The sequence below is a fragment of the Adiantum capillus-veneris genome, chromosome 13 (assembly GCF_014529385.1).
Source record: "Adiantum capillus-veneris isolate H3 chromosome 13, ASM1452938v2, whole genome shotgun sequence".
Classification (NCBI taxonomy): Eukaryota; Viridiplantae; Streptophyta; class Polypodiopsida; order Polypodiales; family Pteridaceae; genus Adiantum; species Adiantum capillus-veneris.
The window spans coordinates 68,886,753-68,958,841 of NC_140943.1; the positions used below are offsets into that span (position 1 = coordinate 68,886,753).

General features: G+C 41.7%; 1 protein-coding gene across 2 annotated transcripts; it reads left to right on the forward strand.

Moving 5' to 3' along the window:
• The first annotated feature begins 24,937 nt into the window (after nt 1-24,937).
• LOC147444213 (uncharacterized) lies at nt 24,938-49,290 on the forward strand. 2 transcript variants are annotated; one of them, XM_086526912.1, is made up of 4 exons: nt 24,938-25,371; nt 46,023-46,056; nt 46,156-48,055; nt 48,578-49,290. In XM_086526912.1, the coding sequence occupies exons 3-4, from the start codon at nt 46,217-46,219 to the stop codon at nt 48,947-48,949; spliced, it is 2,211 nt and encodes a 736-aa protein (XP_086383038.1). In that variant the 5' UTR covers nt 24,938-25,371; nt 46,023-46,056; nt 46,156-46,216; the 3' UTR covers nt 48,950-49,290. The 2 variants fall into 2 exon arrangements, with proteins under 2 accessions (XP_086383038.1, XP_086383037.1); XM_086526911.1 differs by lacking the exon at nt 46,023-46,056 and having other exon boundaries at nt 24,939-25,371.
• Nucleotides 49,291-72,089: the final 22,799 nt, after the last annotated feature.

The window sequence follows — 72,089 nt, forward strand, 5'->3', positions numbered from 1 at the left end:
CCTAGCCTCTTTTGGTAATCCTCTAAATCTGTCAGCCTCAATCTCTAACTAATGTGATGATGTGCGCATCTATCCAATAACACATCGTAATCCATGGGATAGATGTATGTTCATGTAGGCGGGTATGGTCACAAAACCATCCTCTGTAAGCTCAAGGAGATGCTCTCTGTAGAAAGCCATCTTCATGCCAAGCACATGCATAGGCTGTATCCATGTCCTCCTAGTGTCTAACTAAATCAAGTCCCGTCCAATGAGCTGAGTGATCTTGGTCTGTGTGAGATACAAGGAGGGTGCGTCCATTGAATACTTGGAAAGGGGGTAATCTATCCATGTCAAAAGAGAGAGAGAGAGAGAGAGAGAGAGAGGAAAGAGAGAGAGAGAGAGAGAGAGAGAGAGAGAGAGAGGAAAGAGGTGGGGACAAGGAGAGAGAGAGAGAGGGGGGGTGGGGAACACAGGGGGAGAGAGGGGTGACAGGGGGTGGACACACACACACACACCCTAAACCTCTCTCTCTCTCTCTCTCTCTCTCTCTCTCTCTCTCTCTTTCCCTCCCTCCATATCTCCCCTCTCTCTCTTTGCCTCCTACTCTCTTTGTCTCTCTCTCTCACTCTCTGCCACATTTCGGTCTCTCTCAACCCTAGCCTCTGATGGTACTCCTCTAAATCTACCAGTCTCACTGATGTGATGATGTGCGCATCTGTCCAATAACACATCATAATCCATAGGATAGATGTGTTGATAGCCGACTTTCGGAAATCAAAGAAAAAAAACTAATTCCCCCCCCCCCCGCCCTACGGGCATCGGATAAAACCCTCTCTCTCTCTCTCTTCCATTTTCCCTACATACCCTACGCGTTTTTCGCAGATGGGTTTAGAGTGAGGGTTTTGAGTGTAGAAGCTTAGGGACAGGTGTATCCTGGATATACCTTAAACATGATACCATCAAATACATATTGTGCTAGAAGATATTCACAAGACATCCTTCAATACCACATTTGGCTTGTATGAATTTGGTCATGCCTAAAAAATGCTTTAACCACATTCAATCAAATGGTGAAAATAAACTTTTTGGATAGCAGAGGGCTTTCATGAGAGCATTCTTTGATGCTGTCATAGTCTACTTCAAGTCCTTAGAAGAACATAAAGAGCACCTCAAAGCAGTCTTCCAAGCAATGAAAGAAAAAATAGCTTCTTTTAAAATTATGAAGAGTAAGTTCTTCTTAGAAGAGATTCAATATTTAGGTCATATCATCTCAAATGATGGCATCCCTATGGATCCTCAAAATATGAAGATGATTAGCACATGGTCCAAACAAAGGAGTTCGCATGAACTAAGAAGATTTATAGGCAAGTGCTTGTATTATTACAAGAGATTCATTGAGAATTTATCTCACATAGCCAGTCTACTTCATGCATTAACCAAGAAGAACATTAAGTATCAATGGACTGCCAAGGTGGAACAAGATTTCTCTCTGCTCAAAGAAACGAACATCTCAACATATGCTAGTGTTAACTAACATCTCAAAGCCATTTAAGGTTCATTGTGGCACTTACGCATGCCATACATATGAGGATTGCCAATTGCACTTTGAAATAAGGACCTAGACATTTCTTGAAAAACATCTTATAACTATATTAATGCCTTGGATACATGGAAGCGTGTGGATCATAGTCAGTCTCAAGTAGTTTATAATGTAAACCAAGCTTAACAAGAAACAAATAAGGTTACTAAAACAACCTCAAATAACAACAAGGCACAATCAAGTAGCTATTGTACTATCATAAAGGCCACAAACTAATGTTTTAGCTAGAGCTTCTTATAAAGATCTCGCATGTACGATAGATGAATTCACTATTGATTCAAACTTTAGAAATAAGGTTGTTGGAATGGGGCAAAGATGGAGAATATGAAGGAGAATTTTAAGAGCATGCAACATAGGAAGTAGTATTATTGAGTGTGCCAATATAAAGACAAGGTTTTCTATAGAGTCATGGGCACATATACAAGCCGGGAAACAAAAACTCTTAAAGTGGGAAAGATTATCCCCAACAATCCTAAGTGTGTTCACACACATCACTACCATAATATGGTGACAAGAAATGAAGCAGTGAACATGAGCTAGTATTGATGTATAGGGAAGTGATAGACACTATGTGGTCAGCCCACAGGGAAATGAAACAATGAACATGAGCTGGTAATGATGTATAGGGAACACTATGTGGTCAAACCCCATGGAAATGAAGCACTGAACATGAGCTAGTATTGATGTATAGGGAAGTGATAGACACTATGTGGTCGGCCCACAGGGAGGAGTAAGCACAAAGATTTTCAAAAGGCTTTGAAACTCTTGGAAGAAAAATCCTTTGTGAAAAGCTTAGCAAAATTTTCGTGTGTATGCACATAAGCTACGTTGACCTCTTCTACACATAGTATCTCCTTGACATAACAATAATGCACCACTATGTGCTTTGTATAAGCATAGAACATTGGGCTCCTTATGACTGCCAAAGCACTATGAGGAAAGCACATGCAATAGTAGATGTGAAATTTGCCTTGTCATTCAGCCTCACAGCTAGAAGTATCCATTATAGAATACTTCTTAAGCATCCCAATCCAAGTCTAAAAAGGCATGTAAATGTGGTAGCAATAATCTCCCTTGGGATAAAAAAATCAAAGATGTGTAAGGCCACTCAAGCAGTGAAAGATCCAGTGAACTACCTTCCAATGTGTAGACCCTCGGCTATGAATAGATCCGCTCACCTGTGAGACTATATACTGGACATTCGTCCTCATAGTGCATACAAAAATGAGGAAGACAATGCGTTATTGATAGAATGTGACATCAAAGTAATCTCTAGGATCATTGAAGACTAAGCTTCAAACTTGTCTCAATAGGAGTTGCAGTCAGCTTGCAATTCTCAAAGGATGAGTCTAGTTGTTTCGAAGTGAAGAGTGGATGTGTTTAAGCTGTATATGGGAATTTATTTATGAAGTGGAGTCCTTTTGAAGACAACTATTTAGGTGTTTGCTTTCAATTGTCAGTATGAATTATTAACATTTTTATCACTTTCATGCTTGAATCAATGTTGAGTCGATGAAAATTATTTGATACTTTGCATAGTTTATTTAAAATTTCTAGGTTAGAAGTTTATATAGTTTTACTAGCATTCTTTTATTTAGACTTATTAATCCCGAATTTGTGACCAATTAATTAGGGCTGAGAGTGGTAGTGAGGGTTATTAATTAATATAGTCACCATTGTAGCTAATTTAGTTTCAAGGCCAATATATTTATGCCCTTAATAGTGATTTAACAAGACCCTTTGAAGTGTCGTAGGTCTCCTTGGTTTGGGATAGTCCTTAAACTCTAGATTATGGATTATATGTTGGATATTTAAACATGTGATGAGCCTGAACTAAAAAGAAACCTTTACATTATATGTTGTCGCTAACATTGTGCGAGCTTTGTAGGCGGGTGGGCCAACCCTATCTCTAGTGTCAAAGCCATGAGCCGTATCCAGGTTTTGTGTGGGATGGTAGTGTTTAAAGTGTAAGTCATTCCTACTCAACGTCGTAGTGAATGTGGAAAGCATGCAAAAACTAAATAAATAAAACATTAGTATGATGTCACTTGTAAAAATAAAAAAATGCAACAGAAAACAAAAAAGAATGCATGAATGAAAAAAAAAACAATGGGAATTAAAAAGAAAGAGATTTAAATTCAGGCAATGACTTCCACTTAGTTCTCACTGCTAGTATAACTTTTCTAATATATGTTTTACTTAAATCTATCTCTATAGAGTTCTATCGACATGTAAGCAGCTGCTTTATAATTATTGGATTAAATAATCATCTTTGTTATTTACTTCTTAGTTATTATTGGTACGGTTTGAGTTTTTTATTTGTAATTCTCTACAAATGTTTGTTAGTGAGGGTATATATGGTTACTAATATTAACTAGTTTATATTGCTATGTTTAGTGCTTATTCATTTATCACTGGCTGCTTGACTCACCAATTGACTAACTCAATGACTGAATGAATTGCTCAAGAATAGAATCTCTTTCATGTTTTATAGCAAGTTGGAATGGCAAGACTACAGTGTCTTGTGTAACATATTTTTCAGGACTAGTTGCTCATGAGGACATTCATATTTGAGGAGCCGCAAAGCTAGGGGGTTTGCAGTCTTTAACAGAGAACATAATTGTTTATTATGTAGATTTGATTGGTTCATCAAGGAAGACCACATTTCAATAGGGAGGCAATGTAGAACCCTATATTTTCATGAATTTTGTACCAATTTGATAGTATTTTGGGGATATGCATGGGCATGATAGTCCCATTTGCATGTAATCATTGCAAAAGTTTGTCTTTGTTACCACAGTTGTATGTCTATTGTAAAAACTACTAAATGTTTTGTTAGGATATTGGGCACCCTTTTGTTGTATGTGGTTAGCATTACAATTGGGATAAATGGACGCGTAATGGATAATTTTTTTGTTGTCCTTATTTTTCATTAATAAGTGAGTTGATGTTGTGTAGATTCGAACTCTGGAAATTGAAGAGAAAAGGAATTGGCAACAACAGCAATAATGTTTCTCAGTCATTTATTTTATCATGTGTTGTAGTTATTTTCCCATTAAGCCTATGTGGCTCAATTATGCAAAGTTAGTGAGAGCCTTGTTAAAGTTATGGCATCTCAAGTGAACTAACCAATGTGATCCCATTGATTATTTTGGCTTTTAGGTATTTATTTTATTTCTTTGTAAACATCTGGGTAGGGAAATTTACTTGGGTGGGTATGTATGCAACCTATTGCCCCTATTGTATCATGTATCAATTCATTGGGTAGGTTGGTTGGTTCAGCACTCTCTCTCTCTCTCTCTCTCTCTCTCTCTCTCTCTCTCTCTCTCTCTCTCTCTCGGGCGCGCGCGCGTATTCTCCTCATTTCTCTACACTTTTGCATCGTTGACTTTAACATGGTATCACAATATTCTTATAATGGAATTGGACTTGTAACATGGAAAGTAGCGGAATTAAAATAACTATAGTGATCATTTTTAAGAGAATACTTCAAGAGCATAAAGAGAAGACTTGATGATAGATAGCAACATATTCATTATACCTAATTATCTTGGCATGAACAATACTTTGCAAGATAGAGAATTAGAGAAGTTGACAACTGTTGAGAACTGAATTTACTAGGAGCCGGTCCCCCCTCCAAAAGGCTTTTGTATTATATATTCAATGAGAGACTTGGTATAATACAAGCTTTGTGTTCCTTAAGACCTAATCGATGCAATGAAGATGGAAAGCTTCATGCATCAAAATTATTCCCTTAATAAACTTAGTGAAAGCATTAACTTGTCCCCGGCCTCAGTCCCAAGACCTCAAATACCTTCAAAGGTGGGGAGAGCTAGTAGGGAATGAGGGTAGGAAAGAGGAAGAAGAAGTAACATACGAGAAAGAAGTACATTCCTCACCATAGACTACCCTTGTAGCTTAGCTTAGCATAGTAATATAGATGGTAGAGAAGATGAGCATCCCATTGCAACTTGGCTCTTGGTTGGATTTTCATTCCATAACCAAGAGTTGTTGGTGTAGGCTCTCAACTTCTCAATCTTGGAGAAGGAGATGGAATTCTTTGCTTCACACCATCCAAGTGTGTATGTGAGAGAGAATGAGAATAAGGATGCCCAAATAAGTCCCCCCCTCTCATGCTTGGTCGACCTCTCTCTCTCTCTCTCTCCCTCTCTCTCTCTCTCTCTCTCTCTCTCTCTCTCTCGTATTATTTAATTATATCATTTAGACCTCTTTTCCCTCTTTGAGAGAAAGAGCTTAATTATTTATTTAAATGCATCTAAATTCTGATTGGACCCCTTTAAAGCATATCCAATAGGATTCAAGCACATCATGAGGGCAAAATGGAGAGGATCTTGACATGTGGCTTTTATGCTTCTTAAGAGATCATGTTTGAATTGAACACTTCAAGCACCTTAGTCACTTAAGCATGACAATCTTTTATGCTTCTTGAGAGATCATGTTTGAATTGAACATTTCAACCACCTTAGTCAGTTAATCATGACAAGCACCTCAAGCTTGGGCAAGGTTCCCACAAACACCTTAAGTGCCTTAGTCAACAAGCACCTCAAGCTTGGGTAGGGTTCCCACCTCAAGGTCAGTCCCAGCTTGCTTATGGTCTTAGGTCTAAGGACTTTTAACACTAACCTTTGGAGGTCTTCAATGAAGCTAACCCTAAGGTCTTCTAAGGTCCATTATATGCACATGTCTATATTTTATCTCTTGTTCCCATTCATCTCCCCCATATTTAATGACTAGTTCAATATGAGAAAGTCTTTTTGGAATAGGTAGATATTAGATTTTATGACATTACCTCTCTCTTGAAACATACGAGAAAGAAGTACATTCTTCACCATAGATTACTCTTGTAGCTTAGCTTAGCATAGTAATATAGATGGTAGAGAAGATGAAAATCCCATTGCAGCTTGGCTCTTGGTTGGATTTTCATTCCATAACCAAGAGTTGTTGGTGGAGGCTCTCAAATTCTCAAGCTTGGAGAAGGATATGGAGTTCTTTGCTTCACACTATCCAAGTGTGTGTGCTTGTGAGAGAATGAGAATAAGGATGCCCAAATCAGCCCCCCCTCTCATGCTTGGTCGAGCCCTCTCCCTATCTCTCTCTCTCTCTCTTTTGTATTATATAATTATATCATTTGGACAAGTGTCCTCTTTTTCCTCTTTCAGAGAAAGAGCTTAATTATTTATTTAAATGCATCTAAATTCTCATTGGACCCCTTTAAAGCCTATCCAATAGGATTCAAGTACATCATGAGGGAAAAATGGGGAGGATCTTGACATGTGTCTTTTATGCTTCTTAAGAGATCATGTTTGAATTGAACACTTCAAGCACCTTAGCCATTTAAACATGACAATCTTTTATGCTTCTTGAGAGATCATGTTTGAACTAAATACTTCAAGAACCTTAGTCATTTAAGCATGACAAGCACCTCAAGCTTGGGCAAGGTTCCCACAAACACCTTAACCACCTTAGTCAGAAAGCACAACAAGCACCTCAAGCTTGGGTAGGGTTCCCACCTCAAGGTCAGCCCCAACTTGCTTAAGGTCCTAGGCCTAAGGACTTTTAACATTAACCTTTGGAGGTCTTTAATGAAGCTAACCCTAAGGTCTTATAAGCTCCATTATATGCACATGGATATATTTTACCTTTTGTTCTTATTCATCTCCCCCATATTTAATGATCAATTCAATATGAGAAAGTCTTTTTGGAATAGCTAGATATTATATTTTATGACATTACCTCTCTCTTGAAACCATAGTCATCCTCGACTATGAGGTAGAAGAGATAAAGTTTTAGTCATTAGTGTATGTTTCTTAGTGGGTAATTTAGAAAAGATTTGCATTGGATTACTCTAGTGTATCATTGTAAGCATTGACAAGGTTCATACTATGCTTAAGTTGTGTTCCTTGCATCCATCTAGCCTCTTCAAAAGGATAGTTTTTAAGTTTAATAAGATATCATCGGATAATCTTACCATGTTTTAGTACCTTGTTTTCGTGTTGAAGAATTGATTCGAGATGCAACACCTCTTCTTGATCTTCGATCTCTGGCGGGTCCTCAATTATTGGTTCTTTTGGTGGATCGCCTTTGTAAGGCTTGAGTAGGCTCACATGAAAAGCATTGTGAATGAGCCAATGGTTAGGCAACTTGAGTTGATAGGCCATCTTGTTGATTGGTTTTAAGATTTGGAAAGGACCATAGTATCTTTTTGCTAATTTAGCATAATCCTTTCGGTGGCCCGTAGGATTTTTGCCCATAGTTTGTCTCAATCAAGCCTTGGGAAACTTGAGTAGGACCCAATCATTTTCCTTGAAGGCTAAAGCCTTTCTGTGCTTGTTAGCAGTAGCATTTTGCCTTTGTTGGGAGATGGATATAGCCTTCTTAATCTTTTGAAAAGATTCTTGTAGGTTTCCGCTATACTCATCAGTGACAAAGATCTTCCCATGTACCTTAAGTACCAAGGGACTTTTAGGTCTTCCCTCAATGATTTCAAAAGGAGCCTTCCCTGTGGTGATATGGATAGTGTTATTGTACGCATACTCTACAAAAGGTAAGTACTTCTCCCATTGAGCACATTGATCTACTTTTGTAACATAAGTCTTGAGTAGATTGAGAATCGTAAGGTTGGCTATTTCAATTTGGACATACGTTTGTGGGTGATAGACCAAAGAGAAATTTATCCGTGTACCTAGATTCCCAAAGAGACCCTTCCAAAAATTACTAGTCATTTGAGGATCTCTATCCGACATTAATGATGTTGGCAAGCCATGGTGTTTCAAAATTTGGGATATGAAGAGGGTTGCCATTTGGTGTGCCTTGATAGTCTTTTTGATAGGTATGAAATGTTCTTATTTGCTAAACCTGTCAACTATCGTCCATATTCCCGTATTCCCATGGATAGACTTGGGCAATCCAAAGATAAAATCCATGGATATGCTCTCCCATGGTGAATTAGGAATTGGCAATGGCTGGAGTAATCCAGGTTGCTTCCCCCTATCATACTTGGTCTTTTGGCATACCACACATTTGGAAACATACTCTTGTATGTCCACTTTCATGGTAGGCCAATAGAAATACGTCTCTACTCCTCGAAGAGAAGGTTGAATCCTTCTATGCCCCGCCATAGGGAGGAGCATGAGACTCATACTTTACTTTCTTACGAAGAGAGTGAGTGACACATAGCCAATTTCCATGGAGAAGATAACCATCCTACAAAGCGAATGGTTCTTCTTTCTTCCCTAAGGCAAGGACTGAAATTACATCTTAAAATTGAGGTGAGTAGCAGACTCATCTATCATGGAAGATAGATCATTGTGAGTTGCTACGGACACTGCATTGGCCCTTGGTTGTCAAAATAGTGCATGAGCTACTTGATTGTGCTTGCCAAAAATGTGAGCAATATGAAAATTGAATTGCAAAAGAAAATTTTCCCACCTCATTTCTTTGTCGGAGAGCTTGGTTTGCATCATGAAGTACTTAAGACTTTGGTGATCCATTCGTAGGATGAATGGAGTCCTCAGAAGGCAGTGCTTCCATGTATTAAGGGTATGTAGAATAGCTAGTAGCTTCTTTTCGTAGATGCCTAAGACACGCTCATCGGAATTGAGTCTTTAACTCTCATATGCTATGGCATGCCCTTCTTGAAGCAAGACTACTCCAAGGCAATCTCCACAAGCATCACATTGGACCTCAAATGGTTTTGAGAGGTCCGGAAGTGTAAGGTTGAGAGATAAGCTTTTCTTTAAGCTTATAAAAAACATTTTTCTCCTTGATAGACCAAACGTACTTAACATTCTCCTTTGTCAAGTCATGTAATGGTCCCGCTATTTGGGAGAACTTAGCTATGAAGAGTCTATAGTATGCAACACATACCAATAAGCTTCGTAGCTCATGTAGATTCCTTGGGTTAGGCCATCTATTTATTACCTCTAACTTTGTTGGATCCATATGGATACCATCTTGAGAGATAATGTGTCCTAAGTATTGAATCTCTTGAAGGAAAAATTCACTCTTCTTTGGATTCATGAAAAGTTTATTCTCCCTCAAAGCTTGAAAATTACCTGGAGGTGTTGCTTATGCTCCTCAATGGATTTGGAGTATATGATGATATCATTGAAGAACACTCTAGTAAAGATATGGTAGGGTCAAAACATTTTCTCCATCAGGCGGTTGAACATGGCTAGAGCATTTGTCAAGCCAAAAGGCATGACAAGATATTCATAAAGACCAAATGTTGTGCGGAACGCGATCTTTATGATATCTTCATTCACTATCCTTATTTGATGATAGCCACTTTTAAGTTCAATCCGACTGAACTAGGTCAAGCCTTGTAGATTATCAAATAGATCTTCTTACCGTGGTACATGAAATTTGTTTTTGATAGTGATACGATTTAGTGCTGGATATTCCACACACATGCAATATGTGCCATCTTTCTTTTGCACTAGAAGGACTGGTGAACAAAAGGGAGAGGGACTAGGCCTCATCGTGCCTTTATCTACCAGTTCATGCACTTGGCTCATAATCTCCTCTTGTTGAGCTTGACAAACTCTATAAGGAGGCTTATTAGGTGGTGAGCTCCCAGGTAGAAGCTCTATGTCCCCTTGTTTTGGAGGTAGCTCTCCAGGGATGTCTTTGATAAAAACATCTTGAATTCCATTTAAGAAATTACACAAGTCTAATTCCTCTTGATTCCAATCATCTTTACCCAAAACATTAGGATCATCAATAGATTCTTTGACAAAAATCATGTACGCAAAAATCGAGCTTTTCATTGACTTATTAAAAGCAGGTGAATTTACAAGTGGTATAGTAGGACAAGACTTATTAGCATCTATATATATGCTCTTTTCCCTGTAGGTGAAGTAGATTTTCCTTTCAAGGAACTTTATGTTGGCAGCCATGCAGCTGAACCATGGTACCCCTAGGATAGCATTCTCATGTTGGAGAGGAGAGATGAAGAAATCTTCTTTGTCAACATAGCTTTGGACATGAAGCCTCAACTTCCCAACTAAGGGCGTGATGAAGGCTTGTTGTCCCTTGAAAGATCCATCAGCAGTGATTGTATCTCCCATCTCGAAATCTTGTATGCCCAGTTTAGTGGACAACTCCTTTGATATAAAGTTGTGAGTAGAGACACGGTCAAAGAGAATAAGGGCATCATGCTCCCTCACCTTTCCCCAAGCATAGGAAAGGGATGAGCCTTTGCAATGAGTATCCTCTTTTGGAGATTCAACCATGGAAGCTCTAGGAGTGTCACTGCGTACATTTTTTTAAGGGCAAGAACGATAACTATGTCCTTGCTCCCCACACTTAAAGCATTTATGGTCTTTACGAAAGGCCTCTAATTCTTTGGGAGAGAGCTTATTTTTACCTTTGTATGCTCCTTTCTCCTTATCCTTGTTGTTGTTGGTGCTGGTGTTGGTGTTGCCTTGGGAAGAGTTTTGAGAATTGCACTTCCCTTTAGCTTCATTTCGATCCTTTTTTTCCATGGGCTTTGAATTTCTTCTTGCCCCTTGTTGGAAATTGATCCTTGAAGCAACCATAGTGTGGTGGATGACTTCGGTGATAGTGCTAGACCATTGTGAGTTGACATACTCGGCCATTTCTTCATGTAATCCCTCACAAAATTTTTGCTTTTGTTAGACAAAGTCTATCCTTTGAAAGACTGTAGCTTTGAGATGTAAATCCCAAAAATTGTCTACATAATTGTGGATAGACTCGTTGAAGAGTAGCTTCAAACTTCGCCATTTGGTGAGCACTTTGTCCTTGGCATCCATTACAAGGAATTGCTTCATTATGGAAACTCGTAGAGTTTTCCATGCTCTTGGGGCTTTGCCATTCCCATAGAGACTAGCCCACTATTGACGGGAAGACTTTTGGAAGTGCATAGCTACATGGCGCAGCTTAGAGGACTCTCTGAAACCCTCGTCTCGAAAGGCTGCATCGAACTATTGGATGAAGGACAAAACTTTGTCTGTAGGACCAAAGGTGCCATCATAGGTGAGAAAAGAGATGCTCTTTCCTCCCTCCTTGAACTTCTTTAGCTTGTAAGACCTTTTCCAAGCAGCATGGGACTTGCAATGTCCTCTCCTCTTGTATTCTTTAGGCGAATAGCCGATGCTTTCATCGGGAGAGGAGGAAGATGATGAAGATGGAGAAGAGGGTGACCTCTTTCTCGTCTTTTTCTTCCTTTGGTTCCTCCCTTCCTTGTTAGAATGACGAGGAGAAGGACTATGCGGCGATTGTTTCCTCTTAGGAGGAGTTGGTAATCGTTGAGACCGCCGTCTTTGTGGAATCACATCCTCCCAATCACTTCTTTCTCTTTCAGTGGTTTCCTCTTCTCTTCGTGCATCGGAGAGAGTATTCTTTTGGAAGTCTCATTAAGAGGCTTCCAAAGCTCTCTCTCATCTTGGGAGTTTGAAGGAGGCCATAGCTGCGAAGTTGTTGCGTAACTTTGGCTTGTAGGGCAAGGTTGCCTATAGCTTGTTTCAACATAGTGACAAGGTAGTTCACAAGCATGGGGGCATCTTCACAAGCACCTTCATGTGAAAAATCAAAGTTATCAACATTCATTCTACTCTCTATATTATTGTCAGCCATGGTAATTAAACTTATGTAAGTAGTACTTTGTGCTTTGGTACCCTCAAAAAGTAGTTGTTACCCTTCTCGACTCTTGAAAATCAGCTCTCAAGCAACCACACCCATGGTTTAGGGATTGTTGATTGCAAAGAGTAGTGGAGAGGTTCTTACAGTGCCCGACGGAATATGGTTCATGCCAAGCTTGCTATTAGCTCAATAATAGTTAAGCCAAAGGCAAGTCCCTAAATACTACATTATTAAGTTTATAGTTCTCAATGGTGTACCTCGAACTAAGTTCTTCCCGTCGAGAAAATAGATCCATGTCCCACTTACCCTCTTGCAATTAACAAGTCCAACCTTTCGTGGACAAATTAAGGACCTCTCTTCTTAAGAAAGAAAAGAGAAACCAATTGAGCTTTGATACCAATCTAATGGAATTGGACTTATAACATGGAAAGTAACGGAATTAAAATAACTATAGTGATCACATTTAAGAGAATTCTTCAAGAGAATAAAGAGAAGACTTGATGATAGATAAAAATATATTCATTATACCTAATTGTCTTGGCATGAAAAATACTTTGCAAGAGAGAGAATTAGAGAAGTTGACAACAGTTGAGGTCTGAATTTACTTGGAGCCGGTCCCCCCTCTCCAAAAGGCTTTTATATTATAGATTTAATGAGAGACTTGGTACAATACAAGCTTTGTGTTCCCTAAGACCTAATAATGCAATGAAGATGGAAAGCTTCATGCATCAAAATCATGCCCTTAATCAACTTAATAAAAGCATTAACTTATCCCCGGCCTCAGTCCCAAGACCTCAAACACCTTCAAAGGTGGGGAGAGCTAGCAAGGAATGAGGGTAGGGAAGAGGAAGAAGAAGTAACATACGAGAAAGAAGTACCTTTCTCACCATATATTACTCTTGTAGATTAGCTTAGCATAGTAATATAGATGGTAGAGAAGATGAGCTTGCCATTGAAGCTTGGCTCTTGATTGGAATTTCATTTCATAGCCAAGAGTTGTTGGTGTACGCTCTCAACTTCTCAAGCTTGGAGAAGGAGATGGATTTTTTGCTTCACACCATCCAAGTGTGTGTGTTTGTGAGAGAATGAGAACAAGGATTCCCAAATCAACTCCCCCTCTCATGCTTGGTCGACCCCTCTCCCTCTCTCTCTCTCTTTTGTATTATTTAATTATATCATTTGGAAAAGTGTCTTCTTTTCCCTCTTTGAGAGAAAGAACTTAATTATTTATTTAAATGCATCTAAATTCTAATTGGACCCCTTTAAATCCTATCCAATAGGATTCAAGCACATCATGAGGGCAAAACAGGGAGGATCTTGACATGTGTCTTTTATGCTTCTTAAGAGATCATGTTTGAATTGAACAACTTCAAACATCTTAGTCATTTAAGCATGACAATCTTTTATACCTCTTGAGAGATCATGTTTGAATTGAACACTTCAAGCACCTTAGTCATTTAAGCATGACAAGCACCTCAAGCTTGGGCAAGGTTCCCACAAACACCTTAAGCGCTTTAGTCAGCAAACATGACAAGCACCTCAAACTTGGGTAGGGTTCCCACCTCAAGGTCAGCCCCAACTTGCTTAAGGTCCTAGGTCTAAGTACTTATACCACTAACCTTTGGAGGTCTTTAATGAAGCTAACCCTAAGGTCTTCTAAGCTCTGCTATATGCACATGTCTATATTTTACATCTTGTTCCCATTCATCTCTCCCATATTAAATGATCAATTCAATATGAGAAAGTCTTTTTGGAATAGGTAGATATTAATTTTTATGACAGTTATGCTCAATGATAGTAAGGGAGGGAACCGGCATGAAGAAGAGGATTGAAGCCCTACCAACAGTGTTCCAAAATGCTGGCATTTTTGTTGACCATAGCGGCGTCGACCTTGGTCTCTTTGTAGCGCTAGGCGAAGGGCCCCATGGTCATAACTTTTTGAAATGCCAACAAGAGGTCATTTCTTTGAAGCTTGTTATCTGTAAGCCAGTTTAAATGCTAGGGCAGTAAGGTACGTTGGTTTGATGTGCTTTGCAATTTTATGCCAAAGCGTTTTGAAACACTGACTACAGCTCAAAGCAAGGTGCCCCCTTGTGAGCATTTTAAAAGGCACACCATGAATGGCAACACAATCGATAGCATTTTAAGAGGCTTCTTGTCGCTTTACAAGTTTGTTAGCTACATTTAGATGAGCGTTTTGAAATGCTTGTGGAGAGCATGACTCGTGTTGTTCGGATGAGCTAGGATACTTGACTATGAAAGAATGTAAGCACTTTAAGATGCTGAAGGGAGTGCCTCTTTGGATTCTATTATGGAACCGTCTTGGGAAGGGTTTGCCAATCTTCGTCCCCCTTGATGAGGTCTCTTTGGGGAATTTCACATGAAGCCTCATCCTCTTGCATAGCCTTGACATCAACAAAAGTGAGCCAAGACCAACACCAACTAATGGCTATAGAAAATGGATCAACCAGTTCCTAGTTGATGACCTATGCACGAAAAAAGTTCTCAAGGAAGCTGTCAATTGGCAAACTTCACAAGGATGGCAGTACTAGTGCTCAATTAGATGCCTTGGTACCCACGAGTTATAAAAGTGACACGACGCTTTGTTTGGCTCGAGAGTGCAAACCCAATGGCAAAAGTAGGAACTCACAAGGGGACAAAGGAAAAGGCAAGCTAGACAAAGATAAAAGTGACAATGATTTGACATAGGAGATCAAAATGGCACACGTGGTGGTGATCACTGTGGCCACAACGCCAGATTTCTAGTCAAGTGTTGGTTGTTGCAACTAGCTTTAGTCAGCGAGAGGCTTGTGAGTGGTAGAGAAGGGCAAAAGGAAGCTCCCTATAAATGATTTGGACCCATGTGTTTGAGTTCAAGTTCTTTGTGTGTGAACCCGTGGGTCGAAGTTCAAGGAACATGCATCTGGCACGGAACCAATCAGACGTATCTAAAACACTATGGATGAGTGCACCAACTCATTGTTGTTGGCCGAGGACTATGGATAGGATGTGTTTCAAAGTTCATTATCTTGGAGTATTTTGGATGTGATGTGTTCACAATTCATGAATGGGGATTCTTGGACGTAGGGTGGTCTACGGTTCAATTTTCCAAAATGAAACCGATGCTCAAGATGGAATTCTTATGAGGTACAAAGTTGAGGGTAACATAACCGAGGTTTATCCATTAGATTGATCAACTACTAGGGTGTCCATGGTAGCTTCTCCATTGGATTGATCTCACTATTTATGTCCACTAACTATGAGCTACAGAGAGGGTGTTAAAGTTAAGGCATCTCCAGTGAACTTCCCATTGTAATCCCATTATTTATTTTGGCTTTTAGGTATTTATTTTACTTATTTGTCAAAGTCTAAGTAGGGCAATTTACTTAGGTGGGTATATATGTAATCCATTGCCCCCATTGTATCATGTATCAATTCATTGCCAAGGTTGGTTGGTTCAATAGTCTCTCTCTCTCTCTCTCTCTCATTCTCATGTCTCTCTCTCTCTCTCTCTCTCTCTCTCTCTCTCTCTCTCTCTCTCTCTCTCTCTCTCTCATTCTCATGTATTGTCTAGATTGCTCTACGCTTCCGCATCATCAATTTTGACAAGCCTACCCTACCCTATGAAGGTTCATTAAGTGGTAAGAACCACCTACGAAGTCAAGTGTAAAGAGGGGCCTCTAATTTTTGGCACCAAATTAGTTCAATAAAGAAATTAAATACCCAACTCCACAAGAGATGCCGTGGATTATGGGGGATACCAATTTAAGCCATTCTCCTGTAAGATTATTTCTCTCTTCTCCTATGCTATGCTGTGTGTAGTAATTGTGTCTACATCTTTCTCTCTTACAAGCTATCACCATCAGCGCTATTATTGTGTGTGTGTGTGTGTGTGTGTGTGTGGTGTTATCTTGTCTACTTGTGTATGTACTTGATTTTGGGAGAGACGGTGAAAAAATTCATGGGTGTGTATTGTGTGTGAAAGTCTTGAAGATTTTTGGCACTCATTCCCCCAATCTCCCAACAATGGTATTCGAGCGTATGATGCACAAAAATCGGCAACGTGATTTCAATTCTTGAAGACTAATATCAAATTGGCAAACATCAAATTTGAGGAATTTTAGTTCAATCGGCATTAAGCAATACATAATCATTTCACCTCTTATTTCTATATATATCATCAAATGATCACTTTAGTACTTTGTTAATACTTCCCATGCCATTAAAGTACTACCATAATGAGTGTATCCCAAAGGCACTTTTTCCCAATGGGTTTTTTTCCTTTGGTTATACAAGTATTAGACTTAAACTAGATTCCCTAGTAAATAATGAGCAATGGTAGCCATTATGTTGCTACAATAGATATGCTACAACAACAACTCACACCTTAGAATATCTCACAAATTTGGACCTTCAAGATGCTACAATAAGCGAAACCTTATCAACAAAGTCATGACCAATGACGACAACAAAGCCCATTGACAACCAATCAACAAGATTCCAACCTCCACGAACACTTTGTACAGGAAAAGGCTAGGGAGGATGGCGATGTAGGGGAGCCATGGCATGATGGTGTGCAGAAAAACAAAATGCGCGCGCGAGAGAGAGAGAGAGAGAGAGAGAGAGAGAGAGAGAGAGAGAGAGAGAGAGAGAGAGAGAGAGAGAGAGAGAGAGAGATTGTAGAGCTTTGACAAAAAAATAAATAGAAGACGCTATATTGATATTGGTTCAAAGACTTACATATTAAAATATGAAACCTTTCCATGCAAACTTCTGAAATACAAGTAGAGCGTATTTGCATGCTTATAGGAGTATGCTCCCACAGGCTTGACATCAGACCAGGGCTTGAAAACCCAACAATCCCCCCCTCAAGCCTGAACTAGACTCACAACTCTCATGATACCTCAAGTTTTTTGTGTACTCGTCAACCGTGAGTTTTAGGTTCTCTCACAACCAAGGGTTTTTGGTACATCCATAACCTAATGCTATGGCAATGAACCCCCCTTGAATAGATAGGGTGCAGTTCAAAAATTAGCTACCAATAAATGGAGTTTTTTGTTGACTTCCAAACCTTGGATTACGGTTTACCCAATAACCTCATGAGAATTGGTTTACAAAAATGAGGACTTGAACAAAAAAATTATATTTTTGGGAGGTCGTACCACTTTGTATGTGTGGCAATGTCTATAACCCTTTACAAATTTTTGTCATGGTAATAACCGAAAACAAGGCTTTGGATAGAAAACTATATGGTTGTGTTGATAGCAGACAAAACATAACAAATCTATGACACTTAACAGGGAAAATTAGTTTTTGTACATCGTGTTGTTGATGTACCAAGTGCTCGAAGCAAATATTCATGTTTTGCATCAATTGCCTTATTGCCAATTGTATTTGATTGAGAAGAAAGGCCACTAAATTGATAGAGAGATGTTGCATTTAAATTTACATACAAAATACCCATGTAATCTAAAGCATCTTGATCCTTCAAGTTATCACCTTCAATTGGTAGAAAATACCTCATATTGAGATTCTTGCTTCCTTGATGCTCGCCAAATACTGCAGATTTTTCCTTGAGACTGTTGCTTGCACCATTGTTGTGGGCCTTTTGATATGTTGATATGCTGCCAAAGTGTCAACCTTTCACTGCTCACTAACTAGCCGTAGACAGCAGGGTTTTGAGATTCCGTTTGGCAACCTCACCGACCAACTACTCTCAAGCAGCATTTTGAAACGCCCAATGCCTTGGCCTAGTAATACCGCCTAGGATTCCTTTGCCTATGCCACCACCTGCAAGCCTGCAATATCCCTTGTTCATGACAACATTTTGAGAAGCTTGTCCGAGCGATCCTAGGAGCTTTGATACCACTTGTAGGGGGAAAGGCTAGGAGGATGGCAACGTAGGGGAGCCATGACGCGATGGTGTGTAGAACAACAGAACGAGAGAGAGAGAGAGAGAGAGAGAGAGAGAGAGAGAGAGAGAGAGAGAGAGAGAGAGAGAGAGAGCAGAGCTTTGACACAAAAGAAAAATAGAAGATGCTATATTGATATTGATTCAAATATTACATATAAAAATATGAAACCTTGCCATGCAAACTTCTAAAATAAAAGTAGAGTGTATATGCATGCTTATAGGAGTATGCTCCCACAGGCTTGACACTAGACCAGGGCTTGAAAACCCAACACACTTCTCAATAGTGCCCATGAATGGGCACTAAATCGAAAGGAGGGAATGTTAATTGAGGCGACATTAATTCATAGAATTTGTTAAAGATCCAAGCCTAAAAGTAAACAATCAAGGATGGATACAAGGAAGAAACAAGGATTGGGTGCACACATTTTTTCAATATGGCTATTTATTGTAATTTCTCGATTAATCTTGAGCCATTATAATATTTATGATAAGATATGACTCCATAAGAGTTCCAAGCTGTAAAGAAGATGTCAGTTAGTGTGCTTAGGTAGCAGATCAAGTAAGTGTGGAGCCCTAAAAGCCTTGAGCACCCCGACATTGCACATTTCACCCCTAGGTATATAAGGAGTGTGTAAATGGAATTAAGGTTCTCAGCCTCATTTGTTGAGAGCACATCTAGTGAGAGTTCATGTGGTGTATGGTTGTGGAGTCCTTGAGCTTCTTCATGCTTATATGACTTGATTAACACTAATCAATGCTTCTAATTCTCTTTCACTATGCCTCTCTTACTCTTTATTGATTAACACTAACCAATGCTCTTAATTCTCTTTCACTATGCCTCTCTTATTCTTTATTGATGGCTATTGATGTCTTGATTATCTAGGTTTCAATTAATTAGTGGTTAATTACTCTCTAATATTGTGTGATTGCTCTCTTTTGTTTGTGGTTAATTACTCTCTAATTGTGTGTAATTGCATGATTTCTCTCTTTTCATTGTGGTTAAGTAGTCTCTAATCTTGTGTGATTGCTCTCTTTTTTTTGTGGTTAATTACTATCTAATCTTGTGTAGTTGCTCTCTTTTCTTTGTGTGTGCATGTATGATTTGATGGAAGCATGGTAAGCTTGGTAGATCTACATGTGTGTGCACATGTGATTAGTGTGTGGCATGATATGAAGTGATGTTGTGCATGATTGGAATCATTAGCGTGTTTGATTGGGTTGATTTAGGAGAGGAGAAGTGGAATTGGAGATTTCCAATCTTGTGGCTTAGCTCCTCCATTGTCCAATGGCACCTCATAGAGTTAATCATGTGTGAGTGTTTCCATGCCCTAGCTGGACATCTCATTTCTCTAGTTTGACAGTTTTGTTGAGCAATTGGAGTTATGCTATGATGGTAGCCCCAACATACCAAATCCCAAATTCAATGACCATTGCCTTAACACCGGATTGGGCCTGCAAATTGGAAAAAACACCCATAATTATTCATCATTCAAGTACCCTAAAAGCCATAATTAGAGCAAACCGAGTTGTATCGTGCCTGTTTTGAATTTGATGGGAGCTTGAAAAAATTTGACTCGATCTTGGACTTGAATCCAAGCTACTCATCACTGCTCTCTACATGAAACACTTCCAACCCACCATTTTCAGTCACATCTGGCAACCACATAAAGCATCAAATCGCGCCAACTTGACAAAATTGCACAAATGTCATTTGATTTGGTTTTTCTAACCATGCTCGCAAAAGGACATGACAACAAATTTTTACCACTTGTGAAGTCTATGTAGCATCACACAAATTGGTGCAAATGTTGAAAATACTTTGTTTTACAAAGTTGGAGACCACAATGATTCTGATAGGACCTACATGAAAATGGTTGGAAAAGGTTTTCTATTTTCAAATATTCTTAAAGTAGAAAACAACTTGCTCTCTCCTCGTGTGAGAATCCACAGAGTAAAGAGAGAGACCTTCTCCTCCTTCCTATGATCTCATGTCTCTGATACCAATGTAAGACCATGGGTACTAGCACATTGATCTCCTCCCATCCAACTCCCTTAAGTAAGGATGCTTGTTTTGACATTGATGAATGATCAAGATGCGTATTCCATTGACATATAAGGATCACCAATGATTGTATGGTGTGGACATGGTTTGGCAACAATATGGTGGTGGAGGGGATAGGTCTATGCTCTGGAATTGGGAGGTAGGGCAAGAAAAGGTGAGATGGTGCACCCAACCATCATAATGGTTTTGGAGCTAAAGAGGTGAGGGAGATGAAAACATGGAAGCTGTTTAAGGAGGAGTTGGGGCAAGGGTAGCATAGAAGGGTGGTACAATGACTTGTCAATAACCCTAGCATAGGCTATAATCCAAAAAAGCCACAAGAATTAAACCCTATATGACCTTTTGGAGTCGAGCAATTTGCATGGGCCATGGCTTCAAGATAAAATGATGAATACAACAAGCTTTATTCCAAAGAAGTCTTCAATTTCTTTAATAAATACACATTATACACCCAAATCCTTTACCAAATCATTTATTTCTTGTGACACCTTATGTTGGAGTTCCCTTAATGTCTTGAACCAAAATTTGAGGCAGTACTTGATGCACAAAATAATCCAATGAACCCCAATTGGGTTGCAAAGTTTAGGTTAAGCATTGCCGATCATTTGCCTTATCCACTTTCATGTTTCTGATAGATACAGATAGTTGAGCAGAGATTTCTACTTGACGTTAGATATCGTGAATTGCGGGACAGTGTAGTTAGCTGATTTAATAGGTGAACTTGAGATGAATTTAGCCATTGGTGAACTTGGCATCAGCCCTTCACGAGGCCCCTAGTTCAACCTACTTCACCCGTTGTTTCGATTATCGTGTGATGTCCAATGCCCATTTGCAACCATAGGTGGACCCATGCTAACACTGTGGGTTTTTTGTCATGCCAAATGGCGAGGATTTGGCTAGCTTGCACTTTGATAGCCTTGTGTGAGCCTCCACCACAAGTGGCACGCCCAAAAGTGAAGGGATCAACAACGGAGGTTTAATCCATCGTTGATGGTATTTCATTGAATAAAAATTAGGGATCCATCTGTCGTGGACGCTCGTTAAAACCCCGACCTCCCACTCCACATTGAATCCCTGATCTCCCACTCCATAGAGAAACACCCTATCCAACCCAGCTACCACGCGTCACTGTAGGGAATGGAATGCGAGTCCACAACTATACTTTAGCATTCTAAAACAATAGAATGCCAAAAAACATATGTAAAATCTATACTCTTTATAATGCACCTTAAAATTTTCAAGGAGGGAGAGAGCGTCCACGTGTCATTCCCTGGTTCATTTTAGAAAATACATTATAAAATATTTAATCTAAAATGCAAAAGTTAAGGGTAAGATTGTAAGAAATGACAGCCTTTGCAAATGTAAGGACGGACAAGCCTTTTCAAATGTAAAGTCAAAAGACTTTCTATTCTACATAAAATAAATCTTGAAGCCTTTGCAAATGTAAGGACACACAAGCTTTTTCAAATGTAAAGTCAAAAGACTTTCTATTCTACATCTACTAACATAATATGGCGGAAGGGGGAGCCCTTTACACGTGTTGCAATCTGCGACCTGAAGGCTAAAGTCCAAAACTAAAAAAACCCTTTGCACGTGATAAAGAGGGAGAAAGGGGGGAGAGAGAGAGGCCGCCGAAGGCGGACGACCGTACTAGTAAAATAAATGTTGAAGTTTGATTGCACATAATAAAAAGGGGATAACTTGGTTCAAGGCTCACAAGTTGCGTTCTCTTGGGTGTATTCTTCTCTCCTATTGGGGGGGTGGTTTCCATGGTTACCCCTCGAGGGTGTAATGTACAGCAATGTACGGTTGTAAATACATGATATGTGTATAGTTTCTCCCTACTACCTTCTCCACGTTGATGGTAAAAAAAAAAGGGGGGGGTGGATAACTTTAGTGGAGGTTTTGTTATTTAATGCAAATTTACTTTTTGAAGATATAAAAAAAAATAGAAGAAATTTAGTGATTTATTTTTTGTTTAATGAAAATATAATTTTTGAAGATATATTTGGCTTTATCTTTTTAAGGATCTTTTTTCAAGACCAATATTGATATATTTTATAAAATTTTGGAAGCATATATTTCTTTAAAGAGCTTGAGAAAAAGAAAAAAGATTTCATAACGTCAACTTGGGGCTGTTTCGCTTTGAGGACATGCATGACATGCAAATGCAGAGGTCGTTATCCACATTATTGACAATGAGAGAGAGAGAGAGAGAGAGAGAGAGAGAGAGAGAGAGAGAGAGAGAGAGAGACCATCACTTGCCTGTATGCATACACATATACATTTATGAGAGGGAGAGAGAGAAACAAAGATTTTACTGTTGAGCTCATGTACTTTTCAAATTTTAAAGATATTATTTTTTGGCATTAGTGTATTTTTTAAGGATAGCTGAAGTTTTTCACCCGTGGAAAATGGATTAAATGCTTGATAAAGACCAACCCTCACATTAACACCCCAAATTGGTAAAGAGATTTTCCAGTTGATGGACCTTTTACTAATTCTTGAATATTTTGTTCTTTTATTTTTAAGAGTTAATATGTGGGCCATGCTTAAAAATCTATAAATTCCTTAAATTTTGGCAGGCAAGGGTGTGAATCTAAAATCAACGAGAGAGAACACCCCAAATGGGTAGAGAGATTTCCTAGTTGATGGAACCTTTACCAATTCTTGGATATTTTGTTGGCTTTCTAAAAGAAGTCTTAGTGTTGGGTTAGGATAGGCATCCTTCCAATGTTTTTAGTGCCAATGATGGCGACTTACCTTAAATGCTACCATGGGGTTTGTTAAATGGGTCCCTTTTATTTCATAGCCTTACATGATTTTTAAAGGCTTTCTCTTATTTTTCCTTTTTTTTTCTTTGCTCATGTAATATTCTTTTGAACATGAACACACAATTTATACTTCTTCTTTTTTCTTAGGATGGGACTACTTTTTTTATTTTTAAAGCTTTTAAACAATAAAGAGTTTTTTTCATAAGGACAAGTGATTGTGACTCTCTCTCTCTCTATTGTGTTTTTTATAAAGCCAAAATACAAACACTAATTTATATATTATGTGTGTATTTCCATCATATCTTGATTTCCTTTCTGGAAAGCCATCGTGAAATCTCACCTTGTTCTTTTTATTTTTAAGAGTTAACATTTGGCCATGCTTAAAAATCTATAAATTCCTTAAATTTTGGCAGGCAAGGGTGCCAATCTAAAATCAACACGAGAGAGAGAGAGAGAGAGAGAGAGAGAGAGAGAGAGAGGTCAAATTTTTAGTGCCGTATTTAATGTGTTGAAATGCAAAGTCCAACAAACGACACAGGAGGAGAGAGGAAGACAGAACAAAATGTTCGCATGTAGGAACAATCTTAAGTGACTTTAAAAGTTACAAGACAAGTCTTCAACAAAAGTGAATATTTATGGGGGGAGGACGAGGAGGAGAGAGAGAGAGAGAGAGAGAGAGAGAGAAGATAAAGAAGAAGAATTTTTTAAATGCCATCGGAACAATCCTAAAAGATATATCTCACAATATGGGTAAGAATAAAGTTATTTATGTTTCATCTTCTCGCTCTCTCTCTCTCTCTCTCTCTCTCTCTCTCTCACACACACACACACACACACACACACACACACACACACACACACACATCTTGATAAAAGGAGAATTTGAATGTTGTAGAAACATCCAATGAGATCTCAAAGATCTATCTAATGGTAGAGAGAGAGAGAGAGAGAGAGAGAGAGAGAGAGAGAGAGAGAGAGAGAGAGAGAGAGACCAATCATAGCCATCTATACTTTCCTTTTCAAAAAAGTGATAAAAAAGAGTTGCTTCTCCTTCTTAAATGTCTACATGGGATCGTCACTTCAACTAGAGGGTTTGGGGGGAAGGAGGGGGGGGGGGGGGGGGGGGGGGGGAAGAGGGGAGCATAGAAACTTTGAATGTCATAGCTACTGTATTGAAACAATAGCAAGATGCCTCAAGACCTATGTGGCAAACCTTTCCTTTAAGCATATATGTGTGTGTGTGTGTGCACGCGCGTTACGTGTACATATAGACATAATGGGAACATATCAAGATGCCTCAAGACATATGTGACAAATCTTCGCTTCAAGCATATATATGTGTGTGTGTGTGTGTGGGTGTGGGTGTGTATACTGTGTGTACATCATCCATACATGCGTACAAGGATAGAAGCAAGTAAGAGAGTGGAGCAGAGACATTGAATCCAATTGCATTCCTATCATTGAAACCAATTCTAGAACCCATTCCATTTATAAAAACTGTAGACCAAAAGGAAGAATCTCTCTCTCTCTCTCCACACACACATACACACACACACACACACACATACATCCCAAGAGAATAGAGCACTCCTAAGTTTGTTGAACAAGAGCTAACACCTCATGAAAAATAATGTCTATGAGAAGCTTCCAATCTTAGTATCAAAGAATGCGTTGCAGCATCTATTAAGAGGTCGTGTCATCCATCACTTTTGTAAATGCGATAGACTATACGTTTAGGAAGAGAGTATTGAAAGTGTTACACTTGGAAGAGAAGATAGCCCTATGAGAATAGAGGCATTGTTTCCTTGGCCATACTAGTTTACTAATATGAAAGGTGAAGCTTCACTTTAGCATTTAAAACAATAGAATTCAAGAAAAGTAATGTCAAGATGTGAAATAAAAGGTAAATCTTCATCGTGCAGTGCACTGAAAACAATGAAAGTCTCCCTAACCCAACACAACACTAAGGGTTTCTTTTAGAAAACAAAAAACCTTGCCCCCTTGGAGCGGAGATCCCACGGTCCAAATCACCCGCACACTGTCGATCGATAGCCACTGTCGATCTCCGCTCCATGATCCCGTGTCACTTATACACGAGGTTGTGACTGTGTGAGGGCTGTGAGCTATATTTTAATTTCTAGTGCTCGACATTGTCTTCACACTCTTTTTGGCAAGTTCGAGAAGACACCAAAGCTAGTTTGTCAACACCCAAGCTAGTTTGTCACTGTCTTTTCCCCTTTGGGCTTTGGGAACGAGACCAGGGTCCAGGACCGTTGTACTAAGACAATAAGTGGATTTGTACACGCAGCCCACCATCGCCCACAACTCATAAGTCTTGTAAAGATTGCAGCAGAGAAGAGTCCATCGGTAAGAAGAGGAGGGCTCACTGCATTCAATCGAAGCATAATCCATCCAGGTACACATCACGCAGTTATTTGTTGGTTAAGCATTAGCCCATTGTAAGGTCTGTTTGCCTATTGAGCTTGCGTGGGCTCAAGCTAGTGTTGGGCGCATACATCAGTTTTTCACTGATTTGAGCTCCAACGATCAGTCATGCTGCAGAGGGTATCATCTCTTCAGCAAACCCCTTTGATTCGATGTGACCACTTTCGAGTGATGTAACTTGTGTGTTTTCTTCTACATATCACCAATGTGGTTACTTTTGTACACAGTTTTCAAGCTAGAGAATGTGTGTATATCTTCTAGAGGTTGGTGATTTGTCCAGCTTAGTTTACAAGAAATTTAGCTTTTTTTGGGTTGTAAATACAGTTGTAACTTGTAATAGCTGTTTCTGTTTGTACAGTGCTAGACCTTGACAAAAGTTTTCAGCTTTCAAATCCAATCTTGTGAATCGGTGATGTTCTGTGTAGAGACAAGGCATGGGTAATATTTTGTCATCCCATAGAGATAGTTAGAGAATGCTGGAGAATATACAATAAAGTGAAAGATTTGCATGATAATAATACCCCTTTATTGTAGTTTTTGACGCTGGAAGGGTTTAATTTAATTGTAAAGTCTAAGTAATTTGGAGCTTTAGCTACTCCCATAGAGCTGGAACATGACCTGTGTGCTTGGGGGAAAAAAAAAGAATTATAAATTAAATAATATTTTCTTGCTTTTGCTGTTGTCTCATCGCACTCGTGTCCAAAAAGTTTTGCCAATAAGGTTACCTTGAAGAGTGCCCATATCACATCTCCACATAGAGTAGCTTTGGTAAAGAACACTTTGTGAAGGCATTTGTAGGAAGGATCATGTTAAGAGGTTGCGGAATCTGCCTCTAAATGCATCGGCAACCACTATGTGTAGGCATGTGTAGAAAGAACCATGTTAAGAGCTTGCGGCATCCGGCTTAATGCCTCAACAACCACATTTTGAAACCAAGAACGTATCCAATGCTTATAGGGAAATTTGCTAAAAGTTTAACCATTTTTTTTGACGAGGATTCATTACTGGCTATTTGGAATGTATTCCAAATAGTACTGACCTATCTGAACCATGGAATATGCTCCCACCAGATAATGCATCCACGATAAGCATGCACGATGCTAAGAAGTTTCTTATCATGAACTTAATTAGCTAGAATTTCTTATCGTCAAAAACAATGACTGGATTATTTTGCATCAAAACGCAACCTAATGCACAATCAGATGCATCGATCATCATACCAAAGGGCTTAATAGGATCATAGAAAGCTTAGTTTTTCTCACCCGTGAGGAAAGTCAAGTGGGTTTCCGGGTGCGTTTGCGTGAGGATGACGTGAGAAACGTTTTTTCTCACTTATTTTGTTGCCCCAAATTTGAGCTTGGGTCATTATGAGTGAGGGCGCTTGTGAGAATCTGAACCTGCTCACCCGATTGTAGCCTTGTGCTCCCTCAAGCTTCACATTGAGTGCGTCACCTCCTCTCTTCATCCACGAGCCGCTTCGATCTTGCCTCCCGTTGCGATGCCCTAGACTCTAGTCATTTGGAGTCATTTGAGTCTATAGCCTTGTTGGTTTTGGAGGCTCTATATTTTGCCATCTTGTGCTCTAGTATCTATTGACCTTTGTCCCGACTCTCGACTCGATTCGGCTAGATTCTACATTTTCTATGGTGTTTTAATTTTGTGCTGCTCTCTAGTGTTCTAATTGCACGTTGTTAAATATATAGACTATTTTTAGGGTGCGGTATGGTATTCCACGTATGGAATCTTCGGGGGTCTAAATTGGGCTTATTTCGGGCTTCCATATCCGCGCGAGTGAGACGCATGGCTTATGTATAGAAAAACTATGATAGTAGTCAAGGCATTCTTCATATCATTGAAGGAATCTTTTGCTTAAGCCTTAAGGAGTCCATTGAAGGTTGTCATGCTTCATCAATTTTGTAAGAAAAGAAGCAATATTTGAAAACTTATCGACCTTAGTATGATAGAAAGCTGGTAAGTCCCAAAAATGGTCGCACATCAGAGATTGTCACAGGTTGAGGCCAATCTACAATAGCTTGAGTTTTGCAGATCCATAACAATGCCTTGTGCAGAGATGATATGACCAAGATATTGCCTCTTTCTTCGTATATTTTTTATTTTTTATTTTGACGTAAGCAACATGCGTTGAAACATTATGAACACAATGCAAAGATGCCCGGTAGTCGCGTTACAAGGTGGTAAAACAATACGACGATATTGAGCTTGAACAGGAAGTTGCAAACTTTTGTAGACAAGAGACACAAAGTGACGGAGTGTTAGAAGCATTGGCTCCTCAACTAGGTGCCCCTTGCAATATGTTTTTATTTTATTGATCGAGTCTCGAAGTTACAATTGTTGGAGTACACACACTTCCTTTGATGTCATCCACAGAGTTGCAAATCTGAGATTGATGGTACCTTGGTCACACTTTTTTTAGGCATTGGTTTCCAAGAGCCCGAAAGCAACTTCAGAAATAACTTGACTGGTGCTAAAAGCACCTAACTCAACTGATTTTAATACTTGCCGCACAAGCGACTAAAAAGTCATTTTCTTTCATAATTGATGTCCAAAAAGTATCTTTCAACACTAAAATAGTCGCTTTAGCTTATCAATACACGTGCCACATCAGCTTATCCGCACTGCCACGTCAACCATATTGCAACGTTAGCGCCTGCCCTACAATCCTGCGATTCACGACACTTGCACTCGTATGTGGGTCTTTGGTTTGGTCCCTGTTTGTGTTCTTCTTTGCCTTGCTGCACACCATGTCATCACTTTATGACGCACATGATTCAATATTTCAAAAGAACCCGGGTCGCAACGAATGGCATTCCGAGCATGGCAAGTGCCCAGAGATGGCATCATGCATTTTTATTTCTACATAGGCTTGTACAAACCATCTAGGAAAGAGGGTTAAGATTAACCACGTCACAAATTGCTGAGTGTGCTTTTTTGAAAGCATACTGGTCCTCCTATGAGCAGACAGAGCAAGATGGTGCTTTGAGATTTCATAGAATGTTTTTTTCCCTTTGTGGGGGAAAAAGATACAAGGAAATTTTTATAATTACTGACAACATCTATGCCATAGGCAACTACTCAGACAAATCAAAGATCTCTCGAGCTGCGGGTTTTCTCAAAGATAATGCTATGCAGTGGTGGATGTCTATAGCTACCAAGCCGCACACTTCAAGGACTTGGCAAGCTTTCAAGGACTTGGCCCGAAGTTACATGACATTTGACATCTTCTTTGGAGTGCAGCTTTTGGTAGTGGGGTATCCGAAAATGCTTGCCACGGAAACCCTAGCAGATTACTACTTGAAAATTTTAGAAGTCTATCATCAGGTGTCTCTCCTCGAGTTGATAACCTTGGAGATCTAGTGTAATTGCTATATCATTGGACTGCCATCATCGCTACGCCGAGTCACTGCTCAAGAACAACTGGTATAAGTCTCGCTCCATTTGAGCTAGGAACACTGGTTTCTTCCGTCGCACAAGGCGTCAGAAGGCTATCCTAGACTGTCTATGATCGATGACCCCTAGGAGAAGATCCCTTTGAAGTTGTGCTCTCGTCTCTCTACATTTCTTGTCATACCAATTTTTCTGAGGCATGCTCCCAAGCCTGAGTCTCTGATCAGGCTAAATGTATGGGTGTGCCTCTGTTGCTGCATCATGCAATGTCTCGGTCAGTAAAGTGGTCCTGACTGCTGTACATAGACGACCATAGATCTCCTTTGTGTAGACAGGGTCACTCTCTCATGTAAATGTATAGCGGGTATGTGTCCTTCGTGACACCTAGGCTATCCTACTCTAAAAGGAGACTGAAAGTGTCAAAAGAGCACGATCCACTACTGCTTTGTCTTTTATATAGCAGTTTGACATTGCTTTCGTGGGAGGACGCTATTCAGAGCACTCCAAGATTTGGGGAGCTGCCTCTTACTCTAAGGGGAATGCTCGCACTTGGTGGTCCACGCTTCTTTTAAACAAGACTGCGCCAGTTAAATGGCTGAAGTTTAAAAAGCTTTTTATTTCTTCTTGGTTGACGCGAGAATATGAACGAGATATACGAGCTACTTGGAACCATCTTCGGATGACCAAGAAAGATACAATCAATGCTTATTGTGAAAGATTCTGGAGCTCTTTTCTACCCGCATCTTCATTCAAGAACTTGTTCAGAGAACAGATTGAGCGGTTCACCTTGGGTCTACCTACAGAGATCCGAGATCACTGCTTGGAACAGAAGTCAGCTTCTATTCAAGAGTTGATGAGTCATGCGAAGCGGGGCTTTGCCATTCACTCTGGCAGTCTGACCTACCCCACAGATGAGGCCATGACACTACGAGCCGACACTACGAGCCGAACAGACTTCTGGGAATGAAAGTAGAAAGAAAAAGAGCAACCCAGAGAAAAAGGATGCACGACCCAAGCTTACTCTTGAGGAGAGAGCTCGCTTCATCAGAGAGGGGAAGTGCTTTGGATGCGGGGAACATGGACATATCTCCGCGAAGTGCCCTAAAAAGGCACATAAAGAACATAATGATAAAGACGATGACAGGCCTGAGAGTTCGAGAGCAGCTGAGGAACGTGGCAGAAAAGGCAGATAGAAAAGCAGAACTGGTACCACATGGCGTGGGACCTGCACCGAATCTAATGAATGAAAGTACAAACTTTGCCGCTTTTGGGGCAAAGTGAAGGATCAGGAAGCTCTTTTGAAGGAGCCAAGGCCAACTTCTTTTCACTTGGAATTGGCGGCTAGATTTGGAATTATGCCCGACAGACAGGCGTCACAGGCGGAGGTAGTTCGACTGGCACCCGGACGGGATGTTGCCATTACACCGAGCATTGGCAAACTTCGTTTGCAATGACAGGGGTGTTCAGGGCACGCGAGTGACGTTTTACTCGGGATCCCTTGGTACCACAAGAACTACGCCGTGGTTGACTACCGGGCCGAGAAAGTGACTTTGACAAATAAAGGGCTCAGAGATTGTACTTGATGAACTTCAGTTTCTTTCCTCATTTGGGAGAACACTGAACGATGGATAAAGTTTGAATACGTTTTGACCTAAACAAAAGAACGCCAAGATTTTTCTCCACACTCATGCAGATTGCTTTTTAGAGGGCCTGAAGATCATACCATTGATCTGATACCTGGAAGCACACCACCGAACCGCCCACCTTATCGTGTGAGCCGAGCACAGAATGAAGAGAGTATGAACCCAGAGAAAGACCTCTTGGAAAGGGTCTTGTCTAGCGTAGTACTTCACCGTATTGCTCTCCATTGTTGTTGGATTTGAAGAAAGACTGATCTTGGAGAATGTGCATCGATTATAGAGCTCTCAACAAAATCACCATCAAGAACAGATTTCCGATTCCTAGGATCGATGATATACTCGACAGGTTACAGGGATCCTCGGGCTTTAGTAGGATTGACTTGAAGAGTGGATATCATCAGATTAGGATAGCGCCGGGAGACGTCTACAAGACAGCTTTTCAGACGACTTTTGGGTTATTTGAGTTTTTGGTGATGCCTTTTGGCTTAACCAATGCTCCTGCGACATTTAACCGGATGATGGACAGGATTTTTCGAGAGTACAGGCTATTTGTTGGCACTTTCTTTGACGACATCATTGTTTTCTCCAAGAATGAGCAGAACACAGAGATCATCTGCTTCAGGTCTTTCAGGCATTACGAGATCACAAGTTAGTGATTAATGCAAAGAAAAGTGAATTTTTCCTACCAGAGATACACTTTTTGGGACACATTGTGTCAGCAACAGGAGTGCAAATGGATCCGGCCAAGATAGAGACTATCCGAGATTGGCCCGACTTGAGGAATGTCTATGAAGTTAGAAGCTTCTTGGGACTGTGTTCGTACTACAGGCGGTTCATACGAAAGTTTGCAGAGGTTGCTTCCCCTTTGCATATCTTGACACAGAAAGGAGTCCCTTTCTCGTGGGGATCCACAGAGGTGACCGCCTTTCGGACCTTGAAAGAGAAATTGACTACAGGACCTGTTTTGACTTTGCCGGAATTGCAGAAGTCATTTGAAGTATATTGTGATGCTTGTGGTCGTAGTCTGGGTGCGGTCTTGATGCAAGAAGGCCATGTCATAGCTTACAAGAGCCGATTGTTCTCTAGGCAGGAGATGACAGCACAGATTTATGAGAAAGAGTTTTTGACGGTTATCTATGCTCTTACTCAGTGGCGGCATTACCTACTCGGAGCGGATTTTATTGTCTTTACAGACCATCAGAGTTTGCGCTACTTGTCATAGAAGCAGTTTTCGGAAAAGCAGACGCGGTGGGCGAACATCTTGTCACACTTTCACTTCCAGATTGTCCATGTGCAGGGACAAAAGAATGTGGTGGCAGATGCTTTGTCTCGGAAGCCGTTGGTTCTGGCTATTTCCGCGATACACCATAGGAGCTTCGAGGATATGGTCGATCAGTATGCCACAGATACAGATTTTGCAGATATTTTTTCACACGGATACGGGATGGGGAGACAGTAGTTGGATACTCTCTTCAGGAAGGCTACTTGATGAAAAAGACTATGTTGTGCGTTACACAATCGTTGAGGGAAAAGGTTATGACTGAATGCCACTGTCCACCTTTTACGGGTCACCGCGGCATTGCTACCACCATGAAGGGGGTAGAGAGATACTTCTTTTGGCCGAGACTCAAAAAGGATGTGGAAGAGTTTGTGCGCAATTGCTTAGTATGCCAGAAGGTTAAGTTTGACAGGCATAAGGCACAGGGATTGTTACAGCCTTTACCCATACCCACCCGCCCCTCGGAAAGTATTGCAATGGATTTCATTTTTGATCTCCCGAGAACGCAGAATGATCACGATGATTTTCCGATTACATGGCACGTCTGAGACGATTGTCTCCGACAGAGACCCCAGATTAATGAGTTTGTTTTGGAAGGCAATTTGGGAGAACATTGGCACGCGGTTGCAGTTCTCGTCATCGTTCCACTTGCAGACTGACGGGCAATCTGAGATTGCGAATTCAGTGGTTTTAGATTTATTGAAGTCTTGTATCTCGGATTAGAAGACTCAATGGGAAAAGAACTTACCTTTGGTGGAATTTGCCTACAATAACACGATACACTCTTCGATGGGGAAGGCGCCATTTGAGATTGTTGAAGGTGCTGCGAAGGTTCCACCCTTCCTGAGCACGAAAGATAAGATCTTTGAAGCGGATGAATATACGTGAGATCTTGATACGGCTTTTGCCAAGGTTCTCGAGACTTTGCAGAAGTCTCAAGAACGACAGAAAAAGGCAGCGGATCGCCATTGTCGCGACATGAAATTGAAGGAGGATGATTGGGTGCTCTTACGTTTTGAGAAGGCACGCCTACGAAAGAAAAAGGGAAAGGAGAGGCTTTTTCCAAAGCTTAGTATGCGATACTACGGCCCTTTCTAGATTACTGAAAAGATAAATGATGTCTCCTTCCGATTGAAACTGCTAGATACTTGGAGGATTCACAATGCATTTCATGTGAGTCTCTTGAAACCTTTGAGAGGTGATGTGCCTGATGAGCAACCCGAAGTGGAAGAAAACGAGGAGATCCTTGTTCCTGAAGAGATTTTGGCACATAAGGATACGAAGAATAAAGGTAAAGTCCGAAGGCAATTCTTGGTTAAGTTCAAGAATTATCCTGCACTTAGATGCGAAGTGGATGGAGGAGGAGGACCTAGCAGATACTCAGATTGTGAAACTTTACCTCGATGCTTTTGGTTTAGCATAGTCTACTCCAAATGGAACCCAGAATTCAGCTTGGTTGGAGATCTGGTGCAGTGGGATACACAAGAGGGGAGTCACTCCACTCCTTTGTCAACAAATGCCTTGATTTAGATACTAGAGTCACTGATGTCTCTATGAGCTTCAAGGATACTGAGAGCTGACAGTATTCTACTATATGACTTTATGAAATGGAATTCCTGATAATGATACTGATTTGTTTCTTCACTTCTTTTGAGTGCAGGAACTGATAGACGAAATGACTGCAGCATTTTGGTCTACTTGATCTCGAATAGACATGGTTGCAATAGGGGTTAGTCAATCGGACATCGATGAGGTCCCAATTGGACCTAAATGTGATTGCTAGCTACATTGCCGATAAATCATGGTCTAAGATCCGAATGAATGTTGAATGCCATGTGATGTCGTGTGATGTGAGTGTCGATTTGGTACATGTGCTAGATGTGTGTTCCTAGTACGTAGGTACTAACAGTCAGTGTCTGCTAAGACGGTTTATGGCTTTTGTCGGTTTTGCAGGCGTTATCGCGGTCGATTACAATGCTTTCAAGAGGGGGGTATGTCACAAAGTGATGACGTGGCGGACAGCAAAAACCCTAATTTCAGGCTGAAACCCTAATTCAGCAAACCCTAATTCTACTGGGGGTGCCACGTGGCAGCAGTAGTACGGATTTCCGTGATTTGCGGCGGAATTTGCGCTGGCAGCTTTTCTTGCTTTTTCTACGCAAATAGCAAGAGAAAGAGAGAGATTTTCTTTGGGACTCTCAGGGAGAGAGAGAGAGGGCAGATGCTTTTGGCTTTCAGAGCTTTTGATTTTGAAGCTTTTGGGGCTCTGCTTTTGGGCATCCCTTGTAACCTTTAAATAAGTGGCGAGGGCTTCACTTCTCAGAGCATCTGGACGCAGAGTCTGAGAGTGAAACCCTAGCCACTCTCTTGTACTTTGATTTGATTAATATAAAAAGAAATACCGAAAGGGGCGCCAGTCTTTGGGGCCAATATCTCTAGGCACGGAACTCCGCTGGGCCAGTGCAAATCTATTGTGATCTGTGAATTGTTTTGAAGTGGTTATTTGGTGCTGTCGCGGTTGATTCTTGACTTAGAGTGTCCAAGTCTGTTACACTATGATCGGAATGAATGTTGAAGTCATGTGATGTCCTGTGATGTCGAGTGATGTCCTGTGATGTCGTGTGATGTGACTGTCGATTGGTACATGTGCTAGATGTGTGCTCCTAGTACGTAGGTACTAACAATCAGTGTCTGCTAAGACGGTTTATGGTCTCTGTATGTTTTGCAGGCATAATCGAGGGCGATTACAATGCTTTCAAGAGGGGGTATGTCACAAAGTGATGACGTGGCTGCCTGCTGTTGGAAACCCTAATTGTAGAAACCCTAACCCTAACCCTAATTGCAGAAACCCTAACCCTAACTGCAGAAATGACACGTGGCAACCCGTGAAACGCGGAATTTCCATACACTTGCTGACATGGCAGCCCACAAAACGCAGCGGAATTTTCGGCAGTTTTTGGCAGCTTTGTGAAACTGCTTTTTCTACGCAATTGATCGTAGAGAGAGAAAAAGTCTCTTTGCTTTATTGAGAGAGAGAGAGAGAGAGAGAGAGAGAGAGAGAGAGAGAGAGAGAGAGAGAGAGAGAGAGAGAGAGAGAGAGAGAGAGAGAGAGAGAGAGAGAGCCTCTTTGCTTTATTTTAGCAAGAGAGAAAATTCCTGCTTTATTTTTACAAAGCTTTTGAGCTTTTGATTTTCAGCTTTTTGGGGCTCTGCTTTTGGCATCCCTTGTAACCTTTAAATACGCGGGTTGGCCTCTCACAACTCAGAGCATCTGGACGCAGAGTCTGAGTGTGAGTGCTTGCCCGCACTCTTGTACTTTGAACTCAAATTAATACAAGAAGAAATACCGAAAGGGGTGCCAGTCTTTGGGGCCAATATTTCTAGGCACGGAACTCCGCCGGGCCAGTGTTGAATCAATTGTGAACTGTGAACTGTTTTGAAGTGGTTATTTGGTGCTGTTGCGGTAGATTCTTGACTTGGAGTGTCCAAGTCTGTTACAATGAGAGAGTCACTTTTGACATTAAAAGTGAAAGTATCGGCTGCCCAATCAATGAGAGGGTTATGCTCACAAAACCATCGAATGCCTAAAAGCATATTACATCCTGAAAGAGGAGATACTACAAATTTTTTGCGGAAGGACACTTGTTGAACCGTGAATAACACATCAAGGCACTCTCGTGTAATGAGAGAGTCCATTCCGGGAGCGAAGCCCGACACCTCGAAAGGAGATGTCTTGCTAACCTCCAAGCGGGCTCTTTCGACAAGAGAGTCACTAATGACATCATGCATACTGCCTGGATCAAACAATATGACAAAACGCTGACCATTCACGTGATCATAACACTTAATGAGAGACTCATCAATGGGAGGATCATGAGAAACTTAGGACACACGAGTGTTCTCATTTATGGCATTAACAGAGGATATGGGTTCTGTGGGTTCTTTAGATTCGTTAGATTCAATCTTAGGACATGTTTTCTTTATATGACCCTTATGTGACAATGATAACATCGACCTTCCTTAGAATAAACGACTTGTTCTTCTGACGTGATGTATCCTCCTATTATTCCTTGTGCTGCTTTTTCATTTGGGGTGAGCTTAGGTTTAGCAATTGTGTTAGCTTTACCCTTAGATTCATTTGGAGAGTTCTTTTCCGAAAGACTAGTGGAATATTGGTCAGAAGAGTTACCATTCTTACCATTCTTACCGTTCTGAGGAGTCCAAGAGGTACTTTGAGACGACTTGTTCTCCTTAGGCTTTCCCTTATTGTGCTTCATCTCCTACGCGAGAGTAATCGCTACCGCCTTGTTGAGATCTACAGGGTCGAGGACTTCGACATCAAACCCGATATAGTCGTCCAACCCGAAAATAAAAGCCTCTTTGCACTTCGCATCCGATTTGCGTAATTGGGTGCCAAGCTACAAAACACGGTTAGAAAAAGACATGATTGGAGTACCATTTTGCTTAAGATTGCGCCAATCTTCTTTTAACCGCGCTAGGTACTGAGGTGGCAAGAACTGCGCTTGAGCTTGTCTTCGAAGTCGGCCCAATTGAAAGAAAGGGGCTCGTCTACCTCGGCTTCCTCTAGGTGCGCGGCCAATTGCTCCTCTTGCCACGCTTGATGTCACCAGCGTGTGACTACTATTTATCCTTTTTGTTGATTTCTTTCTTATTATCTATTTACTTTCACTTTTTGGAAACACCCCTCGGGAAATGTAACTGCCTTGCATTGCATAGCTAGTGTGGAACTGTCTAGAGGGAGTCCAGGCCTGAGGGCAAGAGAGCACTAAGGTTGGACAAGGACTATGGTTAGCCAAAGTGGGGTCATTGACTAGCCAAAGTGGAATCCTTTGCTACAGAGGCTATACTTCAGTTCTGGGTGTGGCCGCAGTGTACAAAGAGGGTCAGATGACCTAGAAAGATACAATGGCAGCATCTCCTAAAATTTAGGGAACTGCTATTTTGGGACTTGAAAATGTGTTTGCGTCATTACCTCCGGAATGACAAGGAGAACATTTTCTTACTCTGCCGTGAAGTCAACTGGGCGACCGGTTGGGAGATTTTTAGGCGGCAACCCCGAAACGGGAAAATGCTTATAAATGTGCCAAGTGGCACCTTCTGGTGCACTTTCCTCATGCAAGAGAAGGGGGCGCTGAATTTGAAGAGCCTGTCACAGGTTAAGAGCTATGGAGTGCTTGCTTTCCCTCCTATGTACAGTGCGGTGCCAGGAGTGATGCCTTGCACGCTACGCACTGCCCTCTCTCTCCTCTATGGCAGTATGTTATGCCCCACTAGTGGGCTCTTCATTTGACCAATGTACAGTTGTGTGGGTTCATGCGCGATTGCCGAGGCAAGAGCCTCTTGCACAGGTACTGGATTAGCTAGCGGCTAATCCCCCGCAGGTACAGGTGAATTCGGAGAGGTTTCACGCCAGAAATCTCGTCCGATTCAAAGGGCAAGTAGCCCTACAGGTGCGGGAGCTCGAGGACTTGCTACGGATGCGACCGGCACGCGAAACGGAGCCCGAAACAGTAAATTACAGCCTGCTGTGTATTTTTGCAGGTTTAGGGGTTTTGGCCCTAAACGGACCCTAATACCCCCAGGAGGTTCGGGGACGCAAGGGAACCGCTGTACAGGTGGTCTGGCGCATTTTCGGGACTGAAAACAGAGAATTCAGCGTGCTGCAGATTCTCGCCAGGTTTTGCAAAGTGCCCGTATGCGTCGGGAAAGTCATTTAATGCGTGGGAATACTGACCGTGAAGGGTTCTAGTACAGTTATGCTGCCGAAATCAGGCCAGAACAGTCAGAATTCAGCCAAGGATTGTGCGGGGCAGCTTGGAAAGAACCACAGCGTTTATTCCCTCTTTTAAACAATAAAGAAATACCGAAAGGGGCGCCTAAGTTAGGGGCCAATCTGGTGTCGGTCTACTCATACAGGTGCATTCTAGCAACCTATATCCCTCTCCCCTTTGTTGTGTCTTGAAAGTACAGGTAAAGTGGGCGACAAATTAAATGGGTGAAAGCTAAATCAAGGTTTAAAGTAAAGTCTACCGCCCTTTTTGGATTGAACAGGCCGGTTTCACTTGATACCAATTAATGGCATCTCCGGCAAGATACATGGCTGCCGTCAAAACTTTGCTATTCCGTGTCTTCTTAGTTGTCGCAAAATAAGCATTAAATTGATGCAACCAAGAATGAATAACATTAGCATCCATCTTACCGTCATACTTACTGAATGTCAACTTCTCCATGACGGGGTTGTTGGAATCCGCTTCTCGACTTGTGTTCCCGGATGATTCTTTGAGTGGCTCGGACTTCGTGGTGAGTACCTGTAGGACCAACTCTTGCATGCGTCGGTCTCTCTGTGCCTTATGTTCTAATTCCAAGGCCGCTCGTCTTTCTTCGGCCGTTATGTGCGCTTGCTCGCGCTGTTACCATATACATGTGGTAGTGATGTGTGTGAACACACTAGGACCGCCGGGGCATTTTTTCCCTCTTTAGGAGGTTTTTTCCCCCGTGCATTGTATATACGCCCATCACTCTAGGGCTATCTATCTTTCCATTGCACACTAAGTAATACACTCTCTATTGTGTGCCTTGAGCTTCCTTCGTCTTCTCCAAGCTGTGTGTGTTTCTCTGCAACCCTAATTCCAACAATTGGTATCAGAGCAGGTCACGTCCTCCCGGGCTTAGTCGCCAGCTGCTCCAGCACACGCCTGCTCACTTTCTCCGATTTCAGTGAGCTTTGGCAAGCGTTCGCAGGTCCACAAATATTTTGGGAGAGCTCGAAGAGCTTGGTCTGCTCAGAATTTTGATTTGGGCTCATTTCGGCCTCCGTTTCCACTACGGGCAGTACTGCACAGGTTATTTCGTCATTTTGTGCAGATTTTCTGTCAGTGCCGTTTTCTGCATAACAGGTGCCTTATAGTCTTCTACGGTTTGTGCTATATAGCACAAGTTGTTCTCGCTCCATTTCTCCTATTTTCGGGCAGTTTTCACATCAGGTGCAGCATTTACCATGGCTGACAACAACAACACAGATATGTTCAAGATGTTTGCTGCTGAGGACAGGTTGGATGGGGACAACTACCCTATGTGGGCTTATATGATGCAACACGTTCTTGTGTCAAAAGGTGTCTGGAACATTGTGCAGGGCATTGATGTACGTCCTGGTTCTGAAGATGTAGGCGATATTGAGGATGTTGCAGGTCTTGCTGCAAGGATTGCAGCTGTTAGTTGTTTTGCCTACAGCAGAACAAGCTCGTTGGGATGTTAAGGATGCGCAGGCTCATGCATTGATTGCGTTGTCTGTGAAGCGCACCATTATTCCTCACATCCGTTCAGCAAAATCTGCAAAACAGGCTTGGGATATTCTAGCAGGTCTTTATGCAAGCCGCAATGAGGCTAAAATTGCTTTGCTGCGTAAAGAGCTAGAGTCGAAGATTATGCATGAGGAAGATGATATGGACACTTTCCTTGCTAGTGTCAAGGATATCAATGAACAACTCATTTCTGCAGGTGAAGTCATTTCTGACAGTTCCCTTGTGCAGACTGTTCTTGATGCCTTACCAGATTCCTACCAGACTTTTGCTAGTACTTGGAGACTGATGACCCAAGGAAATCCTGAAGTTGTCAAGTTTGATGCATTATGCACATTGCTGTTGCAAGAGTCACTTTCTAGAAAAAACAGGACTAGGCAGCGTGCAGTTGAACAGGCTTTTATTGCTTCTCAAAGAAAGGGTGGTAACAGTAATGCAGCCACTTCTTATGGTTCTGCTGCGAGTGGAAAAAATTCTGTTCCTAATGCTTCTGCTGGCAGCACTTCGTCTGGCAATTCTGGTGATAAGGGCAAAAAGAAGATGCGTTGCCATTATTGTAAAGCCAATGATCACTTGATCAAGTCGTGTCCTAAGTTGAAGGCCAAAGAGGCTAAGAAGAAAGAGGGTGGTTCCACTGCAAATGCTGGTTCCACTACAAATGCAGCCATTGTTGAGTCTTCTGTGAAAGGAGATTGTGATGCTGATGTTGATGCAGAATGGGCTTTTAGCGCAGAGTGCACTTACAATCCTGCTGTCCATGATGCATGCTTGTCAGTTGCTGCAGATTCACATGTGTGGTATTTCGACAGTGGTGCTACAAAGCACATTACCTCACATCGTGAATTGTTTACCTCTCTCGAGTCTGTCCCTCATGGGAATTCAGTCACTTGTGCCAACAACGCCTCTTATCCAGTTCAGGGAGTTGGAAAGATTGTGCTCACTGCTGCTAATGGTAGTTCCTTCACACTTGTTGATGCACTTTATGTACCTGGGATCAAGAAGAATCTATTGTCTGTATCCGCACTTGCTAGACTTGGACTTGTAGTCAAATTTGTGGATGACAGATGTACAGTTCATGATCTCAGTTTTGGTGATGAAATTGTTGCATCTGGGCTTTTGTGCCGTGGGCTGTATAAGCTCACTTTGTATGACAAGTGTGGACAAAATTTTGCAAATGCTGTTGCAGATTCAAGGGCTATTTCAGATGCAAAACTTTGGCATGCACGTTTTGGTCATCTGAATTTTGCCAGTTTGCTGCGTTTGCAGAAATCTGATATGGTTGCTTCTTTGCCGCCTCTTGAAGCACCTATCAAACATGTTTGTGAAGGCTGTATTCTGGGTAAAATGCAGCGTTCTAAGTTTCCAAAGGATGGTTCAGTTAGGGCCACATGCAGGTTGCAGCTTGTGCATAGTGATGTTTGTGGGCCCATGCAAACTCCGTCCTTGGGCAATTACTTGTACTTCGTGACTTTCATTGATGATTACTCCAGGCATGCATGGGTATTTCCGCTTAAAGCAAAGTCCGAAGTTTTTATGTGCTTCAAACAATTTTTGGCTATGGCTGAAAATGTCTCAAAATGTACTATGGGCACCCTCCGTTCCGATCGAGGGGGGGAGTATATGTCTCATGAATTTAATGCATTTCTGGCTAGTCGTGGGATAAAACACCAATGTACAGTGCCTTATACACCTCAGCAAAATGGTGTTGCTGAGAGGAAAAACAGGTCACTAACGGAAATGGCACGATGTATGGTCAAAAGTCAAGCTTTGCCGCATTCTTTTTGGCTTGAGGCCATCATGTGTGCCACTTATGTACTTAACAGGTGTCCTACGAAAGCTTTGCAGTCTATTACTCCATATGAAGCATGGCATGATAGAAAACCTTCTATTGAGCACATGCGTGTTTTTGGCTGTTTGGCATATGCTTTGGTGCCACAAGTGCAGCGCAGAAAATTGGATGATAAGGCTGTCAAATGTATTTTTGTTGGTTATAGTGCTGAAAGCAAAGGTTACAGGTTGTATCATCCGCAAACAAAACGTATTTTGGTTTCACGGGATGTAGTGTTTGTGGAAGATTCTGTTCAACCCTTGCTGTCATGTACTAGAGACAGTAATGTAAGCTCACAGGACATTTATGACACTTTGTTGCCTCTTTTCAGTGGTGGAAATACGAATGTAAGTTCCAATGAGGCAAATGTACAGCCTATGGGGGTTTCTGAAAATGTTTTAGAACAGCCTATTACTGATGCAGATGTACATGATGTACTTGATGAGGAAAGGGCTGAAAATGAGCAGGCTAGAGGTATGCCAAAATGGCTGGTGCACACTTTGCGTGACAGTAAATTGGATGCACCTTTATCTAGTCGTACTCGTTCAGGCTCTCGCCATGCATCTTATGCATCAGATTGTTATGCTTTGGCTGTGTCTAGTTTACATGATGTTGAGGAGCCTCTGTCTTTTGATGAAGCACAGAATTCAGAAAATTGGATTGCTGCCATGAAATCAGAATATGATGCACTTATAGAGAATGACACATGGACTTTATGTGCTTTGCCTCCTGGCAAAAAGGCCATTGGTACGAAGTGGGTTTACAAGTTGAAACGCAAGCCGGATGGTGAGATCGATCGCCATAAGGCTCGACTTGTTGCAAAGGGTTATGCACAACAAAAAGGCATAGATTATGAAGAGACTTTTGCTCCCACTTGTCGTATGACTACTGTGCGTTTTCTATGTGCATTGGCAGCTCATTTTGGTTGGGATGTACATCAATCAGACATTGTTACTGCTTTCTTGAATGGTGACATATTTGAGGAAGTTTATGTAACGCAGCCTCGCGGTTTTGTCATAAAAGGACAAAAGGACAAAGTGTGCAAATGTAAGAAGGCTTTGTATGGGTTGAAGCAATCTCCTCGTGCTTGGTATGAGAAAGCTGACACTCATTTGGTTAAACGAGGCTTTCGTAACAGTCCAACAGAAAGCACATTGTATGTAAAGCGTGAGGATGATGTATTTCTCATTGTGGTTCTTTATGTTGATGATTTGCTGATCACTGGACCAAATGAGAGACATATTGCTGAATTTAAGGCTGATTTGAATGCTACTTTCAAGATGGAAGATTTGGGGCTGTTGCATCATTACTTGGGTATACAGTTTAAGCAGTGTGATGGTGGTATTGCTTTGTGTCAGAAAAGTTACATAGAGACATTGCTATGTAAGTTTGGACTTGAGGATTGCAAACCTATTGCCACTCCCATGGAAACAGGTTTGAAGTTGAGTCTACATGATGCTGGCGATCCTGCTGATGTCACTCTTTACCAAACTGCTGTTGGCTGCCTCATTTATGTATGCAACACGAGGCCAGATATTCAGTTTGCAGTCTCGCAGGTCAGCAGATTTATGCATAGCCCAGGGTCTAAGCATTGGCAGGCTGTCAAGAGGATTTTCCGCTACCTTAGTGGCACTTTACATCTTGGCTTGTTTTATCCCAAGGGGGGATCATTGCCGCCAGACTTACATGCTTTTTCGGACTCAGATTGGGCTGGTTGTTTTGACACACGAGTGTCCACAAGTGGTTTTTGTTTCATGCTTGGCAGTTCATGTATATCATGGTTGAGCAAGAAGCAACCTACTGTGGCCACTTCGAGTTGTGAGGCTGAGTACAGGGCAGTCTTCACAGCTACGGTTGAGTGTGTATGGCTCAGACGCCTTATGGCTGACTTGGGTGTTGGACAGGACACTGCCAACACTATCTACACTGACAGTCAGAGCGCATTGGCAGTTGCGAGGAACCCAGTTTTTCATGCTCGCACAAAGCACATTGAGGTGCATTACCACTATGTCAGGGAGAGGCTCTCAGCAGGAGAGATCAGCTTGGCTTATGTGCCAACACAGGACAACCTTGCAGATCTTTTCACAAAGGCATTGTCTCGTGAGAAGCTTGAAGCTTTCCGCAAAGCTTTGGGCTTACTCCCCTTTGTGGACTGATCCTGTCCTCAGGGCATGGCACTTCCCTTTACTCATGTGCCAGCTCTCGTTCACCGCATCACTCCAGGGGGGATTTGTTACCATATACATGTGGTAGTGATGTGTGTGAACACACTAGGACCGCCGGGGCATTTTTTCCCTCTTTAGGAGGTTTTTTCCCCCGTGCATTGTATATACGCCCATCACTCTAGGGCTATCTATCTTTCCATTGCACACTAAGTAATACACTCTCTATTGTGTGCCTTGAGCTTCCTTCGTCTTCTCCAAGCTGTGTGTGTTTCTCTGCAACCCTAATTCCAACACGCGCTCCCGATCAAAGGTGGTGCGTTGCGCCTCTTGTTGTAGCATCATGTCCATCATCAACTTGACCAAATCCTCCATTGGATTAGGTGAAAACCGTGGCGTAGATGGGGAAGGGGGAGGGTCGAAAAAACCTCCTGGTGGGGAAAATTCTCCTTCGCCACCTCCATGCTCATCACCTTGATGCAAAGTATCCATTCCGCTTCGGGTGATGGCCATACATTGAGATCTTGGGTTCTTAAGTTCACAAGGAACTTGGGATCCTGTTGTTCTTGGGTTCTTGAGGGTTTTCTTTAGCTTGCAATGTGTGTTAGAGAAGGATCTTCTCTTGCTCGAGCTCTACTCTTCCCTGCGGGCGTACCCCTTGGCGGCCTTGCGGTCACACCAAGGTTGCTTTTTTCCACCTCACGTCGATTGGCCGGTTGCTAAGTGCACGGTCCGCTCTCAATGAGTGAAAAGAGGCACAAGGGGAGGTTGGACAACCCTTCTTTCTTGGGTTTCCTGTCACTCTTTAAGAACACGATTAGGAATCGACACGCCCAAGTGGACTTGGGTTACGTGCGACCACAACAAGCAAAAAAAAATTCTTGTGGTTCTTTCCTGGAGTGATACAAAACACTGCCAACGCTCTGATACCAATGTAAGGTGCAACAGAAGTGAATGCTGAACTTCGCTCAAGATGAGTGCTCTGAATTGTGCTCAAGGGTTCCTTTTACTTACGGAAGGGAGAGCCTTCCGTTCCTTTAGCGAGAGAGTGCAAATGATCACAAATAAAGTGAAAAGACACTGTGAATGAAGGTGCTGAGACTGAGAGAGAGAGAAAGAAGAATACGACACCAGAATGTTGTCAAGCCCTCCTCCAAGGGCCCCACTCTCTATGGCGAGAGAGGTCTATGCTATTGATTGCACAAATCTCGTACAATGGTCTAAATGCAATGGACTTGTCGACGATGTCGACGACGATGATGATTACGACGAGACGGGCTGAAAATTGAAAACGCTAGGGGCTGAAATCTGCAAATCTGGTATTTACTGAATTTTGACTCTAAGCGACGACGACGATGCGTTGAAAACGTAGATGCTGAAATCTGCGAATAGCGGGCTGAATCTGCAAACACTGGCCGATCTGACCGTGCGGCGAGGATCTGCTGCGGGAAGGTGAGATCTGCAAGGTTTGGGACTTGACCGGCGATGTCTAAGTGCTGAAAACTGAAAACGTTAATGCAATGGAGGTACTTGTTGCCGGGAATCTGCAAAACGCTAGAGATATCTGCAACTTGCAAAAACGCTGGGCTGATCTGCTGGAAACTGCTAACGCTAGGCTGATCTGCAATCTGCAAAACGCTAGGCTTGACTTGATGGCTGAAAACGCTAGGGATTCTGCCGGTCTTGCTGAGAAGATGTCTATGAGTTGGACTCCTGCTGCCTCTTCTACCAGACGCTAGCTTTTCTGATATATTGACTTACCAGAATTGCCCTACCCAGTTTCTCAACAAAGTCACTTATTAATAATAAGTGAAAATGGCTAAAATAGGGAAAATGGGTTCTGTGAACTGTGAAATGCTCCTGATTGCTATTGACTGTAATGCTGATGATCATGCTGTGTGCAACCAGAGGAAATGCAACTTCTCCAAGTGCCTGGACATGCACGGCTTGCGCACAGGCTCACAAAGGTGCCAGAACACTTCCTAAGCTGACCTTGAACCCTAGACATGAAGTAGCTTGTCCACATGCACATAGGGTTAGATGTGCACGTGACAGGTACCCTCCAAATCTGCTAGTCTCAATCTCTAGCTGATGCGGCATCTGACCAATAGCACATCATATTCCATAGGATAAATGAGTGTCCATATAGGCCGGTCTGATCACATATCCATCCTCTGTTAGTTGTAGGAGATGCTCTCTATAGAAAGCCATCTGCGTGCTCAACTCTGGTACGAGCTGTATCCATGTGCTTCTGGTATCTAGTTGAGTCAAATCCTAACGTTCTAGTGATCTCTGTCCGTGTGAGAGGAAGGGAGGGTGCATCCAAGGAGTACTGGAATGGAGGAAGTCTAACCATGCTGAAGCCATGTGACCGAAGGCATGTGACTGAAACCATGATGTCATCTGCCCATACCAACATGCTGTGTCCCCTTGTAGTGCTAGCTGTCGAGATGACTCGTAGCCGAGCATATCTATCTCTAGGAAGGTCCCGTAAATTATGCATGAAGGAAACTGATCTCGTAAGGGCCTCAACTACGAGAGGGGGGGGCAGCTAGCTCAGCCCGAATAATCTCATGTGGAACTGAGGCCTTAGCCCCAATCATCCGAGAGATCATAGAGACTAGAGGCCTCTCCATACATCTCCATCCATCAGTGCTACCAGATCTGCCCTGGTGGTCCACTGAGGGTCCCGGGTCCCCAAATCTGAACCCCATAGAGCATAGCTGAAGGCACATTGTCCTAGGAAAATAAAATCTGCATTCTCATCTTTTGATAGTAGATACAATGCCTGGAGTTCAAAGTTGGAAAAAGGAAGGAGACTAAATGAACAGGGAGATGGTTGGCTTGTGAGTAGGGCCAAGACAGAAGTGGGGAATCATGAATCTTCAGTCTAACCAGAAAAGGTTTATCCCTTGCAAGTTGCATCAAAGTTTAAACATCAAGGTATCAATGCTGCTTCCTGATGTGTTGCTTCTAATTCAAATTGCAGAAGGGAAAGTCAAAAGAGTTTAAAATCTAGCAGGGTATGTGTTTTCATTTTGAAGTTAACCTTTTGCCTAGAAAAATGTTCCATCTCATGAGATGTCTTGTCAGGATGCTATGACATCTTTTGGTAATTGCAGGCATGCTAAAGGTCTTGTTGGATGGAATTGGTTATGCTGTGAAGCTTCTCAGACTCGCAAGATGCAAGAATTATCTGAAGAGCATCCGGACAATAATGCAGCAAGGGAGGCATATCTAGAATTCAATTTTTTCAATGGTGTGATGGTAGATTGCAGCAATGTGGGCAGCTCTTGGAATTCACCTTCAACCTCCAGTGACGATATGTCCATTGCATCGTCTACTGTGGTAGATACGTCAGGACAAGGTAAAGGGGGAACTGATTCTGACTGGGACTGCATTCTCACAGAAGTGTGCCAAGAAAGACCCACAACCAACACTACTCCAAATGTGAAAAAAATAACTTTGGAAAGTATTGATTCTCCTAACAGGAAACCTTGTATGTCGGCTTTAGGAATCCATATGTGTGACTGTGAAGAAGACTCCATGTATTGCAATTTGGTTACGTGCATAGCGTCCCACTCTGATGGAAAAAAGGCTACTTTCGACAGAGCTTCACAAGAAAAGGTGGTGCCTGAAGAAATGGAATCCAAGAATCATGATTGTAAAAACTGTTGGCACGTTTCTAGGAAGAAGCAAGGCAAATGTCATTATGCGAGAACTGAAACAGTGAGCTCAGATAACGAAAGAGCTTCAGGAAGTGAGTTGGGTAATAGTACAGCTATAGCAGCATGGGCAACTGTGGTGTTGGATTCCCATTGTCGAGCCTCAAAGCTAACCGAAGGATTTGTAGAGGCTGTGAGCCCCATGAAAGGCTTTAATAGTATCACTACTACCAAGGGAAGAACGCCTACCATCGCATCTCATCTTGAGCTTACAGAAAGTGCTTTGAGTCAAGGTAAACTTTGCAGCATTTATGAAGAGGACACAGGTCTTGAGCAGCATAATGCACAACGACAGGCTTTGTCTTTGATCACAAGCACTCTAAGAACACAGCTTGCAGGGCTTAAGCTGGATGTAGGAAGGGTATCTGTCACTGAGCCTGCTCCAGATGGCACTCTACACGGGGTTTTACATTGCACCCTCAAAGATGGCCTGCCAAACTACACGTTCTTGCTTGATGATTATGAAGAAGTACTTACAGCCAAGATTTGGTTGGGAGACATGAAGGTGGGACGACACCATGAAGTCTGGAAGTATTCCTTTTACACCTTGAGAGAAGAAAAGAAAAGGAAGGGGAAATCTGGGTGGAAGAATTGGAGGAGGAAAGACAAGTTACATGCCACAGTTGTGGGTAAAATGAAGGTGTCGAGTGTTTTATGCTCTGATGGAAAAAATAAACTTTCAGTCAAATCTAAGTGCATCCTTTTTAGTCCAAGACTAAGCGAGTTGACAATGCAAGAAGAGGCAAGCGCCAGCGTTCCAGATCACTCTTCATTAATGAGCTTATCATCACCAGCTTGTGCAACAGCTTTATGGCAAAGCTCTTCACCTACTTTTGCAGGAGTAGAGAGAAGCAGACAAGCTACTCAAACTCGCTGCAGAAATTCCATTATTCAAGGGATCGCATTTGATGCTGATACACAATCTTTCCCTGACTGCTTATTAAATAGCAGCAGTCCCCAACACGCAGAACTAGCTGCTATGCTCATAAACGTGCCTGTGCCCTTACAAGTGCAGGATAGTCTAGTAATGATAAAGGATCAGCATTTGGAGGCTGGCATCACGGTTATTCTACCTTCTGGAAAGCATGGTCGACCTTTGTGTGATATGAATGGCCCGTCGCCGCTTATTAGGAGATGGAAAGAGGGGGGTAAGTGTGACTGCAAGGGGTGGGACCTTGGATGTGGACTCATGGTTCTGAGCAATTCAAGGAAGAGAGCTAGACTGCACAGTGAGAGTTCCAAGTTGCGACGGCTGGAAGGAGCAGGTCACTGCAGAACTTTAAAGCTTTACAAGCAGGTCTGATGTCAAGTGTTTGTTTGCCTCAGCTATAATTGACACAAGCATGGGTGGGTGGGATCAAGGGCCTGTATCAATATACGGTAGTGACATCAATTGGGCGATGTAGATCTTGTCGGGAAAGTAATCCAAGAATACTTTTCAATGGAAGCAATCTTAGGTACCTGAGATTACTTTTAGCGACAGGTTCGCATGTCAAAAACCGACATGGAAGCCTAGAAGATTTGTTTGGGCAATGTGGTTAAAGGGCATGCCTCTCAAAGCCCAGGTCGTGGAGTCGATCCCTTCTTTTTTTTTTTGGGGGAGGGGGGGGGGGGGGGGGGGGGGGGGGGGCGCGATATCATCTCAGGTGCCTGAGATATCCTTTTGCCCAAGATCTACGGCTCTTGTTCATCCCATCATAGATTCCTCCTGCCCATGCCCGTGGAAGTATAGCGGAGGGTTTGTAAGATTCGAATTGCTTTTTGAAAACTTTCAAAGTTCTAAATGCACTTTCTTATCTGTTTTGGCTGCTTTTGGCAGGATACTGATCAGGAGGAAGCATTTTTTAGCCTTTCACCTCAAGCAAATGGGCTGCTTGGCCTTGATTTTTGTGCTCCTTTGTCCCCTTTACAAGCCTTCGCTATTGCTGTTGCTACATTGCATGGAAGGGACTCCAAGGTGTCTCAAAGAGCTTCAGATTGCACCAAGTCAACAGTTCTTTCACAGGGAATGTTTGCATACCAAAAGGATAAAGACCCATGGTCGGTGGAGAAGGGAAACATGACGAAGTTGCAGACAACACAAACAGTAGACTCAAAGCTTCAAGAGATATGGCAACATCAAATTGCCATTAACAATTTCAATGAAAATGTCCATGCTTCTAAGTCAGCGCGGTTTTTTGAAAGATTGTAACTTTAATGTGAAGGTCAATGATTCTGAGTTTGCACTTTTTCACAAAAGTGTAAAGTGCTCATTTAATACGGGAGTTCTTGTTTATGTTGTAAATTTGGACAGAACATTTTCATGTACTGAACTTGAATTTTTTGGATAGAGTTATTGTTACTTTGAACCTGGATGGGATACATTAACTAAATATCGCTTGTGTTTCTAAAGCTGGCGAAAAAAGGATAGTGAACACTCCCTAGATGATCCCTTTTCTTTCTTGGCTTACTTTGGTTTAAAGTCACTTGGTGTACTTATGGAGGTGACTCCTCTCAGTCGCAGGTCGGAAATAGTACTTACGGTTTGGGATAGTCTAAGTGTGCCCATGAGCACAATTTTAGTGTGTAAATTATAGAACACCATTGTCAAGTCGTTCAAAAGATTATCGTAGATGATGGCTCACTTTGAGTGAAGCAAAGAAAGGGACGGCAATCACATGAGACCTTAAATGAAAGGACCCATTTGCAACCTTAGAATTTTGTATGCCCCTCTGTCTTCTCTTCTAAGGGATGTTTTAGCATGGTATAATGACTCATGATTACTATTTTATTATAGGATTCCAGTGTATAATAATGTACAACTTGTCTATGACAAAATCTCACTTATGTACAAGTGCAGCACCAAAAAACCCAAGGTAAATGCTTGAAACTAGTTGACTAGCTTGTATAGATGGATCGTCTTGCCTCATGACAAAACTAGTTTCCAAACCTATCAAAAGAGACCATGCACCATGTCATCACTCAAGCTAGTCACATGAAGAAACATCAGCCATGTAAGTGCTCTGAACACGAAAGAATGCATTATATGTACCATCCATTTTTTCAAGAGAATAGAGCATTCTTCACAAAGACCATATGGAGAGATTGCTTCATTTCCATAACATGAAAGTAGTGACATTCCCTCCACTTTTATACGCTCATATATGACCACCTCATGCTCGTACCATTCATAGTGCAAACCTCTATCTTAACCATGCCATTCTCTTCACATACATTTGGCTCCAAATATGAAGATTCAAGAATACTAGCATCAATCATCTCATCAAGAAGCATCAAAAGTATATTTTGATGGTTGTCTATATACTCAAGAACCTCCAAATTCTCCTCATTGATCAAGGCATGGCTACATGTATCATGCAATCATGAGTACTTATGGATAGTCTCCTCATCAACAAGGTCCACAACTTATGTCATAGCATCATCACTCTTTAACATAGACTCAACCATACCATGCATCTAAAAAATATTTTCTTTAGGATCCTTGCCATGAATATAAATATGCTCATTGATATGCAAATCATCCACTCCATATACAAGAGGAAAATCCTCATCAACCATGTCTTTATTTCTACGTACATCAAAAGCATCAACCATGAGACTTGCATGTTGAATTTCCTCATTCTTATCCTTTGAAAGCTCATTGATTGTTTTCTTCTTATTTTCATTCACATCCACCTTGATATATGCATCATCTTTATCATGTATGGTAGCATTACATGGCATAAACAAGGATGGCAGAACCATTATCATTGAGATTTGCAGAACATGCATTGACCACATCTACACTCAAAGCATGGGTCACATTTTGGCTCACATCTTCTTGTAATCTATCACCTTTCTCGCTAGGTTCCGTTCCTTATGTTTTGCAACCTATATTGCATCCTCAAAAGCGTGAGGTCTTCTAAGATCAACCTTCAACCTAAAATCATCCCTAAAGCTTTGCATAAACATGGTTTTCTTAAGCATAAAAGGAGGAACTTCATCACGCAACATATTATACCATCTATCCCACAAATCGTTTACCGACTTCAGAAAGGCCTCTACACTCTGTTCATCACCCTGTACAAGTCCTTCAATTGAGTGCCATACATCCTCTTGGTCCTCTACCTTCCTAAACCTCTCAAGAAAAGCCTTCTTTGTTGCATCATAATTCATCATCAATGGAGATTCACATGATTTCAAATGAGCTTCATATTCATTGTACCATGTCCTTGCATCCTCTCTCAAGTAAAAGGACAAAATCTTCAACGCGACTGCTGAATTCTCCTTGTTTGCAATCAAACAAGAAACTCCATCTCTCAATGAATGCCTCGGCAATCTCACCTACATTACCATATAAACTTGAAAGTTATGCCATCATGTCCATCAAAACTTGTAAATTAAAGGTCACTCGAAACAATTCCACAGCAGGGGACACCAAAACACAGTTGGGAAAACAAAAGCTGGGGCACATCTATACCTATGTCTTCTAGTAGTGATCGACACACAAAGTTAGCACCACAAATCATATCAAAAGAACTCCCACAAAACCACAAGTCAAAGGTAAGTGATCCCTTGGAAAATTTACTAGCAAGTGCCCACCCAAGAGACCACAACCATAGCTTTGAAGCACCTGCCTTGGCATGAATTTATAGTGCACTCAAACCAATGCACTTGAAGACAATGGATTCCTCTTCCATAATTAAACACAAAAGAACCACCACTTAACACATTTCCCCCTCAATGTTCATACATAGCACCATAACACCTACTACACATAGCTGCCCCAAAGCTACCATAGAGTGAATACCACAGAAAATTGTCCATATCTTGAGCATCATAGAACATAATGGAGCCCTTGATAGCTCATGATAAACATTTAAAAAATAATCAAAATCATCCCGGAATATGGGCATTTGCAGGGCACACATGTGAAAGCGGATGGGGAGGTCTTCATTGCTCTGTTATGAGGGAAGGAGTGGAGAAAAAGCTATGCATGGGAGTTTGGGCCCTTCGGGATTTGATCAACACAATCCACTTCTAGAATTATGAAAGGTCTACAAGGGATGATGGATGGAAATGTGGGATTGAGGAATTTTTTTGATGTATGTTTGAACAGGATTTTCATTAACTATAAAAAGGACATTTGTTGAGGAGATAGAGAAAGAGAAGAACAGATAGACGATACGCAAAGTGTACATCCCAGTAAGTATGTAGAATACACACACATGGTGGTATATTTATAGAGGAGACCCAATGCTATATTTAGAGTAGCTTCATATATAAGCTCAACATCCCCTTCAAACAAGGGTCCCTAACTGTGGATGAAAAAAACCTTGGGAACTCAAGGGAAAAACCCATAGCCCTATATATACCCACCATTATATTAATTTATTGTTCAACTTACAAAAATGGTTTATAACGATCTACATCACTCCTGTTACAAACAATGATAGCGTAAAAGGTTGAATGAAATGATCTCATTAATTCTTCAAATACTTCAAAGAATGCTTTGGATCATCTATACCTTTGATGAACATATAAGATCTTTGAAATACTACACTTTGTCTTCAAAGAATGCTTTAGATCATCTTTAGCTTTGATAAATGTATACCACCTATGAAATAATTCACTTAGTCTTTGAGTTCTGTAAATCTGTCAATGTCAAAAAATCAAAGAGCATAAGATAGAAATTATATCAATACTAAAGAAATACACGGACATAATGTCTTTGGAGACAATTTGCAACACCTCAAAATTGGTTTACACAAAATATATTGTGCGAATCAATTTTGAGTTCTGTAAAATCTGTCAATGTCAAAAAATCAAAGAGCATAAGATAGAACCACAAGAGCAATCTTGATGGCAGACATATGGTGGCCAACACTTTTTGCAGATGCTAAAGAATATGTTCGAACATGCCATCTAGGAGGGGTGGAAGGGCACTAAGTACCAAGTAATTAAGGGCAATGTTTGAAGAGGGAGGAAAACGTTTGATGTAACGTGTGATTTTTTGCAAAATTACCTAATAATGTCCTTATAATTCATCATCAAGGGAAGATTCACTGATAATATCTTTCCGATGAGTGTAAATAGTGTATATACTATCAAAAAATCATAAAAAGCTGTCCTTTTTTGAGTAGTTTTCGTTATTTTTATTGATAATGAGGCTTAAAAATAGAAAAATCCAACCAAAAACAATAAAGCTATATTTTTAAATATTTTTTTTAAATTATTGGATTTTTACTTTATTTTTCAAGAGCATTTTGCTATTTTTTTTGATTTTTTATAATAAATAGGTCAAAAATTAATAATAAATAGCAGGGAAGCTCATATGGAAAAAACGGAAGACACAATGGTGATAAAAAAAACAAGGTGGACAAGCACAAAAATTTTCAATGAAATCAGAAGATGGAGGCGGGAAACCTAAATTAGGCGGCCATGCCTACTTTTGCAAAATTCTTGCAGAATGAGCTATAGGAATCCGATCAGGGAAATTTTTGAGTCTAACATAGATTTCACGGCCTAGTGGAACTAACAGGGGAATCTGGGGAAAATTGGTTCGGGAAGTCCGGGTATAGATATTCAAGGTAGCCTAAAACCACCTCATTTCCACTTGGAGCCTTTGTAGAGAGGATTTCGGCCTCTTTCGTGCGACTTTTCTAGAGCCCACAGTTGACCATTTTCAGCACACGAAACATGAGGGGTAAGTTCTTTACTCGTCAATGATCCATTTTGTACGGCCGGTAGCTAGTCTAAATCCCTAGAAAAAACCCTAGAAACCGAGCAGTGCACGAAAACCTACAACCTAAAACTGACCATAGCGGCCTGCCAGCTTGACCAAATCAGATGTGATTTGAACCATAGCATGCCCTAACATAATAGAACCTTTATATACCATCAGTTGACCATTCAACAGGGGTCGAGGGGGTCCCCAGTAGAAAAGTAGATTTTTGAAAAATGCCAGAATTCCGACCTGACTCCACAGATGGCTTGCTTATGAGGTCCATATACAATGTATATGATTGGTTTAGTGAAATCCATCAAGCAAAACCCTCGAAAAGTAGAAGACAGATCGAAGGTTACAAAGCGTCAAATTTGACATACAAGGTCAAACTGATTCCAAATGAGCCAGAATTGGACATGTTGCTACACGACTATGTTGCGGACAAGTCCAAAGTCTCAAAGCTGACCGACCAACCCAACAGGCAGTGCTGTCACAAAAAGCGGTGATGTTAGAGCCGACAAAGCACAAAGTGATGCTGGCATGACCAAATTTGACCAAATTCAATTTAGGCCTTGTATTAGGTGTATGAAATATGTCTAGGTCAAAATTTGTGAGTTTTGCAAAGAATTTGTCACCGTTGTAAATAATCACGATTATTTACTTTTACATCAATTTTGCTTGGAAATTGTCACCTCACCTCACCTATCATGTGTACACACCTATTACATGCCAAAAATCAAGTATGAGCCAAAATGACCATCCATTACTTGGAAATTGTCAAAAAACGCAAAGAAGTCTTTGCAAGCCAATTTCTTGGTTATGGACCACATTTCTTGATCCAAATCACCTTATATCTCATATACAGGGTCTATACAATGCCTAGAACCAGTTTGTACCAAAAAATATCAATTTTGGAAGAAAAGTTAATAATCACGTTTATTTACTTTCTGGTCAAAATTAAGAAGTTTTGATATTTTGCCATCATACATCCAATGTACATGATGTGTTAAGCCCACTAGCCAATTTTGAATCAATTTGGAGCTCAAAATCTCAAATTTCCTTTATATCTACTGTTTCAGAGACCTAAAGCCAAAATTTGGTACCATTTTCACCCTATGCATCCAAATGAGTCCATATTTTACTCAGAGCATGTATTTGGTATATACTTCAAGCCTATGAAGCCAAGTTTGTAAAAAATTGAGAAATTTCCTCAACTGTAAATAATCGCAATTATTTACTTTGGTTGCAAATATTCGTGTTGACTTTACAGTTTTGTTCCTTGCATGTTTTTATGCATCTTTGCTTGTTCAAAAATTGATTTAACACAAATTGGACCAAAATTGTCAGCATTTCAAACTAAAGGACATTTCAGAGAAAATTCCAACAAATCTGCTAACTTTGCACTCTATTCATTGAACAGGAGCCATGCAAGCAGCGGCGGAGAGGGCCAAGAAGAAGCTCAACCAAAAGGAAAAGCTACAGGAACTGCCTGCATATCAGTTGGATCCAGAGTCAGTCAAAGCAGCCAAGGCATCATACCTCTCCAGAGAACAGTTAGAAGAGCATCACACTATAGTATTCACTAGTAGGTTCAAAAGTGAAGAGGGACATCAAGTGGAGTTGCAACTCCTGCCCAAGGAAGTCTATGATGTAGCCACCAAGCCAGAAACCAAAGAAGCTAACCGCATGCTGGGACTCAGGGATTTCTACGAACAAGAGCCTTGCAGAGTGGATTTTTAGAAAGCTTACGAGCTTCTATCCACAATTAAAGAAGATGGAACCGCACATATATTTGACACCCAAGGAAACAAGGTCGAAGTACTGATCACTAAAGATATAGTGGCAGAGGCACTCAGACTGCCCACAAAAGGAATGACCATGCGAGCAAGGGACAAGAAAATAGCAGGAACATTTACCAAGGAGACAGCCGTGGCTACATTCACCGATTTACTTCACAAGCAAGTGGAAGAGCCAGCCCGCTTGTACCATCAGCACTTTTATTTCTCGGCAAAAAGGCCACCAAGGTACACTACGCCAAATCACGCCGTGGCCACCACATTCACTCAAGTTCTCAAGTCGACAACAAGGCAACCAGTGGACCATGTGCAATACGTCCTAACTACTTTGAAGGGCACCAAGAAAGAAGGCAAAATCACTTACTTGGGTGCGCCAGAGGTCTTGACCAGAATAGCATACCATGCCATCGGCATGGCCGACAATTTACCACCTGCTCCTGACCAAAACACCTGGATATTGGCAGCACAACCCTCTCCAAGAGCTACAAGGTCAGGAAAAAGATCCTATAAATCCGATGAAAAATCAACTGACAGCTCGCGAGAAAGGCAAAACAGCGAGAGCTCTGACAACGAGGAAAAGAGAGCTCGCAGAGAAGAAATGAAAAGAAAAGCTATGGCCGCACACCAAGAAGAGCCATCTAAAAAACAAGCACCTTTTGAAAGAGAGAAACATGCCTACTAGCGCAGTAGACAAGCACAAAGGAAGGACCCAAAGAAATGGGTGCCTGCTGGACTCAAAGGCTCAAGGACGAAGCATCATACAAGAAAAGAGGCTGAAGATCCGGACGGAGCAATTGGAAAGAAGGCACCAAGAAGCTGAAGCCCTCAAGCTAAAGGAGGCGGAAGACGTGGCAAGGAAAGCCAAAGAGGCGAAAGAACAAAGACAAGCCGAGGAGACGGCTAGAGCAAAAGCCCAAGAACAAAGCTACGGATCTCCCAGACCAACCTCACCGCCTACCGAACAACAGGAACACCCCATGCCAAGCCCACCACCATCACCGGCGGCGGACAAAGAGTCCAATAAAGAAGGGGAGCCATAGAAAACCAATGAATCTAAATCCGACAAAGAAACAAAATCTGCACAAGAGGGAGACCAGCAAGAGAAAGAGAAAGATAAAGAAACAGAGCCAGAAAAAGAGACTACCACTGCACAAGAGAAAGAACCCAAGCCAGAGAAGGAAGAAAGTCCGGCACTAGAAGAGACAACGAGATCTGAGCCAGCACCCTCTACTGCAAAACAACAAGAGAAGGATGAAAGACCCTCTACTTCCACTCAGCCAAAAACCGCCGAGGCATGAAAGCCTCAGGATGACAAAGAAGAAGACCGACCCTCTACCTGCACACAAGAACAACTAGCAGCTACGATGCAGCAGAAAGACACACATGAGGCTGCAGACACATCTCAGCTGGAAAGACAAGATGATTGGCATTCCAACGACGAGGTAATAGTACAAGTAAATGAATATGCATGGCAAATGCAAGAAATAACAGAGAGACTCCGTTCAGCAGCACCCAACCGCAGCGCAAAGGCCAAAGAACTTGAGATGTTGATCGACACTCTCCAAGGAGAGTTAGAAGACAGGATGACTGTCATCATCGATCTTCAAAGGCAGGTGCAGGAGATGAAGGCAGAAGCTGAACAACATCAGTTAGCTAGAGATAGGCAGCAAAAAGAAATGGAGGAGTTAGGTGATCTTCTCACCAAACTATCCGATGCCTACAAAGCAAAAGACGAGCAGCTGACAAAAGTTACGAATGAACTTCTTACAACATCTCTGTCAGCTTAAAAAATCCAAGTGCAGTTAGATGTTGCCAATGCTTCTCTGCAATACTCTAAACAAAGAATAAATGACCACACAATCTTCTTACGGCAAATCAAAGAAAATCCAACCGTGGCCTCGATGAAAGGGACTGACGAAGTATACAAGGCATTGAAAAAGAAGAACAAAGATCTTGAATTGGAATTAAAGCTGGAACAGTCACAACGCAGGGACCTGACACTGATGCGGGTTCAAAGAAAAGAGGAGCTTCTAAAGGAAATAGCTGAACTCAAGCAAATTAACCAACTCCTCAGAGATGGGAAACTAAACACGCAGGAAGAGGCAGACACTTTAGAGCCGCCACAGATAGACATACCCTTGGTCTCATTTTCTGAGTTTGAAACACAGTCCACAGCAGAACCGAGTGGTGATGAGGATTTTTAGACCAACATCACAGATGCAGACACAGTGCCAATGGTCCAACTGTCAAAAGCTGAAGAAGACGCACTGAAAGAGAAGATCACCCTAGAGGTGGATGAGTAGTGGAAAGCCGCAATGGATTGGGAGTTGAGAGTTCTACACTCTGTCAACGTACTCAACTCACTCACAATTAGATCAATGCGCAATGGCATCAACAATCCCTGCCATACCCTCTCATCAAAGTGGAATTATTACAGGCGAAAGAGAGGCTGTACAAAGATATGCAAGAAGATGACGAAGATAAAGACCACCCAAAGTGGAGCTTAAGTTGGCTAAACAAGAATCCGAGATACCTGATTCTGTTCACAAGAGCACATGGAGCCCTTCAAAGAGATCCCACATTTTGTCCTGTACCCAGAGTAAGGACGTGGCAAGCGCATGAAGCACTGACAAAGAAGAGGCCAACATGGATTAACTACCCAAGACCGCCAGCTCCAGAGAGAGGACAAGCAACATAGGAATACATGGTGAAAACCCTAACAGGCGCCATGTCTTTCTTCAAGAATCTACCAGATCTCTCCTGCACCATGTTATATAAGATCTGCAGAATGTTGCTCACATGCATCCAAGTTTTTAATGAGCCTAAGAAAACCGGAGCCCCATGGACATCATTTTTAGAAGGTAACAAAGGCTTATGCTACAATATGAGTGGGCAACCTTCGGAAGAAGTCCTTTATGGCTTCTATGCCAGATGTATGTTCTTGCCATCGAACAATATATTGGCCTTTGAAGAAGCTTTCTACATTGGACTCTTCACCTGGTGAACGAAGATATTTGCACCGATAATCAACAATCTTACATCCAGGTTTGTAGGCTACTCAATGGTGGAGCTGAAGAATAAAGTGACAATGCAATTTCTGCAAGTGCCCAACAAAGAAAGAAAATTCAGATACCAGAAGGCACTGGATGCCCTTAAAGACCACCTTGCCAGCCATCAACCCGAAGACTATTTCGCCCATAAAGCTATGTCAAGGGACGACACAGGCGAAGAGGGGGGGAATGTTAGCAGCAAGCTAACACGAACATTATTTTTTGGAGTTCTCTTTGTAAAACATTTATTATTTTGATAAGTCAAGAATATTGTAACTCTTATTTTCTCGGATAAACTCTGTAATTAATGAGTTGGGGCTACAAGCTTCCAGATTGTATCATCCAATCATTACCCACCTTTGATAGAACTCCAGATTATTAGTTTTGACCACCCGAAAACCTTGGCTAAGGTATAAAAGCCAGTTTTCGTAAGTTTTATACAAATTTTTGGATAAAAAATACACAGTGTGAGCTAATGGTGCGCACTTCTCTCCTTCTTGCGCTTCCTACTCCCTCTCTAGTTGTGACATTGCGATTTGTTTGAATCTATAGATTTGCGAGACCGTGTTGTGAGCAATGTCTTTTGGCGAGAATTCTTCAATAAACTCCTCAAACAGCTCATCTAGGGTCTCAAAATCCCATTTTTCCACCGAGTCGAACCATGTAGCTGCATTATCTTCTAGAGTCAATCCAAATCCCGCAAACTGTGTCGCAAAATCTGAAACTTCCTCTGCTCTAATCACTCTTCTAAAAGCCGTTACGTGATCTCTCGGATCTTTATCTCCGGAGTATTTTCTGTTTACCCATTTCTGGACTTGGGATGGTCTAACTCGTCGATTGTCTACAAGTCTAACCAGAGACTCTCCCAATCCTTCTCTCGTTATCCCTCTTGAAGGGAATCCTGGTGGCTCTCTTCTTGGAATTCCTATAGGAATTCTCGTGTTTGGTGGAGGCATTTGTGGTCCTTCATTGACCAAATATCCACCTCTTTCTAGTACAGTCTATGGATTTGTGCTTTCTACAACTCTGTATTCTCGTCCATACTTGTCGACAACTATAGATCTCCATTGACAGTCGACTCCGTATGTGTAGACATATAAGAGCTTGTAATCTGTTATCTCTTCTAGGTATGGATCTGAGCACCTGTAAAGATTGACCTCATTGTCGTCAATGTATCTATATAGTCCTTCACTCTCATGACCAATCATCCAAACTCTCTCAACAAGATGGATCTTTATCAATTTTAAGTTTGGAAGATCCATTCTGGGAGGATATTCCTCTATAGTCGGGATCTCCCAGCTTGTGTAAGCTGCGTTTGAATCTAGGGTAGACATGATTTCTGGGCTTAAGAGATTTTTCTTGGTTCAAGTAGACTTAGTCCACTGTGTTCAAGAGCTATGGTTAGGGAAAAGTCGAAACTATGTCCAAAACCGCAACTGTTTCGTCACAATTCTCGCAAATTGTCGCTTTTAGACACCCCTAACTTGCGGATGTATTTTGAGGCCTCAAACGACGTTTTTTTTCAAAATTGAACCAAAATGATTTTCGCAGGCATACATTTAGTTCATGTTTTGCTCTAAGATCTGTAGAGTCTCTCTCAGGCTACGTTTTGATATAAAAACTTTTCCGATCCGATACCGTTTGTGAAAGTTATGGCCAAAATAGTGAAATGCAGTTTAGACTGGTCAAAATGAGTCCAAATTCAATTTTAAAAGAAGATTTGGGATCTCTTTGACACTGTGAACACTCATGTATGGTCAAAAGTACAGTTGGACCCTAAAACTGGCCTAGAGACATCCTACGCGTAGGATGTCTATATGCTCAGAATTTAACAAAATTTGGTCCAGAGACTCCCCTTAAGTCCAGCAACACAATGGTATGCTCAGAGGTTGATTTGGACCTAAAAATGGCCTTGAGACATCCTACGCGTAGGATGTCTTTTTGCTCAAAATGACTTGAAATTTTCACCCCAGCTTCTCCTTGATGTGCTGATCACAGTGGTGTGCTCAGAGGTTGATTTGGAGTGCTAAATCAAGATGGAGACGTCCTACGCGTAGGATGTTTAATTGCTCAGATTTTGTCCAAACTTGATCCCAAGATTCTCCTAGTGCTCAGCAACCCAATGCTATGCTTAGATTTTAACTTGGATGTCAAAAGACCCCAAAACTAGCTGTTCTAGCCTTTTTTTCTCAAAAAAAAAAAAAAACGCTAAAGTCTGCTTAAAACCCAATTTTCTCACCCAATTGAGCTGAAAACTCTCACATGCACTCAAAACATCATGTATAACATGCACATGAAGTCACCCTATGGTTTGGTCTCAAAAATTATGCCTTGGGCATAATTTGGGTAGGATGTTTGGCAATTTTCGTCTTTTGGTCTTATCCTGTCAAGATATGGTCAAGTTCCCCTTTCCAGGTGAAAATAGGGTAAAACTTACCTTCTGAACACACTGGTCAACTCAAAATTTCAAAATTTCCACCAAATCAACCTGTAGACATCCTACGCGTAGGATGTCTTTTTTCTCAGAACGGACTTCTGTTTCTACCCAAGGTGCTTCTTGATGCATATAACAAGAATATGTGATCACAACAAATTTTGGATGTCAAAATTGCTAAGAATCACCACTTTTGGGAAAATATTTCTCTGAAAAAGTAACATCCCCTTAACTCTCAGTCTATATGTCCAAATGACGTGAGCTTTGGTGTGTGTGTCCAACACAACATGCAAAATATGGGTATGATGTCAAAACTTGATTTTTGCTTCCAGAATCACTGTCTAGACATCCTACGCGTAGGATGTCTACTGATGAAATTTTTGGCAGAATTCATCCACAGGCATCCCCAAGTCTTGAGCACTACTTTTCAAGCATTCCTACCAGTTTTTATGCAAAATTGTGCCCCAGCACCCCCCTTGCTTGCTTGGAGCGAGTTCTAGCCTTTTCACATGCTTCAAGATCATTGGACCCCTCTCCCCCTAGCAAATCACATGCAACATGCATTCAAGTACATGGGTAGTCTTTGGACAAGTGTCCTCCTTACCCCTTAGAGAGAGAGAGCTTGAAAATATCTAGATATTTGTTGGATGGAACTAGAAGCTCATTGGACCCCTCTTTAGCCCAACCAATAGCATTCAAGCACACCATGTGGCTAAGCATAGATAGAGTCTGACATGTGTCCCATGTGCTCCCTGAGAGTTTAGTTCCTGGTTTGGTGGGATTACATGTGTAGGCAGGACACGGATCACATCCTTAGGTTTTGCAACTGGTGGTTCTAGTAAAGCTTGGGCTGTTTGAATCATTTTCTGGCACATTTCAAACCTTTGCTTTTCTAGTTCCGCATAGGGATATGTCATCCACCTGTGTTCTTGGGTTTGATTGTTTTTGAGCCTCACATCATAGGCTTTCAAGAGGGCATCTAATGTCTCATTAACCTTCTCTACCAACACAGATCCTCCTGAACTAGCACTTCTCGGTTTCTCATCCATCGATGGTTCTTCTAGAGGTTTAACCATCTGTGTAAGAGAAGGTGCCTCCTTTTCCTCATGTTGTTTTATCTTCTCCTCAGCTTCGGTAAGCTTCTCAGCTAGGGATTTTTGCTCTCGTTCCCTGCGTGCTTTCATCTTAGTCTTTCTAGCTTTCCAACTATTTTGTTTGCTCTTGGTTTTCTGACTAGGTGCGTCTGTCTTTGGTCCATCATCTGTCTTTGGACTCGTGTCACTTTCCGTGTTCTTTGTCTCTGGATTCTCATCAGCTTCCTTTTGAGCTTGTGCTCTCGTAACCACTTGAACTGGTACGACATTTTCATTTTCTGAGCTACTAGGTAGCTGAACAATCCCTAATACATTTTTCATGATTTTCCTGATTTGGTTTGGGTTTTTCGGGAAATCGGGGATCAAGTGAGTGATGCCACACTCAAGACAATAGGCTTTACTTCAGTGATCTCCGTATGAGGACATTGTTTGACCAAGTGGTTGTCACGACTTCTGTGACAAGCTGTCTTTGGTTGAGGAGATTTTTTTAGCATTTTCTCTTGGCTATAAGCAAACTTTGACCTAGATAAGCTGCTATTTGCAATGAATCGTAATGTCCTTTCGTCCATTTCATACCTTCTTTCTTTCGACTGAAACCCAGGAGGTGGAGGTTGTACCGGCCTCACCACTCCATGTGTTTCTCTCACATTTTGTGCTCCGAAGGGTAGTACTCACTTTGGTTGCTATACCACATTGTAGTTGGTACTGGCGTTGGTTTATTTGATGCTTCCATCATTGGCATGTATCTCATGTCTACCGGCATTCTAGCACCTGGCAGCGGAGGTTGTTGTCCTAAGACAAGCTGTGGCCTTAAAACTCCTACTGGTCCTGGCGCATTCCCCGTAATGTATCTAGGTGGAGTAGGTGCTTCTGGAACAGGTTGTACATACCTCTCCCTAGCATTTTCCATGCTATAATAGCTCTCTTCCCTCGTATGGTTCGTTCATTTTCTCTCAATTTCACACCACTTTGGATCTCCCGAATCAGACCTTACAAGAGGAATCAATCTCTTGACCAAGTCGTCGATAAGCTTTTCTTGATCAATAGGTGCCGTTGGCTTGGCAATGGACTCACTTATCTGTGAAACACTGTGCTGAGAGGATGTGTTATCTCCTTGACTCTTTAAGTCCTTTTCTTTGTATGCCTCACAGTTATCCACTAGATAAAGAGCTTCTTTGATCAACTTGTTTAGCGTCATCCTCCTTATCATATGCAGATCCTTCTGAAGGCCCGCATGTCTCATTCCCTAGATAAAGATCAACATCAGTCGTGCTTGCGTAGGTAATTCATCTCTCGGACAGAGCTTAACATATCTCTTGATCTGTAATGATGCTTTGCGTACTGATTCATCCTCTTTCAAAGTTTTGTGATGAAAATGGCTATGATGTCGTTCCTTATTTTGTAGTGAGTGTAATCCAGGAAAACGAAGAGATCCAGACATCAACAAGCTCTTGAAATAAGGAGCAAACAAAGAAATGTGGAGAATCAAAAGATGAAGAAGACGACGAGTTCTATGACTCTGTAGAACACTTCGAGCTTTAAAAAGATCAACGACCTGGGAATCAATGTCATCGCTACACGAATAAAGTACATCAAAAGTGGATTCCAAAGTCCTCGGTGAAGACACAGCCACCACAACCATCCTCATACATGGCTCCTAATAAGGATGCAAAGACTTAGCTAGGAGGAATATGACCAGAGAAACGAGCTAACAATGCTCTAATCAATGGGCTAGAAAAGTCCTCCAAGAAACTACCACCCACGAGCAAACAGACAGTAACTTTCCACTACTAGCCAAAAAATCAAGGGAAAGTACAAGAAGTCAACCTTGCTGAGGATAATAGCGATAGTGATGAATCTTATGACATCCCCTATCATCAACTCAGGCCATCACTATCACCAACCCCTTCAGCAACAACCATGACAGGTCAAAAGAACAGGACAACAAGTCAAAGCCAAAAAGCTCGACAAATCTGGATACCAAAAAGCCAGATCGGCCAAAAACAGATATGGATCAAGAAGACAAAGATCTCTAATGACAAATCACAAGATCCAACACCAAAACAAAAACAAGGAAAGCGTGCACGAATGGGTAAGAATATCACAAAGTCGCAAGTGTTCACAACTCAAGTTTGGGCTCCAAAGAAGTTGATTCAAGCACAAAAAAGTCAGGAATTCATTTGGATTCCAAAACAATCACAGTATCAACTTTCAAAGCCTAAATCTCGTCCCCAATCAAGCGTACAAGGGCTGAAGCAAAGACCACTGTCGACTCACACAACAAAAAGGTGGATCCCAAAGAAGTCTCTTCAAACACAAACAAAGCACGGGCAAGTATGGGTTCCCAAACGAGCGTCAGCAAAAAAACAACCAATAATCGCAAAGAAATGGGTCCCAAAGAAGAACAACAAAACTGCTGTCAGTGCATCGCCGCTTGAATTCTTACAATTCTTCCTATGATTACAGTACAATTAGAAGAGAGCAAGTCGCTTCAATCAAGAAATGATACAAGAGCTTCAAAGACCATTACATTGCTTAGAATAGGAAGCCTCTCCAACAAATGCCAATAAGCAAATTTCTTATACCCACATCTTGCACAACATAAATCTTTTCCATGCATTGACTGTGTATGCATAATAGGGCTACATTACAAGGCCTGCATAGGCACAACTTTTAATTGCCCAAGCACAATACATACCCTTTGCGATACCCTGTCATAAAGGATGACTCCAAATAGTAAGGGGGGAGGCATTCTGAATGCGGACCTAACATTATGACTATTAGAGGGCAATGTTTTGTGAGATGCATTGAATTTTTGCGTTTTATTGTGATAATTTTTTGACGAAATTTAGAGTATATGGCCTCATAGTAGTGTTACAGAGGAGTATGGGGACAAAATCCATATATGAGCCCCTAGGGACATGTGTATAGTGTACATAGCATTTAGATTTCTATTTGAATTATTTTTCTTTTGTTGAGTTGTTTTAAGATTTTCTTTGTTTATTATTAAGAAAAAATAAAAAAATCCATAATCCACATGAAGAAAAGACTGACGAGAGGCTTGAGCACTACAAAGAGAAGAAGGTACAGGAAAACGATGAAACTTCACGAAGTATGTCTCAGTAGCCACTACAACAGCCGAAGAACTTGTCACAAAGCAGTGTCAACATGCGACTGACAAGTCATACAAGTCAGAGTCGAGTAGCTAAGCCACAAAATGAGTGAGGTGCTAGTCCCAAAGCTTCAAGTAATATTCTCTGTGGTCTAAGCGTCTTAGCTATTCTAGGTACTGCTCAAGCTGGAAGAGTTGAGCATATTTATGTTGTGTCGCTCATGCTGGTATAGGTGAGCAAAAGAGTTGAAGTCTAAGTACTTAAGTCTGGTGAAGTGAAGGAGAAGGTCCAAAAGACACTCACGTACTGAGCACAGTGAGATACGAGTGGAGAAACTTTTACATCGACAACCCTTCTTGGAAAGGTGGAAGCTATTGAGACATCTTTTGATGTCACATGTGCTACATTTATTCCTCGAAACACCCATCATCTCCTTCTTTCACATTGCATGCTTTTGGTGACAAATTTCCCATATGCATATAGAGTGTCCCATAATTGGCACTTGCATCAGGCACTCTTTCCGTGTTTCACCCAAGCACTCACCTTTCATGAACATGTACTTCACGTTCAACTGCTCAACTCCAATAAGAGCGTATACCAAAGGCATTTTTTTTCCCACCGGGTTTTTTTCCCTTTGGTCATCCAGGTTTTAGACCCTAATCTAAAGACACCTATCACCATCCTCTTGTACATATTCATTCTACATCAACAATAAGGAAATGCTACTCAAATCAATTGAAAAATGAATTGGAGCACCAATTTCAGATCATAGCATACTTCTCCTCAATGGCGAGTCGAAGAATGGCCTACAATGACAAAGCTGCAGACAACACTAACAACATGATTGCACAGGAACAAAGAAGTCCCCAATGAAGAAGAGCAGACATGAAAGTAATCAGAGGATCTCAAAAGATGAATGGCTATGATGATAGATGTCCACTCTAATAGATCATAGTTCTTGTTGTGGTTCGACAAAGTTACAAGCAGTGCAACAGATGAAGCCAAAACGACAGCAAAGACCACATCACCATCGACGATCAGGTCATGTCGGGGACAACATGAACGCGGAAGGGGGGAGTGTTGACCGCTGGATCAACAACACAACATAACTCAAGTTTCGTACCAAAGTCTTATCTTTTGCGAGTTATGAAATGATGCGGATTATGGCTATATACGTCATTTGTAATGAGTAGTTATTCTAGTTTCAGAAGCTGGGGTGCAATGGCACTTCCAGATTGTAAATACAAAGCCATTTGACCCTTTCAACCCCATTTTTGGGTAAACCTAAGGTAGCCTTAGTATATAAGGTACCTAGGTCATTTTGTAAAGGGGGGGACTTTAATCATAATCAAAACTTTAGCACTGCCGTCTATTGTGTGTGAGAGAGAAAGAGAGTGAGCATGAGATTTATCCTCTAGCTATGCCCGAATCTCTCAACACATTGGAGATCCGACTGCACAATTGCTGTAGGCTAGAGGAGAGCTACGCGATAGCGCCAAGCATTCCACGCGAGACGAAGCGCACACGCCAATGCATCTACAAGCTATTTGTGGCCGTAAGGTATCAAACGATGTCTGTTTTCTGCGTGCTAGTAGTCTATAGAATCCTGGTGACATAAGCTACGCATTGGTACTCATAAATTTCAATTTCGAGCACTTTCAAAATTTTGCTCTGTCATCCTACGCGTTTTCCGCAGATGGGTTTAGAGTGAGGGTTTTGAGTGTAGAAGCTTAGGGACAGGTGTATCCTAGTGAGGGGATGGTGTTCCTTAAGTTTCATACGAATCTGGCATGATTAGGTGAGTTACCTTCCGTATGTATGTATGTGGCTAGGTGGTGTAGTTGAGAGTAGTGAGGTTCTTGATTGTGGTATAGTTGGCCTTCCAGAGTGTTGTATGTATAGGATGGTCTCAGCCTGACAAGCTAAAGAGATTTACCTTGTGTGCCTATCGTGTCATCTGTGTCCTCGATTGACATTATATTGATCTAGGTAGTGTTTGCATGCACTTCATGGTTGTGTGAGTCGCTCCCGCAACACTCGCATTTGGATACCAAAACAAAAGCGAAAGGAACTCCCTTCAGTACAAGCAACAACGGAAGGCAGACAAGTGCATTTGAATAAAGGCAACCGACTTAGGTGGATGCCAATCAACAACAAAACAGTGGTAGGAAGTAGCAAAACATCTACAAAAATTGGAAAAAACAAAATACCAATGGAAAGCAAAGGCAATACGGTCCACGGCCATTCCGGCCAAGCCAATCCTCTCCATAGAAACAACTACGGCTATATCAACAGTGTCGGCAAATCAATTGCCTTTTGCAAAAAAGACAATTAAACAGAGAGCAGTAGAGTTACAGCTGTTACTTGCAAAGAAAACAGGAAACCTCGACGGATAATTCCAATAAGCATCTTGCTTATTCCCTTCTCTTGCACAACATTAATTTTTCCATGCATTTACCGAGTATGCATAAAATAGAGCCACATTAATCGGCCAAGCATTAGCACAAATTTTTCAACCTATGCACGGCACATACTCCGCGGCGATACATTGTCGTCCAGGAGGACTCTGGCTAGGAGAGGGGGAGGCATTCTCAAATGCGGAACCAATAGCAGAAAGAGCAAAAAAGGGCATGATTTTCGACTATTTTAAGGGTTGTTGTTTGATTGAGAAATTTTCTAGAGTAACCCAAGTACATATGCCCTTATACAGCATGTATCTATAGGTATATGGGGCCAAACGCCAAATCAAGCCCCTAGGTGTGTATATATAAGTAGAAATAGCCATTTTTCAGGAAAAATATTGGTAAAACGGAGAAATCCGGCCATAAAAATTACATGCGAGTGTATATAATGTTTTGCGGTGATGTTTGTGATTTATTATGATTTTTGGAGATTTTCTGGGTTGGATTTGCTATTTTCCTTTTAATTTTGCTAATTTTTGACAAAAAAACTTCAAAAATACAAAAAGCAGGTGAAAAAAGGTCGTAATGAAAAACAAAAAATATGGGGATGATCAGTGATAATAGGAAAACCTGTGGTACAGTGGAGGTGCAATTATGAAACTGGAGTGAAAAGCGTGTTTTGGCCAGGTTTTGACCGAAATGCCAAATTTTTGGTAAACAGAGCAAATGGAGTCCAAATCAAGAAATTTTTGAGCCTAAACCGCATCTCGCAAGAAGATAGGAGCACATGTCAAATTTCATGAAAAGTGGTTCGGGGACCTCCATTATAAGAAATTTTCACCTCATTTTTAGCTCATTTTCACTATTGACTTTGTGGAGAGAGCTTCTGCCACCTAGAGCGGACGGACCTTCCAGCAGCTTCTACGAGGCGCACGACTACCCGACGAGCTTCAGACATGAGAGGTAGGCTCACCACCTTGAGCTTTTTGTGCATGTTTGTCATTATGTCGCGAAAATTAGCGTAGGGATCACACACAAAGCGGGCGGTAGAGACCTACAAGTAGAGACGGCGACCTAACGGCTAACCCAAAAGCAACGAGACTTCATCAGCAGCTTACCCTAACATAGGAGACTAGTGCTGGATGTCCAAAGGCAGTAGAAAACCATCGGGAAAAACTAATTCCTAGAATCCCGCAAGAGGCCACCAAATGGGAAATCGGCGAAAAGGCGACCAAATGCTACCAAAATTCATGGGTAGGAGCATCTCGACATGCTCTACAAGTCTATGTGACCCGCATGACCAAAAAGTGACCCGAAGCGGCACTAAACTTCAGAAACGGCATTAGACACACAAAGCGTCAAATTGCTCTTGTGGCCAAACTGCGTGCCCGTTTGCCACCAAACTTCACGAGCGGCTTTCCTAGACCATCAACAACCAAGTCCTATGGTGGTAGACCACCACAAATCATCGAAGATATGTAAACGCAACCACGGGTGCTTCTAGAGCGACAAATTGCCAAATGAAGCTCCGGTGAAGCCAAAGTAGACAAAAACCATATGGAAAGGATCCCCAGGGGATCGGGAAGCTATGGAGACCAACATGAAGAAATTTCATCGCCAAAAAGCACTCCAAAAGTCAGAAAATGGTTCGGAGGCTCTGAAGTCCACACAGGGAGTTATTCTCTATCCATTTGACTTTTTTGTTGAAATTAGGCTTGAAAGGGACTCAGGGGGACTAAGGGCAGGCACTAGGAGCACAATCCATGAAAAAATCATCAAGAGACATCCTACGCGTAGGATGTATCAAGGGCATTTTTGGGCACACATTCCAACATTTTTCATCATACACATTTTCTGAATGACCTTTACATGCTATCCACCAACTCTCATCACATTTGGACCAAAATTCAGCTCATATGCATGAAAAAATGTAAAGTTAGGGTATAGAGGCAATAATGGGCCATAGACCTACCAAATCTTGTCCAAATCACATGAAACTTACACAACACATTCACAAGCACCTCACCAATCAATCTGTGTGGTCAGAAGCAAAAATTGGTGAAGTAGACATCCTACGCGTAGGATGTCTATTTGACATTTTTGGCCTTCAGAGGATGGTTGCTCATTCCAGATCCAATCACCTCATCATCAAGAGCTCATATATCAATTTTGAAGCCATTCTAATCATTTTTGACCCCCAACACCTTCAAGATACACTTTTGGAGCCCAAAAACACTACACAGGCTCTTACAAGCATCAATCCTTGTCCAGATCCAAATCCAAGAACATAGCCATGTTCCATAGGTCAAGGACTACCCACATAACAAATCTCATGCAATTTTGATGAAAAAGACATCCTACGTGTAGGATGTCTCTAGCATAATTTAGGCCTTCTGTGCAAAGAGTGACATCATGGGAGCCAATACCATGGTGCAATGAGCCCATATACCAATTTTCAACCCATTTGGACATCAATTGCTACCTATTATGGACTTTCTACCCAATTTGTGACCTAAAGCCTGAATTAGCCCAAAAATCCACTTTTTGATATCCAAATCCAAATCCAAGCATGTAGCCATGCTCCATAAGCCATGCACTACCAGCATGTCAAGTATCAACCAATTTTGATGAAGAAGACATCCTACGCGTAGGATGTGTAAATGGAAAATTTTGGCAAGATTTGCACTGTGAGCACATGCACAACTTCACAAGTTCCTTTTAAGCTTTATTTTCAATTTTCAAGTCATTTGGATAGTTAAAACTCAGTTTCTCAGCTAATATGGAAAAAACACTAACTTCGGACTACTGAGTGCAACAGGATCTATGGCAGTCCGCGAAGTCACTGGCAAAGAAGAAAAGAATGACCATTAAGGACTACCTGGCAGAAGTGGAGCCCTTCGTCATACCAGAAGGAACACTAAAGCCCACCAGCACATGGATCCAAGAAGATCTGTTAGAGTCCAACGACCTAAAGATCTACCAAGGAATACTAAAGCCCACCAGCACATGGATCCAAGAAGATCTGTTAGAGTTCAACGACCTAAAGATCTACCAAGGAGTGTTCAAAGACACTGAAGGGAATGTGATCGAGCTACCAATGCTGCCGCGAGAACTCAATGAGTTTGTAAGAAGCAAGATGGCTGGGTACTTGGAGAAGATTGATCTCCACAACTACTTTGAAGCAGTACCGGCAGGGGTAGACATAAAGAGAGTCTGGGAGTTTGTGACAACCATCAAAGAAGATGGAGCTGCCAAAGTAACAGATCTACAAGGCAGGTAAGAAACAGAAATAATCATCACTGAGCAAGTTGTAGCAGATGCACTAGACCTCTCCAACAAGGGGGATAGTGTAACTAAAAGAAGGGATGAGATCAAGAATGAGAAGAAAGGAAACTACACCTTTGAAGATATTGCAAACCCAAGAGTGGCAGTCATGAGTCAGTTGTACAACCAATACTTCCACATGTGTACGAAGAGGCCACAAAAGTACAGAATGCTGCCAGGTGCAATTGCCACGACATTCACTTGGGCAATGACGAAAGGCACCCCAAAGATAATCAATAATGCAACGTATATACATGACAACCTAGTAAAGATGGGTAACAAGAAGCCAACATATATTGTGCCAGGAGAACTAATCACTAAGGTGATTTATGGGGCACTGCACGCAAAAGGAAGATGGCCTGACTCCCCGTCTCAGAACGACTGGCTGAGGCTAAAAGAAGACAAAGAAGACGAGCCACAAAGAGCACCAAGGGTTGCCACAAGACTGAAAAGATGGCTAGAGCCGGTCCTAGAAGAGCAACCCGAGCAAAAGAAGGGGAAGAAAGAGTTTGACCAAGTGCCAGCGAAAGAAACAAAGTCACAAAAAGCGGCAAGATTAGAGAGGCTGATGGAGAGCTTCAGAGCAGAGAGAGCCCTTAAAGGTGATTTAAGTGAACTCTGGAAGCCTTCTCTAGAAGCTATGTCGGGATCATCCCAAAAAGTGCAAAGGGACAGATTCGAGGATTATATCAAGAATTTTGAGATCCTTGATGTCGCATCAGAGAATATACCGCATGTACCTTTCACAGAGGAGGAAGTGGAGCAAATACAACAGAAACTGCTAGATGAGCAAGAGAGCCAAGAAAGAGAAAGAAAAACTAAAGTAGACAGAGATTTAAAGGGAAAGCCTACACCGGCCAGCCCTAAACCCAGTCCACCGCCCTCACCACCTCCTCACAGCCCTCCACATGAAGATAAAGAGGAGGAAGACAAACACAAAAGCCAGGAGGAGCCCAAGAGAGAACAAAGCAAGGAAAGGGAAGAGGTTAAACCCGAGAGTGAGAAGACAAAGCCAAACGAAGAATACAACACATTTCTGGACCTGCTAGCTACAGGATACACAAAAGGAAGCTGCCACAGTCGCATTCGACTTGGCAAGAACCGGGCCTAAAGAACAAATGCAAGGCATCAGGCTAGTGGAACTAAAAGAAATTGCCACAGATACAGTGGATTTGCACCCGCCCTCAAACGACTGGGATATGGTGATGACGAAGCTAACCGGGTTGAGAGCACAGTCCATGGCTTCAGAAAGTGAGATGGCAGCTTTCAAGGTCACGGAAATAAAGATAAAGCTAGAAGTAGACTCTCTACAAGGACAAAGCCAAAGGCAGAAAGAGAGAGAAGCTAAGCTAGAGGCCAGCCTAGCAAGGGCATTGCAAAGATGCTAGGCAATGGAGGAAGAAAATCAGGCA

Coding starts and splice junctions, on each gene's coding strand:
- LOC147444213 (XM_086526912.1), top strand. CDS start 46,217: ATGCAAGAATTATCTGAAGAGCATCCGGACAATAATGCAGCAAGGGAG. Junction 48,056..48,577: donor CTTTAAAGCTTTACAAGCAG/GTCTGATGTCAA, acceptor TGCTTTTGGCAG/GATACTGATCAGGAGGAAGC.